The sequence below is a fragment of the Miscanthus floridulus genome, chromosome 9 (assembly GCF_019320115.1).
Source record: "Miscanthus floridulus cultivar M001 chromosome 9, ASM1932011v1, whole genome shotgun sequence".
NCBI classification, from domain to species: domain Eukaryota; kingdom Viridiplantae; phylum Streptophyta; class Magnoliopsida; order Poales; family Poaceae; genus Miscanthus; species Miscanthus floridulus.
Window position 1 is genome coordinate 65,145,292 of NC_089588.1, and position 72,089 is coordinate 65,217,380.

General features: G+C 43.3%; 2 protein-coding genes and 2 long non-coding RNA genes across 5 annotated transcripts; all 4 read right to left on the reverse strand.

Moving 5' to 3' along the window:
• Positions 1-16,967: 16,967 nt before the first annotated feature.
• LOC136480039 (G-type lectin S-receptor-like serine/threonine-protein kinase At2g19130) lies at positions 16,968-17,398 on the reverse strand. Its single transcript, XM_066477713.1, has 2 exons — positions 17,354-17,398; positions 16,968-17,309 (listed from the first exon to the last, which is right to left on the reverse strand). Exons 1-2 carry the CDS (start codon positions 17,396-17,398, stop codon positions 16,968-16,970), a joined length of 387 nt encoding a protein of 128 aa, XP_066333810.1.
• Positions 17,399-19,017: 1,619 nt separating this feature from the next.
• LOC136482085 (uncharacterized) lies at positions 19,018-21,056 on the reverse strand. The gene is made up of 4 exons (XR_010764950.1): positions 20,704-21,056; positions 20,293-20,340; positions 19,534-19,656; positions 19,018-19,236 (listed from the first exon to the last, which is right to left on the reverse strand). It is a non-coding gene; the product is annotated as an uncharacterized lncRNA (long non-coding RNA).
• Positions 21,057-34,171: 13,115 nt separating this feature from the next.
• On the reverse strand, positions 34,172-47,203 carry LOC136483764 (zinc finger CCCH domain-containing protein 63). 2 transcript variants are annotated; one of them, XM_066480931.1, is made up of 7 exons: positions 46,901-47,203; positions 42,067-42,233; positions 40,404-40,466; positions 39,544-39,663; positions 39,124-39,420; positions 36,818-37,144; positions 34,172-35,011 (listed from the first exon to the last, which is right to left on the reverse strand). In XM_066480931.1, the coding sequence occupies exons 1-7, from the start codon at positions 46,995-46,997 to the stop codon at positions 34,742-34,744; spliced, it is 1,341 nt and encodes a 446-aa protein (XP_066337028.1). In that variant the 5' UTR covers positions 46,998-47,203; the 3' UTR covers positions 34,172-34,741. The 2 variants fall into 2 exon arrangements, with proteins under 2 accessions (XP_066337028.1, XP_066337029.1); XM_066480932.1 differs by lacking the exon at positions 46,901-47,203 and adding an exon at positions 44,478-44,603.
• LOC136483765 (uncharacterized) lies at positions 45,960-46,892 on the reverse strand. The gene is made up of 2 exons (XR_010765626.1): positions 46,405-46,892; positions 45,960-46,318 (listed from the first exon to the last, which is right to left on the reverse strand). It is a non-coding gene; the product is annotated as an uncharacterized lncRNA (long non-coding RNA).
• Positions 47,204-72,089: the final 24,886 nt, after the last annotated feature.

Here is a 72,089-nt window from a genome sequence, read left to right on the forward strand (position 1 = left end):
CTAAACTACTCTAAGTGTCTCTTTAACTCCAAACGACACTTAGACTAGTCCATCCTTGACCTTGTCGTCCATCCTTTGAAAACCAAAATGATTTCCATCGTAGGGGCATGACCACCATGATTGCCCAATCAATCTTCATTATCGTGACCTAACTTAATTGCCTATGTAAAACACATGTTAGTTATAGTAATCACGTATTGTCATTAATCACCGAAACCCAAGTAGGGGCCTAGATGCTTTCAATCTCCCCCTTTTTGGTGATTGATGACAATACCACCTCACGTATGTGAAAGAGATGATGTTTTTAACATGCTTGGTTCATATAAGCTTTTGGCAATAAGAACAAAAGTGTTAGGCAAGCTTATATGACCGAAGCCAACATGATGTACTCAAAAGATATGAAATAAGCATGAGTACAAGTAATGAAACTCATTTGCATCAGAGTGAAACATGGAAGCAAAGCAAATGAGCATGGCACAAGTGATATGACATATAACTAATTCAAAGTATATATCACGATCACGTAGATATCAATATCACATAAATAGTTTAAAGCATAAAAGTAAACACACGACGAATGCATAATAGTGTATCACACATGAAAACCAAATATAATAGATAGTCTAAGTAAACTAAGCTCCCCCTAAGTCGCTCCCCCTAAGTCTAGCATACTCGAACCCTCTCCCCCTTTGGCATCAAATACCAAACCCTAAGGGTCGATCGGTGGGGCTGCAGCAGACGAGTCGGGCGCTGAAGTACGAGGAGCAAGCTGGAACTGAGTGCCATCATCATTTGAGCTAGAGCTTTGAGCTGTCTGACCCTCTGTAGCTAGAAGCGACGCTGAAGCAGTCTAGGTTGGATCAACAATTGGAGTTGCTATAGACTATGCAGGATGACTGGAGCAGCTGGCTCTAATGATGCCACTGACGAAGGGAGCATCTCTGTAGTCCTAGTAATAGGTGCAACGATAGAAGGACCTAGGACATGCAAATATGGTAGAGTAGGCTGCCCTGTCAACTCACTAAAGGATGCACCAAGGCTCCTAGACACTGTAGCCTCTGGCACTAGCAGCGAAGAAGTCAGAGCCGGTGTAAAGCCCGTCTAAAGAGGTGTGAACTGTGGAGCTATCACGGGCAAAGCAAACCACTGGGACACCTGCTCTGTAGGTGAAGCAAACTATGCTTGTGGCTGTCCCTGACTCTAAAGCCTGCTGGGCTATAACGCTGGAGTCATAGAAGTGGTGGCAGGCTAACCAAGCTAGGCTGAAGACTATGGCAGTGGAACCCTAATAGCTGTCACTACATGCTGCATAAATCCAAGGAGCTGCTGCTGCATAAGGAGCTGCTACTGATGCATGGCCTGCTGCTGCTGTTGAATGGCCTGCTGCTACCGCTAAAACTCATCCTGTCGAGCCTAAAACTATGCAAAGGTAGCGACGGTCTCCTGAGCCTAGCGAGCCTGATCCTGCCTCATCCGCTCAAGTATAGCAAGTAGAGCAGGGTTAGTCTACGGTGCAGATAGAACTGAACTGGAGCTAGCGACCTCATGATCATGTCATCAGTGGAGGCATCTGAGGAATATCAGCGGTAGTCCTCATCTGAGCTATCACTAGGGTAGCTCTCGACCATCCCCTCCTACTGAGCATCCAACTGCTCCTCCTCTATAGCTGCTATACCCCTGATAGTATCATCCTATTGGGCTACAGTCTCTGGCACATCTAGACGACGACGCGGCTGGCTAGGTGCAGTTGGTGTACTATGGCGGATCATCTGAGTCAGGTTATATGCAGGGAACTCTGTCAGTAGCACCACTATACTCAGCTAGCATCTCAAGTGACCTCAGTGTAACTACCTTGTGAATCAAAATGTGATCCAGTGGGCATAGGGCAACTATCGGTGACCTCTGAACCCCTCAGCAATAGTGTCCTCCATCTCTGATAGAAGGAGATCCCAAATATCAAACACTGTCTACTGCATCAGACAGTTTAGTAGCCACAACTATATGTGAGTCAATCCCTCATGATACCCCATCCTCAAAAGTAGTGTCCTCCTCATAATGGCATCAAGCACTCTAGCAGTGGGAGTAAGATCACTAGGTGTCCTGCTAGACCCCTCAGCCGAATGGCTCTGTGAAGCAGTGACTGGACTAGATCTATAGGGGGCACCATCCCACCATGAGGATGTCTAGGGGGGCGCTGTCTGTCCATAGCAAACCTCATGTAGCTAGGATGGGCTACTCCTGAAGCCTGAGTATCTCTCTGACCCTAGTGCTCGTTAGCCTATAATCTCTGCCACTAAATGCAAAGTGTATGAATCTATGCTGCTAGTCAATCTAGAGAGAAGCATAGAACTGACGGACCCAAGATGGAACATATAATCCTATTCGTCCAAGTAAATATGTCAACCCTGGCAGGTAAGAAACGTAGGGGCGAATGTGCTCACCAGCTGCTGCAATAATAGACTATATGCTGCACACCCTCTGAGATCTGAAAACAGCTTCACTGTTAAGATATGTATTGTAGAAGTCCTCCTGTAGTGGTGTGTAGAAGCCCTCTGATGCACGCTCATCTCACCTTGGTGGAAACCACTACTCAAACTCCACAAATCTGAGCTGTTGCACCTACTTGGCCATGGTGGCCCATAGATCTAGATGAGTCACTGGAGGCAGACCCTATGGTCTAGACGGTGGACGAGAACCCCTCCGCTATGTATCTACCCTCGGTGTGACTGAAGCACTGAGTATGACCAGAGCGGCGAAAGCTGTGGCTGAAGGTGCCTGCTCTGTCTCCTAGGCCTACTGTCCCTTCCTAAGTCTGCTCTCCTGCCTGTGGCTCCTACTATGACTCCTCTTGAGGCTGACTCTCATCCAAGACAACTCGCCATCCCGCTACCATGACAGTCCTAGCTAGACCACCATGACGGCGCTCAACCTGCTCAAGTGCTTCTATTGTCGCTAGTGGAAGCTGCTGATCTACAATAACTACACCACTACTGAGCACCTCCTCTCTCGGCACTGCTCTGTGGCCTCTGCAACTATGGCTGCTCTAGCTGTGTCTGCATATGGATACTTCCATTTCTTTGTTGTAAGTTTCCCTATCGCCTTGCCTTTTGGATCTGCAGGCAAGCGAGGCAGACGCCTCGGATCCTCATCACCTGGACCACCTCCAACATTCTTGACACGAACCATCAATTGGATCTAAAAAGAGCAACTGCTAGTTGACAAGAAACAACTATCAACTGTCACTTCTGAGGCTTGGCCTCGATCCGTACTCATGAGCTTGGCCCCGAGTTGACTAACAACTGCAAATAGGACCTCAATGGCACTGACTCGCTACACGATAGAATAGATAGGATATATAGATAATCTTAATTATTCATCTAGAGATACGAAACCCTAAGAAAGCAAGCAATTAGGTACGAATTGAATCGAGGGCTTGCTACCTGATGAATCGGTGAAACGACAAGAAGAGGCATGGATCGAGGAACCACCGGGTCGACAATGAAGCTAGGGTTCCGGCGACTGCCCTAAGACGCTGGTCATCGACACTGGATGGGAGTTAGAGTCACCGGCACTGAATGCAGTGCAAGGGTGAGGGTAAGGCTGAGGCATGGTGGCGCTGGAGCCAGGGCACAACGGTGTAAGGGCGGATGTGCGGGAGCGGCGGCGCTAGGGCGGTAGAGCGGGAGCGGCGGCGCGTGGAGGCATGGAGGCGTGGTGGCTTGGGATGGCGATGTCGGCGCGTGGTACGGGAATAGGTCAAGGGGCACGCGTCTTATATGGGGGTCCCCTACAGAGTAGAAAAGGAAAAGGAGAAAGAATCCGAGTCCCATATGTTTTCTACTGACCGGACACTCCGGTGGCAGTGATTGGACACTGCCACCCAGCATCTGGTCGATTCTAGTAAGGTCCAAAACCCTTGGAATCATGACCGGATGTGTTCGGTGGACACCGACCAGATGCAGCTAGAGTTCAGTGCAAGCTATCTCCTTCATCTTTGATCGATCAGACGCAGAGCCACCATCTGACCAGGACGCTGGGAGAACACTATTTCAACGTCCAGTCACTCCTTCGCAGCAGCAGTTCACCACCTGTGAACTGATTGGACGCTGGACATTCAGAGTCCGGTGCAGCGTCCGGTCACTCCTTTTCCAGTGAATCTTCAAAGTCCTTTGTGCTGCCTGTTCCCAATCAAGTCCCAACTCCAATAAGATCCAAATAAACACCAATTGGGACTGATGTGAGTGACCTCTCTCAAACCCTCATGTTTTTCAATTTTTTTTGCCTTACGCTATTATTCTTTTATGAAAATAGGGAATAAGAGGGCAATTGAAGATGAACGATAAAACAACATTCATGCATATGCAATGCAATACTTGGAAGATAAATCTAGTTGCTTGTTAAGTTTGATCCAAGGTTAAGCTTCTTCACACGCTTTACGGCGGTTATCTTAACCATGTTAAACAAGCCCTATATGCATTACCAAAAATTAAACATGTTGTATATTATAATGCAATGCAATGGACAACACAAGCTCATCTTTTAGTAAAGTTGCTAAAATCAAGAACATTGAGCTCATTCCGCAATCTACAAAATGTTGCCTCATCTAGCGGTTTAGTGAAGATATCCGCCAATTGATTCTCAGTCCTTACACCTTCTAATGATATATCATTTTTAGCAACATGATCTCTAAGAAAGTGATGGCGGATATCTATGTGCTTGGTGCGAGAGTGTTGAACCAGATTATTTGCAAGTTTTACCGCACTTTCATTGTCGCACAAAAGAGGTACTTTATCTAGAACTACACCATAGTCTAACAAAGTTTGTTTCATGTAAAGTATTTGTGCACAATAAGCACCCGCGGCAATGTATTCCGCTTTGGCGGTGGACAAAGTCACACTATTTTGCTTCTTGGAGGACCAAGACACAAGTGATCTATCAAGCAAATGACACCCTCCGGATGTGCTTTTTCTATCAACTTTGCAACCGGCATAATCCGAATTGGAATAGTAAACTAACTCAAATATAGCTCCTTTGGGATACCAAAGGCCAAAGCTTGGTGTGTGCTTAAGATACCTAAGCATTCTTTTTACGGCAATTAAATGAGTTTCCTTAGGATTAGCTTGAAATCTTGCACACATATACACACTAAACATAATGTTGGGCCTAGATGCGGTTAAATATAACAAGCTACCAATCATAGAGCGATAGATAGTTTGATCAACTGTGTTACCTCCCTCATCTAGATTGAGATGTCCATTAGTTGACATTGGTGTCTTGATTGGCTTACATTCATCCATCTTGAATCTCTGGAGAAGATCATTTGTATATTTCTCTTGAGAGATGAAAATCCCTTCTCTCATTTGTTTGATTTGAAAACCAAGAAAGAATGTAAGCACTCCAATCATTGACATCTTGAACTCCTTTGACATTAATTCACCAAACTCTTTGCAAGAATCTTCATTTGATGATCCAAAAATAATATCATCAACATACACTTGACAAATGAAGATGTGCTCATCAAGCTTCTTGGTGAATAGTGTGGTGTTGACCTTCCCGATGGCGAAGCCCTTCTCAATAAGGAAGTCCCGAAGGTGCTCATACCAAGCTCTTGGGGCTTGCTTAAGCCTATAAAATGCCTTGGACAACCTATAAACATGATTAGGATATCTAGGGTCTTCGAACTCAGGAGGTTGATCAACGTAGACTAGTTCATTAATAAAGCCATTTAAAAATGCACTCTTCACATCCATTTGATATAGTTTCATTTCATAATATGATGCATATGCAAGGAGGATACGAATGGCTTCTAGTCTTGCAACCGGTGCAAAGGTCTCTCCAAAATCCAATCCTTCAACTTGAGAGAACCCCTTTGCAACTAGTCTTGCATTGTTCCTCACAACTATGCCTTGATCATCTTGCTTATTGCAGAACACCCACTTTATTCCAATGACTCTTGCTCCTTTGGTCGCTCTTTAAGTGTCCAAACTTCATTGCGGGTAAAATTGTTCAACTCTTCATGCATGGCATTTATCCAATCTAGATCTTGAAGAACTTCTTCTACCTTGGTAGGCTCATAGCAAGAGACAAAAGAGTGACGAGCAATAAATGAAGCAAGTTTTTGTGAGCGAGTCATTACACCCTTTGATGGACTCCCTATAATGAGATCTTGTGGATGATCTTGTAGTAGAGGTGTATTTCTTCTATTGACCACTTGAGGAGGAGGTTGTGGAGCATCAACATCTTGTGCTTGTACCACCATTTGATCATGGGAGACATGGGTGTCTTCATTTTCTACTCTCCCATCTTTATCATTATCTTGTGGCACACTTGATGAAGAAGGTGGATCAATCACTTGTACATCATCTTCATCATCTTTAGGCTTGATGTCTCCAACCGAAATATTCTTCATAGCCTCCCTCAATGGTTCATCACCTACATCATCAAGATTCTCATGTGCTCCTTGGGAGCTATTAGGTTCATCAAATTCCACATCATATGTTTCTTCAACCAAGCCGGTGGCATGATTAAATACTATATATGCTTTGGACTTTGATGAGTAACCAACAAGAAAACCAATATCACAATGTCTTTGAAACTTTCCTAGGTGTTGTCGCTTCTTGTAGATGTAGCATTTGTAACCAAACACCCTAAAGAAGGAGACATCTGGCTTCTTCCCATTGAGCAACTCATAAGGTATCTTGCCAAGGAACTTTTGAAGGAATAGGTGGTTGGATGCATAGCATGTAGTGTTGATAGCTTCCGCCCATAGAGCTTCGGGGGTGTTGTACTCATCTAGCATTATTCTTGCAAGAGTGATCAATGTCCGGTTCTTCCTCTCAACTGCACCATTTTGTTGAGGAGTATATGTTGCGGAGACCTTATGTTTGATTCCAACTTCATCACAATAGGCTTCTATGTTTGTGTTGTCAAATTCCTTCCCATTGTCACTTCTTATCTTCTTGAGCTTCACTTCAAATTCATTTTGTGCTCTCTTGGCAAACTTCTTGAAGCATGATACAACTTCGGATTTGTCATGAAGAAAGAATACCCATGTATATCTTGAATAGTCATCAACAATCACAAGACAATAAAGATTTCCTCCCAAACTCTTGTATGTTGTTGGCCCAAATAAGTCCATGTGAAGGAGTTCTAGCACTCTTGTGGTTGACATGAAAGCTTTGGTTGGATGAGTATTTGTAACTTGCTTGCCGGCTTGACATGCACTGCAAAGCTTATCCTTCTCAAACTTCATATCCTTCAACCCTCTCACCAAATCATTCTTCATTAGCTTCTTGAGTGAGCTCATCCTAACATGAGCAAGTCTTCTATGCCATAGCCACCCAAGTGTTGTTTTGGTGAATAGGCAAGTCTTCAAATTTGCATCTTCGGAGGTGAAATCAACTAGATATAGGTTGCTGTATCTAAATCCTTTGAATATCACTTGATCATCATCCTTTTTAGATACAATAACTTTCTTCTCGGTGAACAAGCATTGGAAGCCAAGATCACATAATTGTCCAACGGATAGCAAGTTGAAGCTCAATGAAGCAACATATAGCACATTTGAGATAGAATGATTATTTGATATTACCACTTTGCCCAATCCTTTAACCTTGCCCTTTGAGTTATCTCCAAATGTGATTCTTTCTTGTCCATCTACTTCTTCATCTAGTGAAGTGAACATACGAGGATCACCGGTCATATATTATGTGCAACCACTATCAATAACCCAATGACTTCCATCGGTCTTGTAGTTTACCTACACATAAGAGATCAAGCTTTAGGAACCCAAACTTGTTGAGGGCCCTTCACCTTCTCAACAAGTGACTTAGCAACCCAAATTTTCTTAGGCCTATTCTTATTGGGTGGTCCTAAGAACATGACTTTCATCTTTCCATTAGAATCCTTTCTAAGCATGTAGTGAGCATTAAAGGCAAAAGGTCTAGCATGCTTGGGCAAGGGTTATGGTGGTGGAGTTTGGCACTCATAAGCAAAGTGGCCTTCATGTCCACACTCAAAACACTTCTTTGGATTTGGCTTTTGTTGTTGTTGAGCTTGAGTCTTCTTCTCTTTGTTTGCCATGTACCCAATGCCACTTCTATCTATCTTCATGATGGTGTTCATTAGTAGCTCACTTTGAAGATACTTGCCTCTAGTGAACTTGCTCAATCCAATCTTGAGATGCTCTTTCTCCAACTTGAGCTTCTTATTCTCTTCCTTAAGAGCATCATTGTTTTTCTCTTCCTTGAGCTTCTTATTTTCTTCTTTGAGCTTCTCATTCTCAAGCATCAACTCACCATCATGATCAAGAGTTTCTAGCACAATGGACTTGGTGGTTTTGAGTTCTTCAAGATCTTTCTTGAGCTTTTCATTGTTATTCTTGAGCTTGACAAACTCATCATAATCATCGGCCTCAACCACTTGCTTGCCCTTGCTACTAGAACTTTGCTCAATGCTCTCAATGATCAAATCATCACATGATATAGCTATATCAATCTTAACAACATTGTTAGTAGCATCCTGTGGCTCATTGAATAAATATTCTTGAGCAATAACAAGATTATCATGATTAATCTTAAGAGTAGTATATTCATCTTTTAGCATATTATGACTAGTGATGAGCTCTTTATGCATCCTCTCAAGTTTATCAAGTTTATCTTTAAGCTCTTTCTTAGAAGATTTGAGCTCTTTGAGTTTGGATGACATGGCTTCATTTGCTTCTCTAAGCTCAACACTAGCCTTTTTGGCTATATCACATTTAGCTAAAAGAGAATTATTTTTAGCTTCTAGCTTGTCATTCTTAGCTCTAGTCTTTATAATGATCTTGGAGTATTTATTTAGCAATTTAACAAGATCATCATAAGAAGGTGATTCATATTCCTCATCATCACTATCGCTATCATCGTTACTAGCATGTTCATCACCACTACTCTCATCATGATTTGATACCTTGCGTTCACCCTTGGCCATAAGGCATACGTGTGTAGAGGATGATGACGATGGTGGTGGTGAAGATGATGAAGAGTCAATAACAATGGCGGCCACCTTCTCGTTGTCACTATCATCATCGGATGAGCCACTAGATGAATCAATGTCCGTGAGCCAATCACCGACGATGTATGCCTTTCCACTCTTCTTCTTTTTGTGGAAGTTCTTCTTTCCATCTCTCTTCTTGTATGGCTTGTCTTTCTTCTTCTCATCTTCATCACTTGAGTCATCTTTCTTGCCCTTGTTCTTGTTCTTGAACTTGTCTTTCTTGGGCTTTGTGCATTGGTGAGCTAGATGACCAAGTTCTCCATAATTGAGCAATCCATCTCGGAGATTGGCTTCCTTCTAGAGCTAGTGAAGAACTTCTTCTTCTTGCCATCAAACTTAATGCCATTCTTGTTGAGCTTCTTTAGCATCTTGACGGGTTTTCTCACCATGAGAGCAAGGCTTACATCATCAACTTCACATCACTTGAGCTCTCATACTCAAGCCTTGCTTTGCCCTTCTCTTGACTAGCTTTGAATGCTAAGTCTTTTTCTTTCTTCTTGTTAGAGGATGAGCCATCTTGAGGTGTGATGTGCATGTACATCTCATGAGCATTGATCTTTCCCAAAATTTATGTCGGTGTAGCGGTGGAAAGATCACCTTGATGAAGCATGGTCACAATATGCCCATATTTGTCAATGGGGAGGACACTCAAGATCTTTCTTACAACATCAGATGGTTGCATTTGAGTTAGTCCAAGCCCATTGACTTCCTCTACAAGAACATTCAAACGTGAATATATTTCATTAGCACATTCTTTAGGAAGCATTTCAAAAGAGTTAAGCTTTTTCATGACAAGATGATAGCGTTCCTCATGCTCATTCTTTGTTCCCTCATGGAGCGCACAAACGTTCAACCATAGTGCATGAAGGTCTTTGTGATTCCTCATCCGATTGAACACATCTTTACAAAGGCCTCTAAATATGTGTTTGTAGCCTTTACATTCCATTTTTCATAATTCAACTCGTCACCTTGTAGGTTAGTAGCATCCCAAGGTTTTGGGAAGCCTTGTGAGGCGGCTCTAAGTATTCCAACATCTAGAGATTCTAAGTACGCCTCCATGTGAATTTTCCAATATGGAAAATCATCCCTCTCAAAGATAGGAGGAGGTCCATCCCCGTAAGACATCTTTCTCTAGGCGGTTAAGTCTAAATACATGAGCATGAGGCTCCGATACCAATTGAAAGGATCAAGATGCCCAAGAGAGGGGTGAATTGAGCTAATTCTAAATTTCTTTGCAATAATTAAACTCTATGGTTAGCGCAATTAACCCCTTGTGCCTAGAAAGTGTTTCTATTGATCTAACACATAAAAGTTTAGCACCCTAAGTTCCAATCCTACTCTAGCATGGCAATTCTAGGAATGTAAATGATAAGAATTGAATTACTCAAAGTAAATGCTCAAAGTAAAGAGAGAAGGAGGAACGCGGTGATGTTTTGCCGAGGTATCAGAGAGTCGCCACTCCCCACTAGTCCTCATTGGAGCACCTGTGCAAGGGTATAGCTCCCCCTTGATCTATGTAAGGACCAAGTGCTCTCTACGGGTTGATTCTTCGACACTCCGTCGTGGTGAATCACCCACAACCGCTCACAACTTGAGTTGGATCATCCACAAGCTCCGTCAGATGATCACCAAGCTCTCCAATCACCACCAAGCCATCTAGGTGATGGCGATCAACAATAGTAACAAGCACGAACTCTCACTTGACCACGACAAGCCTAATGAGAAGGTTGAATGCACACTTTGCTACACTTGATCTCACTAATGAGGACTCTCTTTGGGATTCTTAAATCTCAATCACCTGACTAGGACCGTGCCCTTCTTGACGCTCTCAAAGATGTTTCTCAGCTGTTGGAATGAGCAAAAGTACCCCCATACATGAATGGAGGAAGTATTTATAACATGGGCGAAAAACACAAACCGTTATGTGCCTCTGCGGGGTGACCGGGCGCTCCAGTCATGTTGACCAGACGCGCTGGTCAGTTCACCCCGAACTCTAGTGTTTACAGTGTGACTGGACACTGGCCAGCGTCCGGTCAGCACTGACTGGATGTGCCCGGTCATGATTTTCCCTCTCTAGAACCTTACTGGAGTCGACCGGACGCTGGCCCTTAGCGTCCAGTTACTTGACCTCTCAGCGTCTAGTCACACCAGACAAAAATACCTCAGTCAAATGAATTGATCGGACCCTGAGCCAGCGTCCGGTCACACCGAAGCCAGTGTCTGGATCAGTATTTGACCCTCCTTTCACTTCCAACTCTCGATCATACATGAATGAAGTTTGGTCCATTGGATGTAAGGGCTATTTTGGAGCTACCTAGTGCTAGATTTAGCAAGTGTGCACCACACCTAACTCACTAGACTCACCTAGGTCAAGCTACCCGTCCATACCCCCCTTAATAGTATGGCTAAAGGAAAAACAAAGTCCTAAACTACTCTAAGTGTCTCTTCAACTCCAAACGACACTTAGAACTAGTCCACCCTTAACCTTGTTGTCCATCCTTCAAAAACCAAAACGATTTCCATCGTAGGGGCATGACCACTATGATTGCCCAATCGATCTCCATTATCGTGACCTAACTTAATTGCCTCTGCAAAACACACGTTAGTCACAGTAATCACGTATTGTCATTAATCACTGAAAACCCAACTAGGGGCCTAGATGCTTTCAACTCCAATAGCAATGTGAAGTCCAATTTATAGCTTGGTGAAGACCAATCCATGAATAATGAAATCCATTCTTCACCCATATGATTTGAGAATCACTAATATGATCAAGTGCACTATCTTGTTGTGGTTAGCTTGCTTCATCTTTTGATCAATGCTTGCATGAGAGAACTATTTGGAATACCACTTGAATTCCCATGACTAGCTCTCTTTTGGGTTGTCACTCAATTACCAAATCCAAACAAGGACCTTTCAATCTCTCCATTTTTGTTAATTGATGACAACTCTACAAAGATATGAAAATTAAGCTCTTTTGGATTCATGTTGCTTGCCCAAGCAATTTTACCATGTGTAAATAATTTTGGACAAGTACCACAAACCCGAAATGGTAGTATTAGCTCCCCCTACATATGTGCTAGAGTGTTTAGTTTGAAGCTCGCACATATGCATAGATTGGAATTGTGGGAGAGTAATTACTACCAAATGATGCTAATGTGTATAGAATAAACCTTTAAAATGTGATATCAATTGGAGTTGCACTTTTAACACCATCCTTAGCACCATGAGTAGCTAGACAATAAAAATACTAGAAACCCTGTTAGATCAATATTATAATCAAGTTTCTAGTACCACGTGTAAAAATACAAGTCTAGCTACCATCCTATGCATGCTAGTTATCAAATCATTCATTCATGTTCTACAACTAGCATACACCACACAAGCATGCATATGAAATTTAAAAAAATTATGCAATGCAAGCAATCACATGACTATGCACATTTCAAATGCAACTAATCAAAGTTCATGAGCTTGCTCCCCCTACTTGTGTGCTTCTCTTGCCCATGAATTTTGTTGATCTATTGATCCATCTCTTTTCTTCAATGTTGCTCCCTCTTTGTCCATGTCCATGTCCAACCTCTACCTCTTTTCTTCAATGTCTCCCAAAGCTTTCATATCTTTGTACAATCTCTCCCGCTTCGTCATCAATTTTCATAAAAGGTGTGCTTCCAATTGATGCAAAGGTTTGCATTTGGGGTAGATGGTTGAGGCTTGAATCTTGCATTTTTTATGGACATCACTTGATTGTTGGAATAACACCACTTGTAGCCCTAGGAGATACCACACATAGGATTTTTTACCTTGATACCAATTTGTGGGAAACCTCCCCCTATGTCATAGCATGGGTCATCCATTTAATAAACTTGAGCTCTTGTAGGTGAGGGATGCATTCTTCATTTGATGATCATTTAAAGTTGAGGATCACTTGGTCTTGCATGATTGATACCACGTGTAGATGTGATACCACTTAAAAGATTTTTCTAGTATGGAACCACTTATTGGATTTATCAATAAAAATCATTTCTTGAACCTTTGCTATCTTCATGAGTACTACTTATAGGATATCACTTGTGAGTTGATCTAGACATCACTTGTGAATTCTTGATGAAATACTTGAGTCTAGATGCCACTTGAAACAAACAAACTAGATATCCATTTGTATTGTTGTCTTATGCTTGTACTCTTATCACTATCATGAGCTTCTAATTTTGACTTGGCTAAATTGATTTGCCTAAGCTTCCAAGTCCAGTTTGAACCAATGACAAGCTTCTTCATACCTCTTACAAGGGTTATCTTGCCAATGTTGTACTTGTCACTTATTAGCAATCCATATTAAATCAAGTACTTGGGTTCACTAGCTCATGAATAAACTCATATACTACCACTAGATCAATTAAAGATTCAAGCAATAGTGGTAGGCTATGAATTAAAATATTTCATTTGTTATACATGATCCTATGAAGCATGTACTATATGCACTAATCGCATGCACATTACAATGATATATTTCCTATGTTGGAGTAGAGGATAGTCACATAGATTCCAATTCATTACTCCAATAGCAATGTGAAGTCCAATTTATAGCTTGGTGAAGACCAATCATGAATAATGAAATCCATTCTTCACCCATATAATTTGAGAATCACTAATATGATCAAGTGCACTATCTTGTTGTGGTTAGCTTGCTTCATCTTTTGATCAATGCTTGCATGAGAGAACTATTTAGAATACCACTTGAATTGCCATGACTAGCTCTCTTTTGGGTGTTGCTTGCTTTTCTTGATCAACCCTTTTGATTGCTTCAACTAAGCATCTCAAATGTTCCTCGGATCACCACTTCCATGTTAGCCTTCCAAGTACCATACTTGGTTTACCTACACATAGGTGGCAAGCCTCTACACTTAGGGAGAAGTGACCTCTCTCCAAGAATCATTCTTGACACTCACTTGAAATAACTTGATTGATGGACCTAACTTGATGAGTAACCTTGATTCCTTCTTTAAGTCCTTTTCTTTCTACTTGTGTAAGTCATTTTCTTTCTACCAAATGATTTTCAATAATATCTAGAACTTAAACTTCATCTTCATCTTGAGTATCCAAATGTGTGCAAAGTACACTCCACAATCAAATGGCCTTGTACTCTTTGTATGTAATGCTTCTAGATCATCTCAAAACCAAACTTAGGTGCCTCAATCACATATAAACATGATTCCAACTTGAGGACCTTTCAATCAAAGTGACTCTAAATAAATCCAATAATTATCACTTTTTGGTAGATTTTGTACTCTTCAAAGAAAAATGCATATCTCCCAAAGTACAAATCTAAATACCATGAAATTTGGTGGAGATGTGCTTCACTAAGTTATCTATCAGCTTGGTTAGCTCATGATCATCCAACTAGCAAGCTTCAACTCAAATAATTTTGCAAGCCATCAAATAATCCAATAAATCACCACAACTTGAATATGACACTTGTATGTTGATAGCACTTGGACTTCACTCAATTTTCACTTGACATTGGGTTTGGATGTGCACTAGGCTTCATATCTTTACTCAACATATGATGATCAATGTGAAATCAATTGAATCAAGTCTCCGATACCGATGGTACCTACAATCAATCATCCACTTTTTGATGATACCCTAAACAAGTTTGGGTCCTCTCAAGTTAGGAGCAATATACTTAGGCAAAGCCTTAGTATGAGTAGTGAAGATGTTTTACAATAGCAACCATAGAGGTACCATTACCATCCTTCCTAAACATAGAATCATCATCAATTAAAATAGGCTTAGGAGTGTTACCTAGGGGACATAAATATGCTATGTGTCCCCTTTCCCGACATGAGTAGCAAACGCTCTTTGATTGAGCCTTCTCTTCCTTGCTCATGTGTTGCTTCTCATTGCCTTGCCTCTTCTCTTTTGCTTGAATCTTCTTCTCAAGCTTGGTAGAACACTCCGAGGCAAAGTGTCCCATATCTTTGCACTTGAAGCACTTGATGTGAGCATAATCTTTCTTTTCATCTTGATTCTTGCTTATCATCTTGGCATCTTGATTAGGAGCTGGATGCCTTGCTCTTGCTTTAGCACCACTTCTTGTCTTCTTCTTCTTCCCCAAATCACCATCTTGATGGTTGATCTTGACTTGAACTTGGGGTTTAGCTTTTGGCTCAACTTGAGGCTTCTTGGTTGGGCAATACTTGGCAAGATGTCCCATATCATGGCACTAGTAGCTCATGAAATGAGATATCTTTTCTTCTTGCATCTTCATGTTCTTGTCCTTGCTCTTTTTGAAGTCAATGCCACTCTTGTCACCATAGCTTCTTTGATTCTTCATCGTATGCTCAAAGGTGACTTTGGTGTTGTAGCACCTCTCTAATTTGTTGCTCAAACTCTTCACTTCACTTTTGAGCTCAATGTTCTCCTTCAAAATGTTAGTCTCACAAGACATAGAAGTAAAACAAGCATCTATTTGTGAAGAACATGGCATTTCTAATAAATCATCACAAGAGGTGGATACATGCTTCTTGCCTACATCACAAGGGTTAGCAACAATATGCAATTTATCATTTGATCCATGTGATGAGCTCTTATTATTTTTAAGTTTCTTTGTAAATGCTTTAATGAGAGAAGCATGTTCTTTAATAATTCTTCATGAGATACAAGTAGTGTCTCATGAGTCAATTTTAACACACCATGTGAAGATTTAAGAACATCAAGTAATTTCTTATGTTCTTCATATGAGTTCTTTAGAAATGAGTTTTCATTTTATAATTTCAATGTTTAAGCCTTCTCATTTTCTAAAGACATGGTCATGGTAGCAAGTCTACTAACAAGCTTATCATTTGAATCAATATGATCAACCTACATTAGCATTTGATACCTTGGTGTCACCTTGCGACATGAAATAATATGGTGTAGTGGATGGGCTTGTAGTAGCATCACAATCATGGCCCAAGCATGAACCATCATCACCATTAAGTGTGCATGGGGTAGGATCATCATTTGCATCACTCGAATCATCATCATCAATCTTGTCAAGTGAACTTGTAGTAGATCGATTATCATCATCACTTGACCATGAGGTGGAGCAATCTTCCACAATCACCAAGTTGTGGTCATTCTCAACATCCTCATGCCCCACTTTCTTGGGCTCATCCTCCTTGAACTTGCCATCATCCCATGTGGAGGAATCACCGAAGGTGCGCTTGATGGACTCCCATATCTCACGAGTGGTTCCCGTGTAGTTTACTTGTTTCATCAAATCAAAACTCAATGCATCCATTAGAAAACAACAAGCATGTGCATCAAGTTCCACTACAAGAAATGTGTGGTTTTTTCACAATCTATTTATGTCATAATATATGGAATTAATGTCACAATTTAAGATTTGTGACATCCAGTTGACGAAAATCCGAACGTCAAAAAACCACCGTCACAAATTCATTATGTGATGTCTGTATATTTCATGTCACAAATCTATGACATTGGATTTTAGTGTCATTGAGGTCTATGACATTGGTTTATTGTCACAAAATCCTAGGCCTTGCCACATGGGCAAATGCCACGTAGGATAAAAAACTGACGTTTAGCGAAAAAAACATCACAAAAGAATGGCCCATACAGGTCCATATTCTAATACCAGATCAACAAATTCATAGGAAATGCATAAACATTTCATTTATTATCACCGAATTCATGTTTCAGTACCAATATCAAAGTCAAAGTTATAAGAGTTAAATGCACCAAGTGGCCCTCGAACTTGTAGGCGTGTGTCATATAGGTCCATGAACTTGGAAAATGCATTTTTAGGTCACTAAACTTGTTAAGTGGTGCACCGTAGGCCCTATACCAGCCACGTGGACATTTTTTGCTGACGTGGCACGCTAGTATGACATATAATTTTCATTTAACCCCTCACATCTCTCGTCTCATCTCGATCTTGGCAGCCGGCTCGGCCGCCGGCGACGGGCTATGCGCCTTGGCGGGCGTCCCAGCTCCCGCGGGTTGGCGTCCCCCTGCAGCCGCTCATCCAGTAGCGCGACAAGCGCCGCCCCTTCGCTGACATTCCTGGCGGCCACCAGCGGGAAGTACTCTGACAGCGACGCGCCGTGCTCCGTTGTCACCCAGCACCGCGCGTTCCGCCTTCCCGATATGATCTCCAGCAGCACCATCCCGTAGCTGTACACGTCGGCCTTGGCGGTGATGGGCACGCCGGAGATCCACTCCGGCGCGAGGTACCCGATGGTGCCCCGCACGTCGTCAGGACGCGGCTGAAGTCCCTCCCCACCAGTTTCGCCATGCCGAAGTCGGCGACCTTGGGGACGAGGTCCTCGTCGAGCAGGATGTTCTCCGGCTTCATGTCGCAGTGGATGATGCAGTCCCAGCAACCCTCGTGGAGGTACAGCAAGCCCCGGGCGGCGCCGAGCGCGATCTGGAACCTAGCGCTCTAGCTCAGCGTCGGCACCGCCGCAGCTCCCCCAAAAAGCGCCCTGTCCAGCGAACCGTTGGGCATGTAGTCATAGACGAGTAGCCGCTCGCTGCCGTGGGAGGAGAAACCACGGAGGCGAACGAGGTTTACGTGCTGGATCCTGCCGATGGTGCGCACCTCGTTCCTGAACTGCTTCTCCCCCACGCAGAGGAGGCGCCTTCGAGCTTCTCCGAGAAGTTCTTAGTCGCCCTCCTCAGCTCGCTGTACTTGAACGCCATGAGGCTACCACCTTCTACTGCTGCTTGCATGAATCCATTCCTCAAGCATGCCAACCTGCAGTCTTGACTCTTGAGCGCTTGATGCTTCAACCGGCGGCGACGGGTTTCCCGGCAGAGAAATACCTGGCACCAGCAAGAAGGCGTCACCGTCCTTGCCACTGTCACACTGCAAGGGATGGTTTCGGCGGCAGCCGTGTGAGTGATCTCCTAGCTCCTAGTCCTCCATGGAGGAGGGGCAGAAGCCGGCGGGGCAGCTACAGAATGGCTCACTCTTCTCGTCGCAGACACCAAACGCATCGCAGACAGCGTAGACGTCGCAGAGCTGGTGTGGCTCCGCCCAGATGATCATCCACTCGTCGGCCGACGGCACCCAGATGAGCTGTCTCACCTGGCCGGAGACGTCCAGGACGAACCTGGAGATGACCGTGGGGTCTTGCAGAGAGTAGTCGAAGTAGCTGGCATTGTCGTTGGACACGAACTCGAAGTTGTAAAAGTAGTGCGACGTCATCTCCGGGACACCGGCAAAGATGTTGCCGTTCCACTCTCTACTGCTCCAGAAACTCACGGTTGTGTTCCAGTACGTGAAGAACTGACTGGTCCCGTTCGGGTCGATCCCCAGTGAGTACACGCCGGGAGCCAGGGTCACTAGAGCTCCTCCAGCAAGTCAGAGCCTGCACATGGCCGGTGATCTTGTTCATGCCGAGACGGACCCCCGGGAGCCACGTGTCGGTGGGATGCTCAGCGCTCTGCCACAGGACCTTTGTCACGGGACTTGGCGAGGTCCGAGCCACCCCGCGCCCGGCCGGCCAGATGGAGCTTTCCATGCATGAACGCATGCTGGGGATGGCCAGCGGCCAGCGGCCCGGGCCCGGCGAGCGAGCACCGAGCACCGTCTACGCGCAGTTCGAATATTACGAGAGTCCGCGCCAATGGTATGTGCCGCGCTTTTGTTGCCTTCCGCGCTTGTCCCCCGGTCCCCCCTGCCCACCTGACGGATGCAAACGCATGGCGGGGCTCTGGCTCGGATCTGCGCGTTGCACTGCATGCTGCCTCCGTCCGTCTCCATGCATGCATGCACCATTCCGGTCCCTTGTCGCATGGCATGCAATGCACGAAAACGTGACCCGTCTTTTCAGGCTCTGCATGGCCAGCAGTGCCGCTCCATGCACAAGCATGTGAGGGGTTAAATGAAAATTATATGTTATACTAGCATGTCACGTCAGCAAAAAAATGTCCACGTAGCTGGTATGGGCCTGCGGTGCACCTACTTAACAAGTTTAGTGACCCAGAAATACATTTTCCAAGTTCATGGACCTATGTGACACACGCCTACAAGTTCGAGGGCCGCTGGTGCATTTAACTCAAGTTATAAAGATAAAAATAAACAGATCAAAGTTTCACAACATTTTGTGAGTCACTATTCAAAAGATGACCAAAATCACATTTAGCAATGTGAAGAAGAGTCAAATCCGAGCCACTTGAGAAGAACACCTACATGTGAACAAGACTTGATTAGCAATGTGAAAACTGATTCATCGTTACAAAATTCACCATGCTCCTATGTTCCGGATATATATATTCTTAGCCAAACACTTGCACTTAGCCAAACAGTTACCTTAATTTCACATTCATATATCTGCATATGTTTCAAAATTCACCATGCTGATTCAACATTACAAAAGCTTGTGACCTACTCCTATGTTCCAGATTCATATATTCTCAGCCAAACAGCAAACTAGCACTCAGCAAAACAGTGGTGAGAAAAAAAGAAGAGATGGCTGCACTTACATGAGCACTGAAGAAATGATGATCACTGAAATCCAACCTATCAACTTTGAGTGGACCAATCTCCATTAAGCCTCAAATCATCTGCTCTAATCATCTTACGAAGGCACATCTCCAATGTTCCTACTAGCAAATATAATGCATATCAACTAACAAAAAATAGCTTGCAAAGCATACTTATCAATTATTGCACTGACTACAGGCACACAAATCTCACAGTATCATATTCTACTCTCTGCTACAGTGATTCCATCTTTGTTCTGGAATGAAAGAAAGGACAACTCTGAGGTTAAATTGTTAAAGAAAAACTGTGCAGAGCTCTCTCTCTCTCTCTCAGGTTGCACAATGACATTCAGACAAGTAAAATGACAGGTTGCATCCATTTTCAGACAATGCACAGTGACATTCAGTTTTCAGAAGAAAAAACATACAGTACTCTCTCAGGTTGCATCCATTTCTGTACATAACAGGAAGAGGTGATGAGGCTAATTTTAACAAATATAACACAAGCATAATTTTTCAATATAAATTAGACGATTAATGTTAATTTGCAGTGCCCATCATATATCAATTATGGAACCCACACAATATCAGGATTGTAAGCATAGGCCAAGATGCCTGAATCAGTCATCCAGTAAAAAGTTAGCATGGGCTAGCCTAATTTCATTGAGCAAACTTTCCCATTCACAAATCATTTTCTCAGTGGCCTAGTGACAAGTAGATAGCTTTTAATTAACTGAGAACAGCGCAAAAAGAACTTACTGGTTCTAAAATGTCCAAGATATGTACATTATATGATGACGACATCATCTGTTGCAAGATATGCACATTTGAGATAAGTCAGTTCAAGAAAAGCCGAAAATAAAGGAATAAGGAGCTAGCGTAATCAACAGCCAAATACTATCATCAACTAATATTCTCATCACTGCAATTTCTAAGATGATTCAAACATTTAAAATACATGTACAAGATTAATATAACGCAAGGGAGGACTTGCTGGTTCCCAGTTCAACAGGCAGAGGAGTGAACATCTAAGAAGACGGAGGACCTCTCGCACTCGTAGATGACCATAATTTCTTACCTCTTGCACTCGCAGATGATGAACATCTAAGAAGATGGAGTCGCGCTGTCTTTCTAGTTGAATTACGAATCCGAAGGGGATGAGAGAAGTACCTGCAACTCTCGGCGAGCAGCACTGAGATCCGATGAGGGGAACGCGCACGGCTTGGGGTGGGGCAGCGAGCAGCGGCTCCACGTGGCGTCACGAGCGCCGCCGCCGCGTGACCAGGGCTGGGGCGGCGAGCGTGACACCGGGCAGCCAGGCGAGGTCCGGCTCCGCACGGCCTGGGGCAGCGCGTCGAGCGTGGATCCGAACAGCCTGGCGATGGACGGTGAGAGGCCTGGGGTGGGGCAGGTGCGAGGCCTCACGACCGACAAGCGGCACACCGGCCGGCCCTAACCCTAGCTCTCAATCTATTCTTTCGTGGCGGCCAGAGGAAAGGGACGAGACGGAAAGCAGCGATGGAGTTCTAGAGGAGTGGTTTGCTGGGTCGTGTACTCGTGTGTGGACTCGTGGGATGGGCCGTGCGTGGTGAGTCATGGGTGTGTGTGTGTGTTTTTCTTTTCCTTTTCTTTTTTTGTTTTCTTTTGGAAATTCTTCTCTTTCTCTCTCCTTTTTTAGAGAAAAGCTCAAAAACAAAATACAAAAATACACAAGCCCACACACACACATTATATACATATATAGCTAGATTGTGAGGACGAGCCGTAGCTCAGTTGGCTTGCTTGCGGTGGTTCAAGCAGCCGGTCCTGGGTTCGATTCCTAGAATCAACCCAGGAGCCTCACCTCGGAGATTTATTCTTCGTTAATAGTTTCAGTTTGCCTCTCGCGCAGATGTGCCACAATGGTCAAGTGACGTGCCCGCCACGCTCGGAGTCTGGTGATCTTCGAGTATCTCTCAGCTGCGTTCGTCGTCTAGGTATAGTTATAGGTTTGTTTGTATACCATGTGTGTGAGATGTGCGTGTGTGTGGTGGTGTGTGTCTGTATCCGAACAGATACTACAGCTGTACCTAGAGGAGAGGCTCAAAAATATAAAGCTAGATTGTCAAGATTAAATGTGCATACATTTAAACCAGGGCTCATTGTAAACTAGGCCCACATATATACACACACATGTAAGTTATATAAAATTTTTCACATGTATACATTTTAATTATTTTTCAAAGTTGTTTTAGTGAACCTGGTTAAAGTTCGATCTTCAAAATAAAAACATTTATAAAGTAGGGTTCATTGTCTCATGCAATAGATGCCCTTGACAAAAGCAGATAAATTATGAATGTATTGTCGATTTTTAAATACCACATTCAACACGAGCATAACACCCGTTGTGTTACAATAGGTTCACACCCATGGCCACGTGGCTGTGGAACATGCCAATATGGACATCAATGTGTAAAAAAATTAATAAATTATTTTGTGACACACAAAGTCTATCATAGATTGATGGCATTTATAAATTAGACTTTATGACACAAAAAATGCCTCTGTGACAGCAAATATCATTCATTGGATAAAATTGGACTAGATGTATGACGTTTTTTTGTGACATACAACTTTTTATTATCACTAAGTCAAAGTGCCTAAAACATAATGTCATAAACTGGGTGATATAATGACATTATGACCTATTGTCATGCTAAATACGTAAAAAAACCACACATTTCTTGTAGTGTTCATAGAGAACTCTTTGAGCTTTGGTGAGATTTCTATGATCCAAGACATAAGTGAGACCACTAGTGACAATCCATCAAAATTTAGGTCCCTTTGTACGAAAATGATCAAGCATGTGACTTTTCTAAAGTGCAAAGTTTATGCAATAAAAAATGTGTCTCACAAACATCTAGCCCACTAGACGTCATCCTCTTGGGTCGGTGAAGACCACAAATGAGAGACCTAGCTCCGATACCAATTAAAAGGATTAAGATGGCGAACTAGAGGGGGGTGAATAGTCATTTCTAAATTTAATCACGCCGGCTAACCGAACCAAATGCATAATTAAAACAATCGGTCTAGCCAAGACTACACCCCTCTATCGAAGTTCACAAGCACCTTATAAAGATCCTACTTAGGCAACAAAGGTGCTGGGCTAGCTAGAGCTGACCTATCCAATTCGAGGAGCAAGGTCACACAAACCTATGCCACTTGTATTCTGCACACCGGGGAGCTCCTACACAATTATAGTAAGCAAAAGCACAAAGCTCCTAAGCTCACTAGCAATGCTTAATAACAAGGTAACCAATGCTAAATTAACGAGCGCAAATACTTAGCTATACAAACTAAGCAATGTGACTAACAAGGTTACACAAACCAAATTAGCCACGTAAGGGAGCTACTTCTATGCTACACAAGCAAGAAGGTAACTAGTGAGCTACACAAGCTAACTAATTACAAGAGCAACTACACAAGCACAATGTATATGAAAGTAATTATAAGCTTGTGTAAGGGGATTACAAACCAATGGAAAGATAAATGTTGACACGGTGATTTTTCTCCTAGGGTTCACATGCTTGCCAACATGCTACGTCCTCGTGGAGACAAGCTCCAAAGTTGCCGCGCGGTCCTCTTGCTAGTGGTGACCCATAAGTCACACTCTCCCATGTGGAGTGCTTACCACAAGCTCTAGCATTTGACCCGGCCGAACCATTTGTCGTCCTTCGTGTCTCGCTCTACTAGAGTTGCTCTTCACGGCTCCCGCAGGGCAAGAACAATGCCCCTCACAAAGCTCTTCTCCGGAGCACCGTACAAGCTTCTTGCAGGCTTCGACGGAGACCACCACCAAGCCATCTAGGTGGTGGCAACCTTCAAGAGTAACAAGCACCACTGGCTTGCAAGACGACCACCTAGTGCCACTCAATGAAACCTCACGATGCAATCGCACTAGAATCGCTCAATCACTCGATCGGATGAACACTATCAAGCTCAAATGAGTTAGAGGGCCCCCAAGCACACCTACATAAGCCACCAAGGCTCAAGGGTGCTCTACTCTCGGCCAAAGGCCGACCAACACTTCTATTTATAGCCCTACGGGCTAAAATAGCCGTTACCCCTTCACTGAGCATTTTTCAGGACGACCGGACGCGCAGGTCGTGTACACTGGACGTGTCCGATGTGGTGACTGGATGCGTTCGGTCACTGCGTCCAGTCACTACTTGACCGCTATGTGTCCCATTCAAACAAAGTAGCCATTGCCGCCCAACGGCCCTCTCTGACACGCTCTGACACGACGCATCAGACGCACTGCTACGAAGTGATCGGACGTAGGAGGGGCAGCGTCTAGTTGAGTCCAGAGAGCTCCCAGAGCCACTCAACTATTACCAAACATGTCCGGTGTGGCTGACTAGATGTGCCCCTGCGTCTGGTCCTCTCTAGACCAAAATCCACGCCCCACGTCACCACGACCTGACACTAAACAGTGATTGCTCTGTGTCCGGTCACTGCTACGAGCCAGAGTCCGATCACCTCGGCAACTCTACCCGCGCCTGGCCAGAATACCTGACGCGTCCGGTATCGATATCGGACGCGTCCGATCCTCATGTCGGACGTGACCAGCGCATTCAACTCCTTTTCTTCACCAACTTCTTCTCCTTTGCAAATGTGCCAACACCACCAAGTGTACAACACCTTGTGCACGTGTGTTAGCTTTTCACAAACATTTTTCAAGGAGTTAACCACTCAACTTGCCGCGCCACTCGATCCTAGCAACGATGCAAAGTTAGATCACTCGAGTGGCACTAGATGACCGATATGCAAACAAGTTTTCCCCTCTTGATAGTACGGCCATCTATCCTAAACCTGGTCATCAACTTCTCTACACACCTATGACCGATGAAATGAAATGCCCTAGGTTATACCTTTGCCTTGCACATTCCATTTCATCTCCTCTAATGTCGATGCAACACATGCACCAACATGATCAACAATGATATGATCCACTTCATATCATCATGTGATCATATTGGTTCATCGATCATGACTTCACTTGCTCTTCACCGTTGCCTCAGTCCATCGACGCCAAGTCATCACTCAACTTGCCCTTCACACTTGCAACCGGTCCGTCGAGCCAAGTCATGTCTTGATCTTCTCCACCTTGATCACATGAATCAATGTCATGTCTCATGTGCAACGAGCTCCTTCATCATCACATGTGTGAGCATTGCAACATCTCCGAGCCATTTCCACCTCCATGGCATATGTTGCTCACAGACATGTATCTGTGGACTAATCACATGTGTATCTCACATAAACACAATTAGTCCACATAGGGTTGTCACTCAATTACCAAAACTAAACAAGGACCTTTCAATCGACAAGTTGCGGAGAGCTGTTCATTTAGGCGGGTGCAGACTCGGTTTCTGGGGGACGTTGCAAGGTTGCTTGGACGACGGTTTGCAGGCCGCATGACCTAGGTGGCCTCGGCGTAGCGGACCTTCGCCGTGCCGGAGTGGCACTCCGGGTTTGGTGGACCATGGCTCCGTCGAGTTGTTCCAGAACATTCTTGGGGGTCCCTACCAGAACGCGAAGAACGTATGGTCGCAGCGGTCTTCCAAGCGACCACGGTCTCTGGCTTGGGGAACAACGAGTCCACGCTCTTCTGGTTGGACAACTGGCTCTAGGGCTCCTACGTGCGACGTATCGCCCCATCGGTGTTCGTAGCGGTGCTAAAGAGAAGACAAGCAATGCTCTGTTGCCGAGGTGCTCGAAGGAAGGGCCTGGGTGCACCATATCGCCGGGCCAAGGACCATGAGGCTCATCACTGAATTCATTAGCCTATGGAACATGATCCAGGGGGTGCAGCTGTCGCCCGCGCGTGCCCGACATGTTCCGCTGGTGGCTCACGGCGGACAGGCAGTACTCCACGTCGTTAGCCTATGGCGCGATGTTCATCGGTTCTTCTACACCGCTTGGAGCGAAGTTGATGTGGAAGATGTCGACGCCCCCACGCGTCAAGTTCTTCTTCTGGCTAGTCATGCATGGGCGTTGCTGGACGGTGCATAGGCGACACCGCCATGGTTTGTAGGATAGCGACACCTGCATCATCTGTGACCAAGCTGCCGAGACGATGGATCATCTAATCCTCGGCTGTGTCTTCAGACGCGAGGTTTGGGATTCATGCCTACGACGTTTCCTCCTGCATGATCTGGTCGTCGTTCACCAGGACGACATCATGCGGTGCTGGTCGACCTCCAGGAAGCGGCTGCCCAAGGTGTTGCGCCGTGGGTTTGACTCACTCCTGCTCCTCATCAGATGGCTCCTGTGGAAGGAAAGAAACGCCAGAATGTTCAACCGTATCGCTTCGTCACCGGTGCAGTTGCTTGAGGCCATTGAGCAGGAGGTTACGCTTTGGTGCGCGGCTGGGTTTAGGCAGCTAGGAGCGCTTGACGAGCGGCACCGTTCCGCGTGAATACGTAGCTCCTAGAGTCGCAGAATTAGTGCACTGTAATCACAATCATGTGCGAGATTATGAAGGGATAGGTCAAGGGCTTTGGTAATCTTAGGTTTACCATATCCCGCACTTTTGTAAGAAAACTTCTTAATCGTGCACGCTCTCGAAAAAAAAATAAGATGAGAACACCCCGCCATGGATCCCACCAGTTGTGGGAGACCTCTACCATAAACGCCATGAGACCGCTGAAAAACAGCACATAGAGCACAAGGCAAGCATCCTACAAAGCAGAAACAAACAGCAAGCGCAAGTGAGTTAGTTATCAGTAGGCAGACCAACTAATATCTCCGTCCATGCGCGCAAAAGAAAACGAGCACAACAATTGATGTAATAAAAGTTAAAATGTAGTGTATTGAAAATGAGCACAATTGAGGTAACAGCAAGAGGGAATATATATCATTTATTTAAAAGTTCTAAATATCAGTAGATACAAAAACATAACAAGGTGAACATATTGGGATGAACTTGTTACAAACACAGTTTCTAATAACAGTTGTGGGAATATTGTCCGAAACAGCAGAGCATCTTTGGATAAAGCACAGAATTAGTATACTATTAGTGGTACAGTACAGGCTGAAAAGTGGTGCTTATTGAGTTATTTGTTCAATACTCAAGTTCAACAATTTTTGCTGATCCATCAATCAATGGGAACAGAGGTGGTCGCCTTACTATTTATCAAATTGAACCAGATTATGTTATTTGTGACTGAATACAAAATACAAAGGCATTATATGGAAAATTACATATTTACTCATAAAGAAAGTACTTGCGAGGTACCAGGAACTGCTATATAAATGCAGTCAGGTAAGTGTATCAACAGGCAACAGGCACCAAGGTGAAGACAATGGCCCCGTTCGCTGGTCTGAAACTTGGCTGAAAAACATTGTTCCGGCTGAATGTTGTGAGAGAAAAACACTGTTGGCTGGTTTGGTGAACAGTGAAATGAGAGGGGGTTCAGCTGGCTGGCTGGTTCAGCCCAGACCAGCGAACAGCCCTAATATCGAAAGCAACGTAGGCAGGGACGTAGCCAGCGGTGGAGCTAGGGGGCTTCAGCCCCCCTTACCCATCCTAAGCACGTGGAGTTTTCCTAAATCATCTCTTAAAATTTTATGCATATGTATTAGGTAGGAGGGGCTAAGGTTAAGAGAAGATAAAAAAACCTCTATTCTTTTGTTCAGCCCCTCCTAAATTTTTTTCTGGCTTCGTCACTGAACGTAGGGTACTTCAAACTAAAGGAATATTAGTCTTTTGAACACATTGCTCAAAAATTTCTGGATCCTAACCAATTTCAGGGTCAATTTAGAACGGCAGCAAGTAGCGCCAATTCTTCCTCCGGTGGCACAGGAGTGTTAGCAAGACAGGCAGGCAGATACAAGTGCAGAACAACACGACTGACAGTAGTAACAAATCATCAAGATCAAGGGCAAGACATGAGTTCCGATATAGAAAAAAAATCAAGATTTTCCTATGGACCTTGGAGGACGAGAAAAGGAGGGGAGAAGATCATAAGTCTCACCCACACGCGGCTGAGAGTCCACAATGGCCTCTTCTTCCACCTTCTCCGCCTCTTTCAAGCCGGCGATGCCTTTCTCAAGATCTAGCAGAGGGTTAGAAATAGTCGTCGAGTTCTTCGACATCTTCGATTGGGCTTAACTGTCGGAGGGTTTTTGGCGGAAGCGCTAAGTTAGCTTCGTGAGTTTCGTTCAAAAACAAAGAGGGTTAGCTTCGTGAGAAGGCAAGAGTATAATACTGACTTTAAAAGAGTTTGTTTTCTTCATCCTCGCTCCGATTTCTGATTTGTTGAGAATTCCCTTCCAGCGCCCGTTCCGATTTTCTTGAGACTTCTGTTTTAGTGCCGAGTTCCGTTCCAGTTCCCGTTACGATTTCTGGCTTTCTTAGAGTTCCGTTCCAGTGCCGCGTTCTAGCACCAACAAGAACAGAAAAGCTACCAGCGTTGTCGTTGTGCTCAAGAACCGGTTACAGACTACCAGTTGTAAACGATCGTAAATTTTCAGTCGAAACAGTATTTTTCTTTCACACAAACTAGCCAGCAGTACTTTTTCATGAACCAGCAACGATATGAACCAGCCAACCGAACAGGCTGTACAACTCTGTCTCAGAGTTCAAACTGTAACCACCCCACACACAAAACGTACCCAGTGTAGAAAGCTCCCGCTCTATACGGGGTCATCTGGGGTAGGGTGTTAGTGGTAAGCCTTACCCTCACCTATGTAATGCGAGGAGACTGCAACTCAAACTTAGGACCTTCCAATCACGGACGATAAGACCCTACCGCTTATACAAGACCACACTTTAAAAAAAAAAAAACTCCCCAACCTCACAGGACAGCGTACATGTATATCTGATACAAACTCTCAACTGACCAACGGCTTTCAGCCACTCAAACAGCCAGCAAACCAAAATAAGTAACAAACAGTCATGAGACCCACCCCCCTTTCACTCTAAGAAATAATTTTATTTTAATAATAAATATAAATGCAGATCTGAGTATTGTAATAATAGGAAAATAATTGTAGATCTTGATACCTACCGATAGTTAGAGAACTATTAATCGGCATCCAATAGCTGATATAGGGCTCCATGTGTTGATACTTTATGGGCGTGCGCTCAAAGAATAGACTAGGAGATTGATCTCATCTTACAATGGATACAATGTGCCTAACAATTCTTCAAGACAAGAGTTGTTGCTACTTTGTTACACGACACAATTGCATAAGGGCAGCTCCAACAATTAGCATTTAAGCTGGCTCTAAGTATTTTTCTCGTATTTTAATAGAAGGGAGAGAAAAGCTAGCTCTTAATCAAAAGCTAAGCTCTTGCACATATTTCAAGGTTAAATGTGAATGTCATGTGGAGCCATTTATGTTAAAAGGTTATAAGGTTGAGATGGTGACTAGAGGGGGGTGAATAGTCGTTTCTAAAACTTAATAACGCCGACTAACCGAAACAAGTGCGGAATTAAAATTATCGGTCTGCCAAGACTACACCCCTCTATCCATGTTCTCTAGCACCTCGCTAAGATCCTAATTAAGCAACAAAGGTGCTGGGCTAGCTAGAGCTCACCTAACCAATTCTAGGAGCAAGATCACACAAACCTATGCCACTAGTACTTCAAGCAATAAGGGAGCTCCTACACATGCTAGTAAGTAAAAGCACAAAACCAACTAAGCTCACTAGCAATGCTCAATAACAAGGTAACCAATACCAAATTAGAGAGCGCAAATACGTAGCTACACAAACTAAGCAATGTGACTAACAAGGTTACACAAACCAAATTAGCCATGTAAGGGAGCTACTTCTATGCTACACAAGCAAGAAGGTAACTAATGAGCAACACAAGTTAACTAATTACAAGAGCAACTACACAACAACAATGTATATGAAAGTAACCACAAGTTTGTGTAAGGGGATTGCAAACCAATGGGAAGAATAAGGTTGACACGGTGATTTTCTCCTGAGGTTCACGTCCTTGCCAACACGCTACGTCCCCGTTGTGTCGACCGTTTACTTGGTGGTTCGACGGCTAATTGGCATCACCCGCCAAGCCCACACGTCAGGCACCGCAAGAACCTACCCCGAGGCGAGCACAATGTCCCTTGGTGCTCTTCATGGCTCCCGCGAGGCGAGCACAATGTCCCTCACAAAGCTCTTCTCCAGAGCACCGCACAAGCTTCTTGCGGGCTTCAACGGAGACCAGCACCAAGCCATCTAGGAGGTGGCAACCTCCAAGAGTAACAAGCACCACTGACTTATAACTCGATCACCTAGTGTCACTCGGTGCAACCTCATGATGCAATCGCACTAGAATCGCTTTCTCACACAATTGAATGATCACTATCGAGCATATGTGAGATGGAGGGCTCCTAAGCACTCTTAAGCATGGACATAAAGTCCCCCAAGGTGCTCAGCCCCAGCCATGGCCAAGACCACCTTCTATTTATAGTCCCACGGGCTAAACTAGCCGTTATCCCTTCACTGGGCAAAAACTCGGGACGACCGGACGCTCTGGTCAGATCGACCGGATGCAGGACCCCAGCGTCTGGTCGCGCGATGCATGCCACATGTCCCCTGCTTCAAACGCTGATCGCCCGATCTCAACGGTCATCAACATATTAAGTTGTGATCGGACGCGCTGCTCAAAGTGACCGGACGCGGGACCCCAGCGTCCGATCGTTTCCAGTAAGGTTCCACTCACAACCATACGCATCAGTTCGATCACGACTGGACGCAGGACTCCAACATCCGGTCACCTCCAGTAAACTCCTAGAGCTGCTCAACCATGACCGGACGCGTCCAGTCGGTCACAATCGGACGCAGCATCAGCGTCCGGTCCTTTCTCCACTTCTCTGTGCCGCCACATCAGTGGGACCAGGTGCACCCACCCAGCGTCCGGTCACGAAGTGACCCAGCATTCGGTCGAAGATCGATGTCTGCGCCTTCACTGCTGCCACTGACCGGACGTAGGACCCCAACGTCCGGTCACTGCGTGACCAGCGTCCGGTGCACTCTGTGAAACCCTGTTTTTTCTATACAGGGCGTCGGTGGCACCGTCGGACTGTCCGCACTCTACAGGCTGACACTTCGTCGGTGAAGTTACAAACCCTTTTCGCCTCTGTTTCATCGCTGAGTTGATCCACATCAACTCTAACTTCATCTCCTTTGTAAATTTGCCAACACCACCAAGCGTACACCACCATGTGTATGTGTGTTAGCATTTTCACAATCATTTTTCAAAGGATTAGCCACTCAACTTGCCACGCCACTTGATCCTAGCGACGATGCAAAGTTAGATCACTCGAGTGGCACTAGATGATCGATATGCAAATAAGTTTGCCCCTCTTGATAGTACGGCCATCTATCCTAAACCCGGTCATCAACTTCTCTACACACCTATGACCAATGAAATGAAATGCCCTAGGTTATATCTTTGCCTTGCGCATTCCATTCCATCTCCTCCATTGTTGACGCAACACATACACCAACATGATCAACAATGATATGATCCACTTTATATCATCACGTGATCATATTGGTTCATCGATCTTGACTTCACTTGCTTTTTACCGTTGCCTTCGTCCATCGGCGCCAAGTCTTGCTCAAGTTTCACCGCCACGCGGTCCATCGCTCCAAAGCCTCCGACTTGCCCTTCACGCTTGCAACCGGTCTATCAAGCCAAGTCTTGTCTTGATCTTCTCCACCTTGATCACATGACTCATTATCATGTCTCATGTTCAATGGGCTCCTTCATCATCACATGTGTGAGCTTTGCAACATCTGCAAGCTATTTTCACCTTCATGGCATATGTTGCTCACACACATATACCTGTGGACTAATCACCTGTGTATCTCACATAAACACAATTAGTCCACCTAGGTTGTCACTTAATTATCAAAACCACACAAGGACCTTTTAATCTCCCTCTTTTTGGTAATTGATAACAACTCTACAAAGATATGGAAATTAAGCTTTTTTGGATTCATGTTGCTTGCCCTAAGCAATTTTACTATGTGTAAATGAATTTTGGACGAGTACCACGAACCTGAAATGGTAGTATTAGCTCTCCCTACATATGTGCTAGAGTGTTTGGTTTGAAGCTCGCACATATGCATAGATTGGGAATTGTGGAAGAGTAATTACTACCAAATGATGCTAAGGTGTATAGAGTAAACCTTTGAAGCGTGATACCAATTGGAGTTGCACCTTTAAGTTCATCCCTAGCACCATGGTTAGCTAGATATCACTTGGAAATAAAATCACTAGAAACCTCATGAGATCGACATTATAAGCAAGGTACTAGCATTACTTGAAAAGCATACCAAGTGTCTAGCTATCATCCTATGTATACTAGTTTTTTATTTTATCAATCAAATTCTACAACTAGCATACATCACACAAGCATGCATATTGAATTTAAAAACTTATGCAATGAAGTAAGCACATGAATATGCACATATCAAATGTAACCAATCAAAGTTCATGAGCTTGCTCCCCCTACTTATGTGCTTCTCTTGCCTAAGAATTATGATCCATCTCTTTTTTTAATGTTGCTCTCTCTTTATCTATGTCCATATCCAACATTTACTTCTTTGTCTCAATCTCTTCTAAAGCTTTCATATCTTTATGTAAGTCTCTCCCTCTTTGTCATCAATTCCCATAAAAGGTGTGCTTCTCATTGATGCAAAGGTTTGTACTTGGGATAGATGGTTGAGGCTTGAATCTTGCATTTTTTATGGATATCTCTTGATTGTTGGAATGACATCACTTGTAGATACCACTTGTAACTTGTAGGTACCATTTGTAGGTACTATTAGTAGGGCTTCTTGAGATACCACACATAGGATCTTTGATCTTGATACCAATTTGTGGGACACCTTCCCCTATGTCGTAGCATGGGTCATCCAATTGATAAACTTGAAGCTCTTGTAGGTGAGGGATGCATTCTTCATTTGATGATCACTTAAAGTTGAGGATCACTTGTGGAACCATCGTTTTGCATGATTGATACCTTATGTAGATGTGATACCACTTGAAAGAATTTTCTAGTATGGAACCACTTGTTGGATTTATCAATTTTGATCATTTCTTGAATATTTGCTATCTTCATGAGTACCACTTATAGGATATCAATTTTGACCATTTCTTAAACTATTTGCTATCTTCAAATGTCCCTCGGATCACCACTTTCATGTTAGCCTTCCAAGTATCATACTTGGTTTACCTACACATAGGCGGCAAGCCCCTACTCTAGGGAGAAGTGACATCTCTCCCAGAACCATTCTTGATACTCACTTGAAATAATTTATTGATTGATCTAAGTGATGGACTTAATTTAATGAGTAACCTTGATTCCTTCTTTAAGTCCTTTTCTTTCTACTTTTTAATTTATTTTCTTTCTATCAAATGATTTCTAATAGTCACTAGAACTTAAACTTCATCTTCATCTTGAGTTTGATCTTGATCTTTCAATTTGAGTATCATATTTGTGCAAAGTACACTCTATAATCAAATGCCCTTATACTCTTTGCTTGTCATGCTTCTAGATCATCTCAAAATCAAACTTAGGTGCCTTAATTTACTTATAAACATGTTTTCAATTTAAAGACCTTTCAATCAAAGTGTGTTGGCGGAGGCCAGGGAGGGCAGGGGACAAAGGTACTCTATGTGTCATTAGGGGTGCAAAATCACAACCTAAAAATAAAAAATATTGATTCTAATTAAAATTCCACCGTATATACACTCTTATAATACATGTCTATACACCCTAAGGTAAGTGCCATTTTTTTCCCTAAATTTCTCTAGCCTTGCTGCTGCTGCGATAGGGCATAGCTGAGGTTGGTGAGGTAGTGGCTGGATGGCAGGGCAGTGAAGTGAGCAACAGGAGCCATCTGCCATTGGTGGATAATAAATTTATGAAAAGAAGCGCTGGGGAAGCGGGATTGCAGGAAGCAGCAGCAGCGGACGCACCCAGTGGTCAGTGCAGTGTCTAATCGTGTCTATTTGCTTTTGGTAGAAATGGATGTGAACTTCGCTCAATATTTGCCTTCGACTAATAAACCACGACCGAAAGTATCATTGACTGATTTGTTATAAGAGAAAAATATTATTCATTGGTTAAAAAAATAGGACTTAGGAGGTGTTTGGTTTCTACAGGCCCTACTAAAATTCCTATCATATCGAATATTTAGACACATGCATGAAGTATTAAATATAGACTAATTACAAAACTAATTACATAACTTACAACTAATTTACAAGACGAATCTTTTAACCCTAGTTAGTCCATGATTTGACAACATTGTGCTACAGTAAACATGTGCTAATGACATATTGATTAGGCTTAAAAAATCGTCTCATAAATTAGCCTCTATATATATGATTGGTTTTGTAATTAATCTATATTTAATGCTCTTTATTAGTATCTAAACATTCGATGTGACGTGAATTTTAAGGAACGGCTAAAGAACCAAACACCTCCTTATAAGCCAAGCAAACAGGACGATTGTGGTCCAGAATCAAAACTCTACCATCACTTTATCCATTAGCTTCATGTCATCTTGCACTTTAATCGCAGATAAGCACCGAGGGCAGTTTGTTCAGGATGTAGAATCAAAATCTCCAAGCAAATTGACCGACTAAGCCGATAAAAATGACTCAAGTAACCGAGTTTAAATATGGTAGGTAATACAGAGCATATGATGGCAACCTATTATTTCCCGATCTTCAACACGCACACTTTAGAGTGCGGGGGTTGCCCTTATGAAAAGAGAAATGCTAAGAAAAACGAGATGATAATTAACAAAAGAGGTTATGCTTGCGCATCCCCAGTCAGTTTCGCAAAAGCTTTGCCCATCGAAACACAGCCTCTATAACTACAACACCGGGACCAGGGCACATTACTCGAATGGGTTTGAATGTCCAGAGGTGAGTTGGTTCCATACATATGTTTAAATAAGGTAGCTCTGTTCCCGTTTTCCCGGAGGGTGGGGGGGTGCAAATGAGCATCCCGAACAGGCAAGAACTTTTTCCTGCCTGAATGCAATACATGTTGAAGCAAGCTCCGGTATGTAAAGCTCAAAGGTGAGGCAAAAGACCTGTACAGCTTCGGATCCTCAAATGTTGTTGCAGATAATTACTCCAGTCAAGAATGGGAGGGAGGCAGCATGAACGAAGACACCGAGGATGGCTTAGGACGCCTCTCTCTCAGTGCCCCTTTCAACAGAGGGTATTTGCTGGGAATCGGAATGGGCAATCCTCCTAGACCTTCCCGAGCCACTGTCAGGTGATACTTCTGGATGCGATGGTACATGTGCCAGCATACGCCGAGAAGTTGGGGCCTCACTAGTTGGTGATGAAGCATGGCCATACATAGCATTTCCCATTGGATGATCGAATTTGCAATTTGGACCAAACTTGCACATGCCATAGCGATTATAGAAACTGCATATTGGCTCTCCCTGTAAGCAGAAAAAACAGATGTTTAAGCAACATGTATGTATAGCATGTTTACATTATACCACCAGTGTCAAGTATTGCATGATATCAACCTTGGCATTAGTTTTAAGGTTCATAGTCCGGTAGCCATAGGTAATAAGTACAATATCAACGATCAAGGAAATGAAAAAGGATAAGTGACGGTATATATTACAATACAATCCATGGCAAGGTATCCGGTGCATAACCCAAGATACTGCTCCTCAAGCATGTAGTTACCAGATAGTAAAATAATGTGTGGACAAAAGTGGATCATGTTCAGCTTAACTATGTGATAGTAGTTTTGCATATCATGAGTGAAACAGAACTAACAGAGAATAAACAAAAATTATCAAGCAAACTGCAGCCAGATCAAGGAAGTGAGCCATTATGCAATGAATTGACCAAGAATCATCAAAAAGTAGCAAGTGCTGTATGAAATTAATACCATACCGATCCTAAAATTTAAGGCCAACTCAATTAGCAGCATTGCGCTAAGAGTATACATTGCAAAACAACATCTCATTCAGGATTGGCTCTTGGAACAGCTGTATAGCCCCAAGCAAGAATTCTGTTTAGCAGTCACTAGTTCCTCTAAAAATTAAGATAAGGAAGAGAACCAGGAGATATAACTATTGGGAAATGACACCCCTGGATTACAATTTCTGCAAACACCTCTTAAGCAATTGAATTTTACACCAAAGAATTGACAAGTGTACATCTACTACAGGCCCATGAGGCTCTCTCTATATATAGCTATCTCCACTGACGGAGCATCGTTCTTCCACTCTTTCTAAGGTTAGTAACATGGTATCATAGCCAAGGATGAGGGTTAGGCCGTTAGGGTTAGACTCATCTAATCTAATCCACCCGCGATCCCATTTCTGTTTTTTCGGTGCGGTCTGCCACTGCCTGTCTGACGTGCTGCAAATGGGCTGATGTCACAAAGAGACAACACCTCAGCAGCCGACAGCACCTGTTCTCCACGTCCAACCTGTCTAGCTAAAAGCCCACACCCAACCCCATCCGATTGGGTGAGCTAGGCACAACAACAGTCACCACTCATCGCGCCGAGAAAAACGGAGGTGCGCCTGCGCTGGCTGCACAGCACCAAGAAGGCAGTAAGGTGGTCACCAGTCTGTGTCGCACCGAGAAGAGAGGAGGGCACCCGACAGACAATGGCTAGGAGATGGTCACCTCCTCCACCGCCGCTGATGCCGCGGAAGACTCTGAGCTTACCACCAACAGCGGGGACAGCATGCCCAAACTCCACAATGTGGCAGGCGAGATCAAGGGCCTCCATGCGGCGAAGCGCAGCCTGTAGGGGAAGCTCGATGTTGTGAGGGTGGGGATCAGTTTCTGTCCTTCGAATCCCGCCGCCTCGGGGTCATTGTGGCCGTCGCCAATGAGCAAGCCGCCGCCGCCGCGGCCACCGAGAGTGAGGCCACCATGTCTCAAATCCTCCACATCCACCTTGAGTTTGAAAGGGGTTGTTAAGTGTACATCTACTATAGGCTCATATGGCCCATGAGGCTCTCTCTATATATAGCTATCTCCACTGAGGGAGCGTCTGTTCTTCCATTCTTCCTAAGGTTACTAGAATATCTTATAGATCTTTTGGATAACCATTGCCATGTCAATACCAATACTCTGGCAAGCTTTCGTTCGCCCAAGTAGCAATATGCTTTAGTTAGATTAAATAGACGAAGCCAAGATAGCTGGATAAATCTACCCAAAAAAATTGCAATACACATGAGAGAGCATACTAAGACATGTATACTAACTCTTACCGGGCGCAAAGGTAGGCCTAATGGACTCAGTGCACAATTGGGAGTAGGAATTATTCGTTCCCTGGGATGATGGAACTTGCATACAGCACCAAACTTACAGTCTCCGGTCTTCATATAGAACTGACATTCAGGTTGGTCAGGTCTCTCTGGAAATACATTCTCCCTCTGTACTGCATAAAGTCCAACGGGAACAGAACCTGCTTGGTAGGATGAAAACATTCCTTGATCGCCTATGCCAGCTGTTCCACTCTGGCGTGAGCCAGTATAGTATTGGGTAGCTCCGGGTGTCCGTTGTTGGTCATCCGAGGATGAAGAACCAATCTGCGCCTATAATTTGAAAAAAAAATAACTAATGACATAAATTACATGGAAACTACAAAAATGATTCAAGAGCAGACAGTAACTTTCAAGACTTATAGATAATTCATATTCCAAGTACAAGCTCTGAGCTCATTACCCTAGGCAGGCAGCCCAGCATGAGCATGAGGAAGAAAATAAACTAAAATTTCACATAAAAAAGACAACGATCCTTATCAAGATGCTAAATTTTATAACAAAATAGGCATGAAAAGGCATTACAGAATTTAGGTATCTACCATGAATTAGGAATCCCTCTGGATAAGTTTTTCAACATGGAATATTTCTAGATTAAGATGTGATTTGTGTTCTAGAAATGAAACATCACAGTAATGACACCTAACATGGGTGCTCAACTAGTCAGCCCTGGATACCTACCCTCAATATCATTGAAGACAGGGAGTAACATAAGTACAGAGTACATGACTAATTATTTACAGTTTTAAAATCATGGTTAAATTTGACTCTGCACATCATGGTAACATTTTTATGACTCATTCTAGTGTCCACATGGGCGAACTTTTATCACTAAAATATTAAAACAATCTATGCGTGGATCAATACAAGAGTGCAGTTAGGTTTTTTCAATTATGGTCATGGTAAAAGTAGGGCACCATAATCACCACAAGTGCTCAAGGTCAAATGAAATGAATAATAAGTATACAACACATAGCATGACGAAAATATTAGGTAACAGTCAGGGTAATGCTACCTCAGAAATTATGATCACAAGCAACCGTACACAAGAGATGCATGTTCTAAATAATGTGATGTTTGGTGATTAGGAGGATACGTTGGTGGCATTAGCATTCATAGTTAAGTGATGTGATGGTACTTAGGGGCCAAATTAACGTATTTATTTGTTGAAAGAAGAAAGGACATGATTTTTTTTTCTCGAACACGCAGGAGAGCTGCGTATCATTATATTAAGAAGAGTAAAGGAGTGGGTTTAGAAGCCCCATACAGCCACACACACACACACACACACACACTTTTACATCTAAAGGTGTATCTCTCTCTCACTTGTCAAAACTTGACCCAAGACCACTAGAGAGGAACTCACACACTGGCTGGCTCTAGAGCAAGGAGATTGCATATTCCCCGAGCTCCAGCCAAACTCCAAAGGAGAACCTCATCTTTAACCAAAACCAGAACACTATTTAGGCTCGGTTGAATCCCATCAAACACACAACGATCGTGGTGATTCCAAATGGACCAAGCTCCCAGAATGATGATGGAATTGAGACCTTTTTTAGTCTGGTCATCAACACCAGAATTTGTGCTTGCCCACCATGTATAGAAAGGGCATGATATTAGTAAGCCCATAAGATACTGCTGATCAGCTGGACATGATTCAAGTTCATGAATTAAGGAGAGAGAATGGAAAGGAAGTTGTGATTTTTATGTGTAGATGCGTAAAAACGAGTAGCCAAATTTATGCCGACTCCATGCCAAATCAGGTTGGCCTAAAAAATTTAAACCTTCAGATAATCAATTGTAATCCTGGAACTTTCACACATATTAAAAACCATCAAACAGTTAATGGGAACACAAGAATTTTCATAGCTAATGGATAAACAAAATTGTTTGGGACTTAAAGGCTTTGTTGTTGTTGTTGTTGTTGTTGATGATGAATGGATAAACAAAATTACCCTTATTTCCATATCTAAATAAAGGAGAATAAAAGGAACCAACAAAAACAAAGAAAACTGTAGCCAAAGGTCTTGGGTCAATTGAGCGATAGAGGGACTGACACCGGTCAGACTTATGCCTCGTTAAAATTGGTTCAGTATAGGTAACATGTAATCGAAGTTTTCTTTTACTACAAACAAGGTTGCAATCTTCCGCAACATTCTTGATAAATAAATGGGTAAGTGCCATGTAATAAGGTGATGAAATATGAACTTGTTAGGCTATGTAAAAGGTAAAACAGAGGTCAGGGAACATACAGTATAAGGACTCCACCCTGGGACCTGAACAAGCCCAGGAGGAACAATCACTTGTGCATAACTTGAATGACCTGGCCACCTTGGACTTGCAATGAAAGAAGCAGATCTCGACAAGGGCCAGCTTGTTACAGCCCCTTGGTAAGCATGCTGGCCAGGAGAAGTTGCAGACTGTCCAGGTGAATAAACAGAGCCACGTACAGCAACCATCATGGTGGATGGTTGTGGATGGTGAAACTTACATGTGCTTCCAAACTTGCACTGCCCTGTTCTTAAATAATAAGCACACTCCTTTTCATTCTGCAGTAATAAAATTCAAGTAAACGACGCAAATCTTGCAAAAAAGTTGCATAGAAATGTGGCACCACACTATGCATCCATATCATGAAACATTGTGAATCGTAATAGAAATTCAGAACAAACCGGGCGGAGTGGGTAGCCCAGTTCATTCAACTGAACTCGAGTTGCCATTGCAGCCTTTTCTCGGGGATGGTGAAACTTGCAAGTTGCTCCAAACTTGCACGTGCCAGTCTTCAGATAGTACTAAAAAGGGGGGATATGAAAACAATAAAAATGCAAATTCACCAATAATGTAACCACACACTTTCCAAAAAAATGATATGCTCACAGAAAAGAAAAGGAGAAAAAATGTATGAGCAACTTGATTACAAAAGTTCAGGGCATTCAGACAAGCAAAATATAGTTGTAACATGGGCATGCACAATTGAATTTTATTAACCTAAATCAACTGACACTTGGATTAAAATGCAAACTCGCTAAAGAACCATGTACAGCTAACAATGTGAGTCAGAATTTCAATCAAGAGAATGTTATGTGACCTCATTTAAAAGGTTACAACTGTACCCCTCCATGAGCCAAAAAGGTATGACAAATGCATTGAAAAGCACAATAAGCGTCATTTATGCAACAACAAGAAACAGCATGAAATTAATTAATACTAACAGATATCAAGCTCAACTATAACAACACATACTCTAGGACCATATGCTGTATTATTAGTGTTATATACATTCATTTGACTGAAAAACTTCAGCGAAGACCTATCAATATGCAGCTGTACAACGCTTGAAGCACAAGAAGACAATTACAGTTAAACGTCTTTAAAACAAAAATAGTGATCTGAAGTCTTAAACTAGACATCTCAAGTAACAATTCATGGCAGGACCTCCTGAGCATTGAGGCACAGGTGGATATAAATAAACAATCATATTTTGCATTGTCTAAAGAAACAGAGGGGGAAAACTAGAAGTGAGGAATCTCACTTGACATTCAGGCTGCCCAATTCTTTGAGGATATTCTCCCTTCATTCTTGCAGCAGCTACAGCCTAATAGTCAGACCACTAAAATCATTATTCACAAGTTTGGGTAGAAATTATGAGCAGTAGGACAAAGAAGCATGTTCCAACAAAAGAAAGAGCGATAAATCAACAGCCTACAAGTTAATCATGATATGTTACTTAACGAGTAGCTCTCACAGATGAACCCAAGAGAATACACCAGAGCAATTAATAGTCTTGGTAAAGGAATCACTACAATATGAAAAACTAGTGCCCCTCAATGCTGCAACATGTTGTCACTGCAACATTTCCACTCTTTTACCTGACTTAACGCTGCAAAATATTTAGGTAGTTGTGAAAACATATTCATGGAAACAAATACAGGACTGAATTGAATATGTTTTCATGATGAGCCACCTGTACAATTTCATCTGACCAAACTATATATTTGAATGGTCAAGGAAATAAACATTGCAGCAAGTAACACTGTGCACTATAACCTCGTGACGAGAAGCCCAAAATAAAATGGAAAGTGACAACTATAGTAGGGCCTCTAACATGAGGCAAATCCGCAGATGGCTCTCATGTCCCCAATTTGTCTCAATGTCGCTTGAATAGTGGTTCTCCTAATGCTAGCAAAGCAACTTTGTACATCCACAGGAGACAAAATTCCAATATCTAGAAAGCATTGTATTCACAGTTCACTTTTTTTTCTTTTTGACAGCCAAGCTAAAGTCTACGCTCCGAGTTATAAAGCATCATCAAATAATCTCCACAGTTCACTTTTTGACAGCCAAGCTAATGTCTCTACTCCAAGATATTAAGCATCATCAAATAATCTCCAAGTACCAAATTTTCATGCAATATTCCAGGTTTATAAGCTCTATTTTTATTCACAGTTCAACTACAGTAACTAATATGACATACTAAAGATGTGAGTTCAGTCTTATGGTCTATTTTCATCCAAGTTAGTCTCTAGAATAAATCAATCACTTTTCAGCTCCAAACACTCTTGTTTCAATGTCAAGTTGCGGTATCTTGGTTGAAAAGTTATGTGTACAAACCATCAAGAATCGACCCCTATTTCCTAAACAGTTTTTCAGGCATTATTCAATAAGATAACTCGATCATGTGATGTTATGAGAATTGACATAGCTTGAAAATGGCAATGGTGAAACTTTTCAATAGAACAACTAGTAACACATATGAAATTAGCTCGCCAAGCTAAGTTTTGTTGGAGTTCTAGAATTATTAATACGTATGAAAATAAGCTTGCCAAGCAAATTATAACTGGAGAATCTAAAATCAGCAGCCAAGCAGCTTTCACACTATCGAGTTAGTTAGATTTCCAAATACAGTATATATAGATCCTTAGTGCCAAAAAACTTCAAACTACCCTAGTATTAGCATTTTCTTTCTTTTTCCGATCATTGGGCAATAAAGCAACTTCCAGGTAGGTACTCCATGAGTACACCTGTATACAGCATACACGATTGGAATTGAGAACCCATTCTAGATGCCTCAGAAATGAAAACTATATGAAACTAAATCAAATAAGGCAGCCACAAAGCAAACAATTAATGTTTTGTAAACACAACAAGATTATATACTCTAATGCCTCAAAGAAGGGTAGAAGAATGGATTTTACCAGCTTTCTGTCTGCTGGGTGATTAAATTTACAGGTCATCCCAAACCTGCACATGCCAGTCCTCATGTAATAGCTACAGTCTGGCTCACCAACACGTTCTGGGTATGGCCCCAGTTCCATGGGGGCCATGGTTTCTCCTAAATTCATCTGCCACATTGCCTCGGCGACTGAAACATAACAAACATAACAATATTAGTAATTGTTCATTTAAAAAATGCAGCAAACCAGAAAAGTGTTATATGATGCTGAGATGATGAGAGAAAGCAGAAATGCAGAATCCAGTTTGTGCTAACGTGTGTAATATACGATTTGTCACTAATTCTAAATCTATGTAAAATGAACCATGCACAGAAAACTAATACCACAAAATAGGAGAGCAAGTGAAACAGAGCAAAGGGCACAAATTTTGTGCTTTACACAGAAGTGCTATTTGTTTGCTTTTATTTCCACCAAAAGAAAAGAAAAAAGATAAAACTAAACTTAATTCATGAAATAATCACAGAAGTGCTATTTGTTTGATTTACAGAGTTTTAAATGATAACAAAAAACTGACTGAACCATCAAGAATCAAGCCACCTTTCAAGAAAAGAGTAAAGTCTGTATAATTGGATGAAAATTGCAGTCCTCAGGGAGCTTTCCATAATTATATAGAACTTTTTTATCGAATTATTTATTTAGAACTTTTGAGTTATCAGTTCCATGTGCCACCTCTTTAAAGCCAAACTGAAGCTATGTAGCTTCAAGACGAGAGTAAAATGGGCTTCTGGAGTTGTTGGTAGCAGCAGTGAACACAGAATTAATTGACTCCACTAAAGATATTGGAAGATATTTCTACAGACAAACATATATAGAGAATGAAAGAATGAAAACTGAACAGAGATAATTTTAAGTGACCATAGGCTAAATGTTGCCACACTCAATGTTGTGCCAGAAATACAAAGTGCAAGCCTTAATCTCCACAAATAAAGTACCAAAGTACAGTTGAACTTCAATCTTCAATTTCTAATCATGATCCTCCACATCCTCAAATCACAAGTAAATTATGGTCATGGCCTTAAGAGGCAGCAGAGTTGTACCAAGAATAGCAGACAACTGTCCCACCCATTTTCTGACCTTTCATCCAAGGTTTAAGTACCCAATCACCATGTCACACAATTTTTGTTAAGTAAACATGACATGTGCTTCGATGTTGGATTGTCCATTATGTCGACTCAAACCACAATCAGTTCATAACACTATGTATCATTTTTTGAAAAAAAAAATCAAAATCACCAAATGCACCATCATATTCTCCAAACTCAAAAACACTTCAGTTTTTGGCCATTCAGGGATTCACGTGAGAGCATCATCATGAAATTCAATTGCACCCAAGGAGATGTATTACGCACAAAAAGAAATCTTCATCTCCAAATATTTTACAAGTAATATTAGCATTGACAACTTTTTTTTTTAAAAAAAAAGCATGCAAATGCCACAGACCAAAGTGAACACCTATTAAACTTCAGGAATCCTACTAAATCCGAGCTTTTAACCTCTTCACTTGAAATGGAACCACTGCTACCATGCACAGAAAATCTCCGGACTGAATCTCAACCGGCTCAAAAACGCTTCTCGCCAATATGATCCACCTATTTATTACCCATACACCAGGAAGAGCACCATAACAGTATCCGATACAGCGCGATACAGACCAATGTGCATATCGGGAAAATGAAACAAAACAAATTGACAGATTCAGCTCGATATGGCACGATACATCTTCCTGATATGCGTGCTAGCCCAATAGCACGTCATTTCACAAATCAAGCCCAACAGCATTAGCCCATCCATTCTCTCAAGTCTCAACCCAGAAACACCTGATGCCTTATCTTGGCTCCTACCCCTTGCATGTGGCCCCCAGGGGACTGCGAGCGTCACTGCCTCACCAGGAGCACATGCAGCCAGGGGCTAGCATCACCACTGGGAGTGCGCATGTCCAGTGAGTGCGTGCTGCCACCTGGATCTCAAGGTCTTGCCCATCGGGACTTTGGACTTCATATGCTGGGCTACCGCTGGAGGTCAAGAAATCAATGCACTCTAGCTATGGTGACAACTAACCAATCAGTTCATTGCCTACTTGTTCGTTTACTCCATAACTTTGGTCCTTCCTTCATATGTCATGTTGAAATTGCTTCAATCATTTAGAGCCTTTCTCTGAGAACATGCAAGTGCAATTGTTTTAATTATATATTTTATATATTCGGCGTTTCGCCATATCCTTCTTTTTGGACAATCGCTGTATCGCCATACCCATCCCCATAACGTATCGCCAAATCCTGTACCGGTGATACACAGAATCCTCTACCCAATAAAAAGATCTCTTACTCAATTCAACGCCAGAATGGTAAAATCACACCCAAAAAAACATAGACCTTAGGTGATGGCAGATGCAACAGCTATAGTAACTGCAGTGGCTGAAGAGGAAGTCTCCCCTGTCCAAAAGGAACCCTTCGATGCAGCACAGGAGCTACCCCTGGCAATCAATGGTGTTACCTTCATGACCACCCAACTCATTAGATCAGGAATACTATGTCATGTGAGGAGGCAATCAATTTGGGCTAAATTGTTTAAAGAGAACCATGTACCATAAATATCATCACAAAACAACAGAATGGCAACAAAAAAAAAAAACAGATCGCATTTTGTGCTTTTCACAAAGGAAAAATGTCCTCAATCGCTTCTGTTACACTATTACAAAAGGCAAGCCTTATTTTCGTCATGTATACAACCCATAAAAACACAACAGATATAAAACCATACTTAGAACTACAAGAACAGAGCATAAGAATGGAAAGTACAATACTAAAAAAACGATGAGCTGCGACATCAATAAACATTAACCAACATAATACAATCTTTCATGTTCCAGCGAAACTGTGTACATTTCAAAAATGATGGGAAGTCATGAATCCATCAGAACAAACACCATGCAAGGAAGGCAAATGTCATGCAATTAACTATGAGTAGTTAAGCAAGATTAATATTGTAGACTTCATCATTATCCCAGGGAAAGGAAATGCAGATTTTAATCCAGGATAAGTAGAGTAAAATTCAATTATGTTCATCAATTAATCAACAAATATTGATCCTCTAAGCACAAGTACATTGTGGTAACCATCTTCAGAGACGGCTGAAGCACAAGTTGCAGCAAAGAATACTATAACCTGTCCCACCTATATTCTCTAGTGTCTTCCAGAATGTAAATATCCATAAATCAGTTAATTGCCTTTATTCATCATTCTTGAGTTCCTGATTTCAAGAAATTCTAAGAACACAAAAATGCCCATCTTCATGTTAGACATGTCAGCATTTTGGAAAAGGAACTCAGAAGGATCAAAACACCATGTGGCTGTCCTCCAGGAACAAACAAAATATGACCTTTCCACTAAAGAAACAGAAGCAACCCCATGCCCTTACTGGAAACCTCAGCAAAACAATTACCATCCAACTTGAAGACCATTCCTAAATAAAATTGTGGGCCTCCTCTCAAATAGTCAAATGCCAAATCTTACACAAGCTTTACAGCACAGCCAGGAAAGCATTGCCTGGGTAAACAGGAAGTGCAACCATTTGTCCATCCCTACACAAGCTTTACAGCACAGCCAGGAAAGCATTGCCTGGGTAAACAGGAAGTGCAACCATTTGTCCTTCCCTATGATACATGAAAAGTGTGAAGTTTCCCAGTTCACTAAGAGACCTCCCCAATCCTACATGAAAAGTGTGAACTTCCCCAATTGAGGATGCTCCTTCTTCACTGAAAACCACCACTGATCAGTATTCACTAGTCACCACACATTATAAACCTAGCAAAGATCAGGTAGTTTGAAAGAGTAAAATAGGCAGCACTCCACACCTACAGCAAATGCACTGGCACTTCATTTTAGTAATGTTAATATTGCAGAAAAAGAACTCCAAACGCTCAAAACAACAAAACCCCATGCGCCTGTCCTCCAAGAAAAAAAAAGTAAGAAGCAGCAGCAGCCAACTTGAAGACCACTTCCAAATAAAATTGTGGGCTTCATCTCCAATGCCAAATCTTACACAAGCTGTACAGCACAACAAGACAGCATTGCCTGGGCAAACAGGAAGTGCAACTAATTGTCCTTCCCTATCTTATCTTACATCAAAAGTGTGAAGCTTCCCAATTCACCAAGAGACTATTCTCTATCCTGCATGAAGAGTGTGAACTTTCCCAATTGAGGAGGCTCCTTCACTAAAAACACCTCTAATCAGTATACACATGATAAACTCAGCAAAGATTAGGAAGTTCGAACGAGTAAATTAGGCAGCACGCCGCACCTACAGCAAACACGACAGCATTGCTAAAGGACGTCAATCAAATCAATCCTCCAGCCATGACACTGAGATTAAAGAGCCTACCGCCCAATCACACACATGAGCAATTTCTTGAATCGGCTAAACGCCAAAATGAATAGGTGTTTGGTGAATCGCCTACTCGGACAGGCACCGACGGAGAGGGTTATAACACCACCGCCCACACAATATAATAATTAACCGAACCCCTCCAACGCAGCACGCGCGACCGACACCCAGGCGACCTCGGCATTGCCCGGTTCTGCTCGCCCGCGCGCGCGCAAGCGATCCAAGACTCCCTACCACTACTCGCCGTGAAACACGGCTTCCCCGCGGACCGCCCAAACAGGTACTGGCCACCACGGGGCTCGCCCAATCCGACCGAGGCCAGCCGCGCTCCAGCACAAACGCTTCGCCGAGAGCAAACACCTGAGCCCGAGGAGGAGGAGGAGGAGCAGGAGCAGGAGCAGGGGTTGCTCACCTTGGTCCACCCCGTGGGCCCCGATCGTCGCAGCTGCGGCGGCCGAGGAGGAGCCCTCCCCCGCACAGCCGCCCCCACCGCCGGACGGCGCTGCCATCACCGCCGCGCCAGCATCAGATCGCCCACGCCCCGCCCCACCGGCGATCAGTCGGTGGGTGCTGCCGCTGCTGCTCCCGCGCCGCGCGCCCGTGGAGGGAGGTTGTCACGCGCGCGTAAGAGAGAGAGGACGAGCAGTGGGAGGAGAGAGAGAGAGACAGAGAGGTGGAAGGGGAATGAGAGGAACCAGGCGTCCCCGTTCGGACAGCCAGTCGTTTTGTTGCTCCTCCCCTCGCGGCCCCGCTTCTTTTCACCGCGCGGCCGCGCGCTCCCATTGCGCCAACTACCGAACCACCCACCCAGTCAACTGGGCCGCCCCTAGGCGCACCCAGCGGGTGTACACAGACCCGGGTGACCGACATCCCAAAGGGTGCCACGTCACCTTGAGTATGGAATGTGGGGTGGGATCAGGTGATTGGGCGGTCGAGATCAAGCCGAGGATGTATGGTAGGCGCCTACAGTGGGCGACACACAGACATTGGGTGATATAGGTATGGTTTGTCATTGTTGTTGGACCCATCACATTTTGCGGGCCAGTTTTACTTACGAAGGCATGCTAGTGGAAACGTGACCGTATGCTTGCAAGACACGGTTTCCGTGCTCTTGCGTATTGTGGATGCTGCCAGAACAAAGATAAGATGTTTTGGCAGACGCTGCCAATGAAAAGATAAAATATGCTAGCTTCGGGCTATAGACCCACGTACAGAGTAGCAACGTTACCGGTGTATAAAACGGTGGACGCAAACCCAGGACTGTATTTTCGAGTTTATTTTGAAAAGAAAAGGAATGATTATTTTATTGTGGAACATTGTTAAGAAAAAAAGTGTATGTGTTGTTAATAATGTGTGCTTCAGCTATCCCCATACCTTACTCTAGTGCATGGTAATGGTTGTTTCAATTATCACATTTCCAATCACAGATGGTGTTTTTCCTTTCTTACTATATACACATATGTCCATGAAAGTAGGATACATCTTCAATTTGCACAAAAAATCCATGAACACAAAAGGTGATCTATATGAAACGTTATCAACGTTAAGCAGTTAGTGCAAATTCAAGGAGGGATCTCAGGGTCCCTAACAAATGATACATAAAATATGTATTTACAAGGGCCAAATCGCAAGAAGAAAAATAATTGTGCCAACTGTGATGTATTATGAGAAAACTCCCAATGTACACAAAAGGTGGTCTACACGAAACATTATCAACGTTAAGCAGTTAGTGCGAATTCAAGGAGGGATCTCGGGATCCTAAAAATGATACATAAAATATGTATTTAAAAGAGCCAAATCGCAGAAGGAAAAATTTATGACCATTGTGAATTATTATGAGAAAACTCCCAATGTATACTACTCCCTTCATCTCAAAACACAAGCCATGATTTGACTTAGCGCGGTATGCATATCATATTTCAACCACTATTTTTTCTTACAATATATAGTTTATGACAACAAAAGTTTGATCATTATAATGTATTTCTAAATGCAAACCTCATATAGCTAGCCACTTTTGAAGAATAAACCCAACCAAGTATTGGTCAAAGATAACAAGGTTTAAATTTTGAAATACGTGCATGACATATTATGGGACACAGGGAGTACTAAGTTGCTTTAACCTATTGCCATCGCTTGTTAAATAGGGCTAAGGGAAAGTTGCATCGGAGTGTTACATCTTTGCAGCTTTTAAGATAGTAGTGACTAGTGAGACATAGTCCTTGGTCCATTAGCACATACAAAGATAATTGAAAAATGAAAAATCTCAATAAAATTTAAGAAATAACAAAGCAAATTATCTATTCTAAACACTACTCCATTAACCTATATGGCATGGCAAAATCCTTGTCATCTGTGAGACACATGAAAACGACTTTGGAGAATTATAGTTAATCAGCTAGCATGTCAATCTAACACGAATGTGACTATCTTTTTTAGCTTTATTACTTGACATAAACAACAACATGTTCAAATTGTATACTATAGTTTACTAAGTATCTTTTTGGAGTTCAAAAATGTACAATATGAATGTGCTCATTAGATTGTGACCCCACGACAACATGAAAATATATGAGCTGAATGATGTTACCTATTTTCCATTCCGCATTGGGTCATTTCAACGTTGCATGGTTTTCCTGAATTCCTTTATATTGTGAGGGGAAGTGAACTAACCTCCCTACTAATCTCTGCAAGATTCAATTTAAGTCCCTATATATATATATATATATATATATATATATATTATTCAACCACATGCCATTGGAGATCAAAGATGTGGTACTTGTTTTTTACTATAAAATATCAAACATTAATAATTTTTAATAAGAAAGGATTCACACCAAGTAAAGCAACGACTAGACGCCCATGACAATACATGGATGAAAGAAAAAAAAATGAGCATAATTTAGAAATCACGTTATTGTGAATTCTAAAATGGATACTCATTAGCGGCAAAGTGAATCGTCAGGATTTTCCGTCCACTGTCATTTATATTTGTAACTTGGTCAATTTGAGCTAAAAAGTGGAAGTTTTTTTTTCCTAATTTTTTTTTCTGATTATATATGTTGAGAATTTTTACAATGGTTGTATGAAGTGGTCACATTGTTAGGTATAGCTTCCCTCTACTCTATCTATTAGGCCAGTCTCAGTGGGAGCTTCATTAGAGTTTTATTTGTATTTAATAGCCTATCACATATGCATTTTTGATGACATGTCAATATTTTAATGAAGAGAGAGAAGAATTGAGTTTCGGAGCAAAGCTAATAATATAGCCGGCTGCTAGCTGTAAGGTTTCTTTACAGCCTTCTCTCAGTTCACCCATATAGTAGTTAGCTCTTCACTATTAACATATGGCGTACTTGTCTCTCTCACAAAGTTTCTTGGTTCTTGTGCCTAAGCCGACTATAAGCTTACAGACTGCTTTTCCTCTCTCTCCTCTCCTCTCACCTTCACCTTAGTATTTAGCCTGCTTACAGCCTGCTATTATACTTGCTCTTGGGAATGAAACTCTCTTCGACACGATTACCAACTTAGAGTCACATGATTAAATGTCGATGAAACCATATAATAAAACTTTACGTCGAGAGTGGGTGTTTTATTCAAGTTTTATTTCATTCTACGTGAAATAGCAATCCTGAAAACAACGCAACTAAAACTCTCCTATGACACTGGCCTTATTATATAAAGCTGGACGGATTGTAAAAAAACTATGCAAGATGTGTTCAACACAACTGACCCCACATGGATTAGAATTTAGAGGTCACAAGTATAACATGCACGAATGTACCTTGATTAGTACACTTAAGTGATAAAGAAGCAATTCTGGTGGAGCCCATTCAATAGTTATATGGTAGTACCATTGGCATATGCTTACGCAATCTAGAATAAAACTTTAATTAGGGTTGACCATATAGTTGTTTTCAAATTAAAGCTATTAGACCTCCTATCAGTACGTCATCTATGATCTATACTTCAACGAAAGCTGCACGCTATGCAAGATGAATACAGTAGTACTAAACTGCTAGGGTCAAAAGAAAGCCAGTACTGTTGTCAAAATTACTGAAAATATTGAAACATTGAGAGAGATCATTTACTCCCTTCGTTTCAAATTATAAATTGTTTTGGCTTTGCTAAGTACGTAACATTTGCTATGTACGTAATGCATTTCTAGGGGCATAGCAAAAGCTAGGTAATAAAAAAGTCAAAATGACTTATAATTTGGAATGGAGGGAGTAATACTTTTCGCACCATGCCGTAGCGTGAATATTAATGCAAAGGGGCAGACACGAACCAACGATTTTAATTAAGAGGCCAAACAAATATGATCGTATTTTTTATATGATAAAATATGCATAATTATATGTTTCAACAACTTTTTAAAAACTTTTACACTGTTTATAACCAAAATCATAATATTTAAATACAAAATGAGTGAAAATTGATATTTTTTGTGCTATAAATTTAAATATTTATATATGTATTATATGAAATATAATGTGCTGGGGGGCGCACGGCCCCTCCCTGCCCCCTGTTTTCGCCACTGCAAAGGGGCAACGATTATACTAAAAGATAAGTGCAACCAATTAAATCCTTACGTGAAAATACTGATGGCAGAGAAGCCTTATTTTGGTGGTACTCTTTGAATTATTGAACTAGTTCTAGACAAGTAAATATTAATGCTAAGGGGTAACGATTATATACTAAAACTATAACTAGGTTTGGAACCACACACTATGGAGAAGAGATAGACTTCCTGGTAACAAATATTCATATATACCTTACACCAACCACACACCTTAACTAACCTATACTTTACCAACATTGAGACCTTAAACCGACTATAAAGGTCCTAGTTTGGCACAGCTCAGCTTCATCATATAAGTTGTTTTTTTTTGCAAAATAGCTTCATGAGCAACTTTTTTTTGTTGAAGCTGAGTTGTTTTAGAACAAGTATTTGGCAAAACATCTTCACATGATAGAACAATGAATAAAATGACTATAATATAGGAGATGAAGCTGGGATAAGCTATTTTTTTCAGCTTCATACCAACTCATATCTTTATGAGAGGAGGAGAAAATAGCTTCATCCATAAAACTGTTTTGGAAATAAGTGTTTGACAAAAAAAAAAAAAAACTGTTCACAACAGCAGTTGTGAGCTATGCCAAACAGAAAAAAAAACACGCACGATGCATGCACCAGCAAATAGTCACGATGAGAGATCTGTCGCAGATCTGATGGCGACCACAAAGGATTTAAACCGAAAGAAGCAATGAGTGAGCCAAGATCGCGTTGTCCAAGGGAAAGCATAGTCTAGTAGTGCAGTGCCATGGCGCTGTTTTCCCTTCCCCACCGTGTATATGCGTGTGTACGCGTAGCAAAGGCACGGGGGAAATATACGACGAATCAGCGTAACCACCGCCTCCGTGCCGCAACGGAAACCAGCCCATCCCGTTCCGCTGGCTGTCTCGGCGTCCGTTCGATCGACGGCCAGGGTACACGCCTGACCGAGAGCTCACGGGCGCGGCAGCTCGCCCCGCACGTGTGGGTGATCGAGGTGGGAATGCGGCGACCTGGGGCGTAAAGGAGAATTTTTTTTAATTGTAAGATTTTTTAGAAACTAATTTTAAATCTAACATGATCGTTTTTTTAAACTAACACTTTTGGCCGCGCCTATTGCCCTGACGCGTCCAAATGCCTGTGCCGCGTCATGCATGGTGGCGCGGCAGCGGGCTGACGTGGCGACTACCGGAATCGCTGACCGGTGACATAGCAGGGCTCTACCGCGCCACCGATCTTGGCGCGGTAGTGCCGCGCCCTGATCCGTGATGCAGCAGAGCTGAATAAAACCCTCGCGGCCAGTCCCGCTGCCCGAGCAGCAAGGCCGCCTAGCCGCCGCGCCCGCGACCGCCCACGCCAGCCCGCCGGCTGCCGCGCCACGAACGCCGGCAGCCCGCCCCTCGCCCGGCCCTCCATTGCCGCCTCCATCCCTTCCCTTCCATTCCCCGGCCGCCTCTTTCCCTCCTCGTCCTCGTTCAAGGTAATGACACATATTTTATTTTCGTTTGAATGGTGGATAGGATATTATGAATGAGAGTTAAGGTTAGGAGAAAAATTATGTTTGAGAACTATGGTCTACGGTTTGAAAGAAGATATTAGTTTGATTTTGTCAATATTAAGGTTAATTATTTAGTTAGAAGTATGTTTACCATGCATTTTTTTTTGTTGCTATAATTGTCGGTTATATTATTTTAGTTGCATTACAAATGATTATATTTTACATTAATTTGCGTTGTTTTGATTGATGTTTAATTTAAACCGTTTTATTAGATGAAAGACATGTTTCGGAAGCAGTTATGGCGAAAACAGGGTCGTCCTAGAGAATTGTACCCTGACGAGTCTAGCAAAGATGTCTCCGTCCCTCCTGAACTCCCTGTCCCTAACTATGACTGTGGTCGTCCGACCGACGTGTTTCAATCGAGACAATCGGACATAGCGGCTCGTTGCTTCTACACATGCAATCGTTTTAATGTAAGTAATTGTTTCGGTATGTTTTTTTTTCTTCATTTGTATTACTAGGTTACTAATATTTTATTGGAATTTTATTGTGTAGGCCCATGAGAGGTGTTTTTTCTTTCAGTGGATTGACAGTGCAGACAAGTTTGACCCCAGGTACCTCCTTTTCGACGTTTGGTGGAGAGGACGATATCCACGAGAGCACTTCGGGCGGTGGGTTCTATCTCCCCTTAACCCCCGTCCAATGACGGCTAAGGAGAAGCACTTAGCCGTAGTTAGACGACTCGAGGAACCTCCTCTGTGCCATTACAGATACCGAGCCATGATAAACCCTGACAATACGTTGGAGTTTATGTGTCCAAACAAGCATAAAGTAAGTGCAAAGTGTATATGTTGAAATGTTGAGCTATATGTGTCATGTACTAATGTCACGTTATTTAGGTGTATTCAATGGCGAAGTGTCGTTTCAAGGAGTGGTTGTATGGTCATAAGAATAAATGGCCCGAAGAACCTCCAAAAGCAAAGCAAAAGAAGAAAGAAATGTTAATTTACAAAGCACCGCCAGTCAAGTATGAACGCGGTGTTAAATCCAACTATGGTCTAGTCCATTCGGAGCTTAGAATATGCCATTATTGCAGCTATATGATTGACTATGATGATGTTGGTTATTTTTATGGTAACCATAAAATCATATTTTGTTTATTTTGCTAAAACATATATGATATAATTTATCGTTTGAACAGAGCACTAGGAAATGCAGGTGGAAATGTTATGATGGTCAAGCTAAGTTCTTGGATGAACTGAAGGGGAAGCAAGTAATTGCACGAAAGAGGAGATATGGACCTGACTACGTCAACCTTTTCATTAAACATCACAAAGACAAGATGCGTGAGTTTGCTAGACAGCGCGGTATTTATAACCCGATCAACGTTGGGCTTGTCAAATGGGGATTGGAGAGACGTATGACATTAGAGGAGGAGAGGGCAAGGAAGGAGGCAAGGGAGGAGACAAGAGTACAGATGCAGGTCTTGAACAAGCATGTTGTTTCATTATGTGCCAGTGAGTGCTTGGAAGCCTTTTTTCGTTGCCTGATTTTAAATGTAATATAGTCGCGTTGCTAACTGATTGCATTTTATACATGAAGGGATTGGATGTAGTGATGACCATGTTGTAGAGGTGGCTCATGCAGGGTATGAGGAAAAGAAGTTAGATGAGCACAGAAAGTGAGATGGTCGCACCGTTGAATCATCGATTGTGTTGTCTGATGAGGGGGACGAGGATGAGGATGACACTGCCAGACTCAGCAAGCTTATCGCTCTAGCAGAGGTGGGCTTGTAGGCGGATGAGGTTGAAGATGACACTGGTAGACTGAGCGAGCTCATCGCTCTAGTAGAGGTGGGCTTGCAGGTGGAGGAGGCTGAGGACGACACTAGTAGACTGAGCGAGCTCATCGCTCTAGCAGAGGCGGGCTTGTAGGCGGAGGAGGATGACGACACGTTCTTCACTCAAGCCATAGAGGCCGCAGATGAAGCGGAGGCCACTTACTACGGGCGAAAGGCAGATCAGGGCAATACAGGTGAGCCTAGCCACAACAATCGGGTTGTGGTTGAGGATTGGTACTCGGACGATGAGTTGCTTACTTAGTATGTTTCTGACTAAGGGTTTTTGATTGAGCCATCTGTTAGTTCCATGCTTTATTAATGATCAATGTAGCTATGTAGTAGAAATTCCATTGTGTTGTCTTATATTCCATTTGAACTATTGATGTATTGTACCCATGTATCATGTACTCGGATTACCCATGATCGATCTTAAGTGATCACGTCTGTTTGTATCATGCGTTCAAAATTTCTAAAACGAACGTAATCGGATGAAATTATCTCGAATACAGCGCCTTAGCCCACTGGTTCGGCCACGCCATAGCCCAGGTTCTACGGCGCTAGAGTCCACGGCACGTCAGTGACGCGCCATAGACCACGGCGTGGGAGTGACGTAGACAGGCAACATCCAGCTTCAATTGAGTTGTTGTCGGTGCTGTACAAGTGCTGCCGTGACCGTGCGCAAGTTGAAACGAACATGAAGCAAATAAATGGACGATAAGTTGCCACATAACATTTTCATTGGTTTATGAGTCTACAAGTTTTCAATGACAATATTCGTTCGACGTAATGAACTAAGTCCCAGGAATGTAAGGATCCCTCGAACGCCTCTTGGAAACCTCGTCGTCCGGTGGAAGAAAGGGGTCGTCGTACTCCACCTCAAGAAGGGGGTACAACTGGTGCGACGTGGGAGGGGCCATCCTGTTACAAATTGATAAACAAAGGGTTAGAGTATTCAAATTAACATTATGTAGCATTGCAAAATTTGAACTACTTGTTATGCAATACGAACACAATATGAAATCACCTGCTGCCCTCATCTTCTATGCTGGCTAGCCTTGTGACCAGATTGTTTGCAAACAGAGCAAAGATTCCTGCCATGGGTCTCGTTGAAGTCTCTCCCGCTGTATATGTCTTCGTCGTACCCTCTCATAGTGTCCATGTCCCCCTTGAGTCGCTTCTTCTTCCTTCTACCCTTCCCAACCTTCATTAGATCCGGATACGACACGTAGTCATAACCATTATAAGGTGGCCACTGTGTCGGGTCAAGGTATGGCTCGAAGCTCATCTCCCAAATACTAACGGTGTTCGAATGGAGATACAAGGGTGACATATATGGCAGATCATTATAGTTGTACCCGCGAACCCTGCAGGCTGTAATCATATGAGAGCAAGGGGCATGCATGATCTAAGGGACGTTGCAACTGCACTCTACCTTTTTAAGATCAACTCGGTAGTTTCGTCCACCATAACATTCGCCGCCCAAGCTTGTGCCATCCTTGCCCCATACACTAAAGATATGGCAGCGGGGTCCATACGGCTCGGCAGTGTGCTGCTTGACCAATTCCTTGGCCTCCTTTAAATGTTCAGCTCTGGCCTTTCTAAAATGCCCCTGTTCAGCTATATTCCTCTACGCAAGTTCCCACCTCTTCACAAAATATTCGTTGCACTTATGAAAGGAGAACTCAACAATTCTAAACACAGGCAACGATTGAACTCTGGTGAATACACGGTTGAAGGACTCTGAGGAGTTAGTGGTCATGATGCCATACCTGAAACCCCCCTCGTCATATGCTAATGCCCACTGAGCCTTCTGTTCCATCTGTGCCTCTAACCAGGCCTTTCCCGTTGTATTTACCATCTTGTCTAGTTCTCTCTTTATCTCCTTGAACTGGTGCTCTGTACGTACACAACATAGAGCCTTTACCTTGTCACATACCTCCTACTTCCGCTGACGTCACCAGAAATTAGCGGCAAAGTGTCTCATGCACCATCTTTGTACTAGAGGCGGGAACCCATCTATATGCTCAGCTACAGCATTAAGAAGCCCTGCATGATGGTCCGAGATCAAACATATAGTGCGAGTTGGGCCAAGCACTTGCACACGTAGAAGCCACATGAACCATGAGCATGATTCATTGTTCTCTCCCTCTACCAAAGCAAAAGCCATGGGTACTATCTGGTCCTCGGGATCAATAGCAGTAGCCATCATCAAGGTGCCTGTCGATGTTTGACCACCGATAGCCTGCCATGGGGGTCCCTAGGGCAGTATGTTCGGGCTTTAGCGTATGTAGAACTCGACGGTTAACATAAGAGATAGTCGATTTATCCTGGTTCGGACCCTCGATCGTAGATTGAGTAATAGCCCTACGTCCAGTCGGCCTTAGCCTTTGCGTCGGATTGATTGTAAAGTGTTGTGTTGTACAATTGTTCTCTGAACTCCCGATCCAAGGAGCCCTGCCCTCCTTTATATAGTCAGGAGGCCAGAGTCCTAGTCGGTTTACAATGAGAGTTCCCAGTAGGATTACAGAATAATACTACTGCTAAGATTACAGGGGAAGAATCCTAGTTAGACTAGTTCTTCTCCTGTCCTTGCGGGGTATCCCGTGGGTCCCACACCGACAAGCCCCTGAGCACTTCATGGTTGAGTTCTGGAAGCCTTGTCTTGTTCCTTCAAGTCTTGTCGAGCAGGAACAAGCGTCGTCCGAGTGCTTCCTTGAGCGAAACCGTGTAGCGCTTCATGAGATCTTCACGTGGTATGTACCTTTTTTGAAAAAAAGTACTCCTATTTGGATGTAGCCCCTAAGCCTCTTGCTGTTTGGCACAAGGAGCTTGAGGGTCTTTTCTTGAAATCGCCCTAATTCTTCGTTGAAGGGTTCCCGAGCATATACACAGGTTCTTTGTCGAAAAGAGCTTGGATTTAGCTATATCTGGGTTCTTTTTGTCGAAAAGAGCTCGGATATAGCTATTTTCGGGTTCTTTTTATCGTGTGGCCTTGAAGTTGTCTGTCTTGAAGAAGTCTTCTGAGTGATGTGCGCTTTTTGAAGGAAAAAGGGCACTCACTGAGTGTAGCCCTCGAGCCTCTTGCTATTTGGAATAAAAAGTTGGAGGGTCTTGAATCTTATGTTGTTCAAAAGAACTATATACCTCTCCTGTTGCAGCCCCCAAGCATATATCTGGGTTGTTTTGTTCAGGAAGAACTCGGATGCAGGGTCGTGGCATATTCTCTGGTAGTCTGCTGTTGTTAGATGTAGAGTCTACTGTTGTCAGGTGTAGTTGTATGGTGGTGGTTGAGTGTAAATGCCTTTTTATTCACGGGTTGTACTATGTTGGTATATTCTCCCGAATATGCTTGTTGTTGAGTACTGTTCCTTCATGCCTGAGTTCCCTTTCATTATTGAGTTCTGTCTTTTCACCGTGTCCTTTGTTAGGCTTGTTCTGTTGGTGCTCCTGGTCCATGTGCACTGCTCCTTCGGTCTATAAATACCCTCCTGGAGTGCTATCTTGATTCGTTGAGCATTTTGTTGCTTGTTCTGAAGTCTCTATAGTCATGAATATGGTAGTTTGTGAGGTAGAGCAGCCCCCGGGTTTATTTTACAGTTCTTGTGTGTCTTGTCATAGCTGGAGGGAGTCTTATGATAGGGATTAGAGGTAGGATAATCCTGCAGTAGCAATATACCAGGATGTACGTGGCAGTAGTTGGAGGGAGTCTTGTGATGTGGGCTTCGTTCCTTCATCTAGCAGTTCTTGGTTGATCCTCGTCGCTTGTCTTGAGACTGTCTGGTGTAGATCAACACCATATCCAGCATCACATCGGACTTGGGTAGATAGATGCCTGCCGGCCTTCTCTGCTCCATGTTGTCCTGCCGTTCTGCTGATTTCTGCCTCGGGTGCACTGCGTCCGTCCTTTGAAGAAAACAGTGTAGCCAAGTGCGATTTGTTCTACCGAGTAGCGATTTAGAACACGTAGTCGTTCCAGAGCCTAGTTGTTTCCGAGTTCCTTTTTGCTACTTGCCTGTCGTAGTTCTGAGTCTGTTGGGTCTTGTGAGATGTGTAATCTTGTATCTTTTGAAGTTATTTGTAATAGAGAGAATCTTGTCTTCTGAGTTATCATTCTTTATTCTGCTGATGTCCTGGTTGTCTATGAGATTCCCGAGTTCTTTATGTTAGAACCGGGTTGTTATGTTCCTTGTGAGGTAACCTTCTGTTGCTTCATGGCTGATGAGTTCTTTTTGCAGCCATATGGTAACTCTGCCATTTTGCTAGATGGATAAGCCCAAAATCTGCCCGTTGAACTGTACCGTTGTGTGGATTTGTGCCTTCCGTCATTTTAGCTGTGTTATTAAATGGACCATTGCGTTCTCATGCCACGTTAAAATGGGCCTGGTGGGCCACATTTTTACTGGTGTAAAATCTATTTAAAGGCCTTTGTCCTCCTTTTCTTTGGTACCCTGCCTTCGCTTTTCGCCTTGAAAAAACCCTAGCCTTTGCAACTCCGCCATCACCATTGCCGCCGCCATCTGAGCACCGCCATCCGAGCCTTCTCTTTCCCTAGTGCTTTTTTTTGTCTCTGTTAGTACATGGGTAGGAAGAAAGCCGCGAGCAAGTCCTAGGCAACCTTCATGGACGAGGAGTCATCTCTTTCCGTGATCGAGAACCAGGAGTTCGTGGCCATGAGGGCTACCTAGAAGTCTTGGCCAGCTCCGACAATAACGGAAGACTAGCTTCACGAGCTTGTTAGCGATGGTCTGATCCAGAGCAAGGACATTGCTGAATGGAGAGCTCCAGGTGAGCATTGGGTCCCTGCTCCAGGCCCTGGCGAGATTATTCTCTTCATCTCCTTTATCTGTGCCGGACTTTGCCTTCCTGCTTCTGCCTTCCTTCATCAATTTCTTGGTTATTTTAGGGTTAGTTTGAGCCATCTTACTCCCAATGCCGTTCTTCATCTTTCTGTTTTTGTTCATCTCTGTGAAGCTTTCCTTGGAATTCCTCCTTCTCTTTCTCTCTTCTGTCACTTCTTTCGTCTGAAGCCTCAACCCCGCCATGAAGATACCAATGTTCTTGGCGGCTGCGGGATTCAGTTTCGCTAGGGTCTCAAAAGCAAGTTCTTTGACTATGACCTGGTTGACTCTGTGAGGGATTGGTGTGCTGACTGGTTCTATGCCGCCAATTTGATTCCTTCTCTCGCTGTTCATTCTGGATCTGGTCCCTTGGTTAACGACCGGTGGGAAAAGAACTCCCTGACACTGGACGAGCTCCAGGCGATCCAGCCGTTCCTTGAGCGGATAGGCACTCTGAAGCAGTAGGGCTTAATCGGCTTCGGAATTGTCTCGAGTTTTCTTCACCATCGTGTTCAGCCTCTGAAGGAGCAAGAGAACTTTGGCTTCGAGTACTCTGGGGCTGAGGATCCTTCACGCGTGGTCCCGGCCCTTGAGTTGACCGATGAGGAAGTACTCAAGCATCTTCAGAAGATGCTGAAAGGAGCAAGCATTGTCCCACTTACCGTCTCTGAGTTCTATGCAAAGAACCCGCCTCTAGTTGTAAGTTGTTTTCTCTTTGTGCAGGTACTTTTTGTATTTCTTTTTGCTGTATCTATTTTCGCTTAATCTTCTTTGTCTTGTTGTCTTATTCTTTTCATAGGGACTGGGGCGTAACTTCATCGACCTGATTCCCCTTCACGACCTCCCTGCCATTGTGGGGGCTAGGGGTAGTCTTGCTGGGGCTTCTTTAACTAGTAAGTCACAAACCATCGTAATGCTTCCTGGTGTTTCTTCCGCAAACCCTAATGTATATGTAGAGTATGTCCCTCATTCAGTTCCTCGAGGCCCTCGTAGTGTCAGAAAGAGGGGGCGAGCTGAAAGTTCTTCTGGTTTGTCTTCTGCCAAGAAGTCCCGCCAGTCAAGTACTCGTCTAGGTACTCTAGTTGTAGCTAGCGTGCTCTTAGGTGAGCATATTAATACGCTTTGTCCCTTTGTCTCCTTGTTTTTATCTTGAACCGAGTACTTTTCTCCTTTTTCAGCTGGTGTTTTGGCAACCTTGGTCAAGAGTGAGGCGGAAGAGGACGATGGTGCTGCCCTTGTTACTCGTCGGTGAGTTGTTTTCTTGCTTTCCTGTAGTTGAAACCTTCTTTTTGTTCTGACTTTGGTCTTGATCTCTTTTTAGTAAGCGGTCATCGGGTACAAGTTCTTCTAGGGCACCGGCTCCGAGTTCCTCTAAGATTCCGGTACCGAGTTCTTCCGTAGCTCCAGTACCGAGTTCTTCTGGGGCTCCGGTACTGGCTACGCTGCTCTTGCTGCCGAGTGGCGGGGACGTCTTTGCTGCCGTGGTTCCCCCTATGAGGTCTTCTTTTGGTCTTATGAGGAAGAAGATAGCTGAGTAAGTGATTCCTTGTTATGCTTTTTTGCTTCTCTCTCTGTTCTTCCCTCGCTCATATTCTTTATCATTGATTTTTCTTATGATTTTGCAGACCCTCGCCTTCCCTTAACCCTCCGCCTACTTCTTCTCAGTCCTCTGACCCGCCTCTGTGCGCTGAGTCTCTGGACTTGGGATGTTCGGTCGGCGAGGTAGCTGTGAGGGAAGCAGGGTCCCCTGCCGCTACTGATCCTGTTGCTCTGGAGGTGACCGTGGCCATGGCGGTGGGTACTTCTAGAGAGGTAGCCAGGGCTCCCTAGGATACAGCCCTGGTTCTACCTTCTTTGCCTTCGCCAGCTTCTCCCTCTGCTCTCCTTGGAACCAGTAGTCAGCGCTTGGACGACAAAGTGTTGCTACAGTTCGACGCCACCCATCGTCTGTTAGAATTGACTGCTGCCTGGGGGCCCTTTCGACTTCCTTTGGTGAAAAGCTTTAGGTGAGTTTTGCTAGAGTTCTTTCTTTGGATGTTCGATCTTCGTTTTCTTCTTATGCCTTATCTCTCTCTTTTTGTTCAGTCTTTCTCTCGAGATCATACCGGCTTCTTTTTCTCATCCAAAAACGAGAAGAAGTTGTCTTCTGAGGTAAGCGCCCTGAAGGCCGAGCTTGACCTCATCCGGGGCGAGTTGGAGACCGAGTGTCAGACGCATCAAAAGGAGGAGAAAACTCTTTGTGCCTGGGTGGTAGAGGTAAAGAAGCAGAAGGATGCTGCGAAGAATGAGTGCAAAGGTATTGCGGGTTCTTTTTGTTTCCTTTTGTATTCTAGCTTCCCTTTCTGCTGTCTTTTCATTTTTTTTCTTTTGTACTCTAATTTTATTTTCCGCTGACTTGTTTTTGTTGCCTGGTCTAGCTCTCTGAGTTGAAAAGTAGAAGCTCTTGGAGGGTATCGAGGAGATGAAGATGCTTGCTTGAACTAGCCACAACAAGGCTGAGGAGGTAATTGCTCAAGCTGAAGAAGAACTCACGCTTGCTAGATTGATTAGGCGTGGAGCTAACAGAGATCTTGTGTAGGCCCAAAAGATCATCGAGGACTTGACTAGCAAGTTGGCAACGGCTACTGAAAACTAGAAAGCTTTGTGGAAGTCTTTTCGGTCAGTAGCCGACCTTCTTTGGACTTCAGCAGATGATGGTCATTCTTGGGCTCAATTCATTCCCCAAGTGCCGACCTATTTCCAGGAGTTCATGAAGCGTTGTGCCCATCTTTGCACCAGGAATGTCCTTTCCTAGGTCTGGGTTCTTTCTCTAGACTTTCCTTTGTCCAAGGTTGCTGACGAAGCCGAGAGCCAAGAGTACCTCGATGCTGTCGAGAGGTTAGAGCCCGAGGTCGATGACTTAGCCAGGAAGATTGTAGATAATCTCAATATTGATGTTTCTACTCCTGATGACAATGCTTGAATGTAATCGACCCCTACACTCCAGCTTTTGTAACAGAATACTTATACTCTTTCTTGAATGAAGATCCTCTATCTTTGTTGATGTCTTCTTTGTCTGGATGTCTAATCCTTGCTTACTCTTTAAATGTGTTGTCCAATTGATCAGAATTTTCTCTGGGTAGCTATCTGTTCTGATTCTCATCCGCATTGCATAAACCACTTGCTGTATGTAGATCGTTGTATTTGACAATTTTTCTTGATTTGCCGAGTACTTGTCTGGCTTTCATCTGTGCCATGTGAAACAACTCGGTATATGTAGATTGATGTCTTAACAGACTTTCTTGACTTGTTGAGTGCTTGTCTGACTTTCATCTGTGACTTGTAAACAACTCGGTATAGCCCATTGTGTCGACAAACTTTGCGTTCTTATTAGTATTAAAAAATACTTAGGATATCTCCAGCTTCTTCTTCTTGGCTTAGCTCATAGTGTGGTCAGCATCTGGTCCTATCTCTGGTTGCAAAAGTATCCTAGGACCGGCGAGCCCCCGAGCGCTTCATGGTAGAGTTCTGGAAGCCTTGTCTTATTTCCTTCAAGTCTTGTTGAGCAGGAACAAGCATTGTTCAAGTGCTTTCTTGAGCGAAACCATGTAGCGCTTCTTGGGATCTTCTGAGTGTAGCCCCCGAGCCTCTTGCTATTTGGAACAAGGAGCTAGAGGGTCTTGTCTTGAAATTGCTCTGATTTATGTTCAGGCTTATTCTTAGTCGTTTTTCTTTTTAGTTCGGGTGTTAGCTTATTAGCTACCCTCATGGGCGGGCTCAAGCATGTTTTCAGCTATTTTGCTCTCGGCCAGTATGCTCAGATGTCTTTTTAGCCATTTTGCTTTTTGTTCGGGTGTTAGCTTATTAGCTACCCTCATCGGCGGGCTCAAGCATGTTTTCAGCTCTTTTGCTCTCGGCCAGTATGCTCAGGCGTCTTTTCAGCCATTTTGCTTTTTGTTCGGGTGTTAGCTTATTAGCTACCCTCATCGGTGGGCTCAAGCATGTTTTCAGCTATTTTGCTCTCGGCCGATATGCTCAGGCGTCTTTTCAGCCATTTTGCTTTTTGTTCGGGTGTTAGCTTATTAGCTACCCTCATCGGCGGGCTTAAGCGTCTTTTCAGCTATTTTGCTCTTAGCCGGTATGCTCAGGCATGTTTCAGCCATTTTGCTTAGTGAAGACAACTTCGGAGAAAATCATAACAAGACATGTTTTGTCGAAAGACCATCTTTATTGATCGTGAATCGTTGATAAGCCATAATAATACATATGTTGTTTGATGAGCGCTATCTTTGTTGATCATGATCGTTGATCTCTTGTGTCTTGTATACATATTTTCCCTTGAGTTGTTTTCATGCGTAGAATCTTCGTAGCTGACTAATGTGTCATGTATTGTTGACTTCTTTTCCGTCTTCAGTTATCAGCTTGTATGTGACTGGTCTGGTGACTTTTGTGACTGATAAAAGGACCTTCCTATGGACTGAGTAGTTTATGGCATCCGTCGGTCTTTTATATTCTTCTTAGTACTAGGTCTCCTGACTTGTAATGATCGAGACTAGGTATTCTTGTTGTAGTGGCGTCTTAGTCCTTGGAGGTATCTTGCTGATTGAAGGGTAGCGTTCACTCTGACTTCTTCTGTACTGTTGAGTTCTAATCTTTGGGTGTGTTCTGCTTCCCCTTCATCGTATTGTTCTATCCTTGGTGACGTCCAGATCAAGTCTGCAGGTAGTACTGCTTCTGATCCATACACCAGGAAGAAAGGTGAGTATCTAGTAACTCTACTTATTTGAGTCTATAGCCCCCATACAACCTTGGGTAATTCTTCGATCCACTTTGATCCATAGTCTATTAGTTCTTCATACAATCTTGGTTTTAATCCAGCTAGTATTTGTCCGTTTGCCCTTTCAACCTGTCTGTTGGCCTCTGGATGTGCGACTGATGCGTAATCTATTCTGAAGCCACAGTCTTGTGCCCAACTTTGGAATTCTGTGGCTGTGAAGGGAGAACCCAAATCCATAATGATTCGATTGGGCATGCCGAAGCGGTGCATAATGTCTTGGATGAACTCAACTGCTTTGGCTGCGCTGTATTTTGTGAGTGGTTTGAATTCAATCCACTTGGTGAACTTGTCAATTGCTACGAAGATGTACTCGAAGCCGCCTTTTGCTTTCTTGAGGGGTCCTACTTGATCCAGCCCCCAGCAGGAGAAAGGCCAAGCAGGTGGGATGTAGATGAGGTTGTGAGCTGGCACATGAGCCTGTCTTGTGAACATTTGACAACCTTTGCATCTTTTGATGAGTTCTTCTACGTCTTTCAAAGCGGTTGGCTAGTAGTAACCGATGCGAAATGCTTTTCCGACTATTGTTCTTGAAGCGGCGTGATTTCCACAGCAACTTGAGTGTATTTCGTCTAGGATCTCTTTGCCCTCTTCAAATAAGACGCATTTTAGGAGTACTCCTGATGATGCGACTCTTCTGTAGAGCTTGTCTCCTACTAGGACGTAGTTCTTGCTTCTGCGAACAACTCGGGTAGCTTCTTATTTTTCCGCTGGCAACTTATTTTCTTTGATGTAATCGATAAAAACTTGGGTCCATGAAGTGGTGATTATCAAGATCTGGGTGTCTGTGGCTGAGATTTCAGGGGTTATCTCACTGGGTTGTTTGATAGAAGGAGCTGATAACTCCTCTATGAATACATCGGGTGGGACCTTCGCCTTGTCTGATCCAAGCTTGGCGAGGATGTCTGCCGCAATATTAGAATCAGCGCAGGACTGTGTAGAATTTCTAATCCTTGGAAATGTTTTTCGAGCTTTCGTATTTCAGCACAGTAAGCACCCATGTTTTCTTTGGCTGCAGTCCCAATCTTTGTTGACTTGATTGATTACTACTGCTGAATCTCCTATAAATGAGTAAACGTTTGATTCGAGGGTGATTGTCACTCAGTAGCCCATGGATGAGGGCTTCGTATTCTGCCTCATTATTTGTAGCTTGCCATAATATCTGAAGGACGTACTTGAGTAGCTTTCCGTCTGGAGAAATTAGGAAGGACACCTGCACCGGCTCCTGCCTAGCTTGAGTGATCCATCAAAGTACATCTTCCAATGATCAAGGATGGTACTTGACATAGGTTGTTGAATTTCTATCCATTCAGGCAACAAAATTAGCCAGGGCTTGAGATTTAATTGCCTTCCGTGGGGTGAAATCGATATTGAGAGCAGCCAAGTTCAACTGCCCACTTAGATATGCTGCCCATGTTGCATCTCTGTTGTGTAGGATGTCTCCGAGTGAGAAATCTATCACCACTGGTAATCCTAGTGACTTTTAAAATAGTGGCGAAGCTTGCGTGAAGTGATCAGGAGGGCGTAGAGTAGTTTTTGCACATGCGGGTACCTGGATTTTTGATTCTGACTAGTACATCGCTGATATAGTATATGGGACAGTTGTACTTTATATACACTCCCTTCTTCTTCTCTTTCTACTGACAATCGCAGTGCTGATCACCGTAGAAGTTGCCTGCAATGTATAGCATCATGTCTTCGTATTTCTTCGGAGGTGTGAGAACTAGTGAGGAGGTGAGGTATGCCTTGAGCTTCTTGAAAGCTTCAGTTGGCTTCTTCTGTCCACTCAAACTCGTCTATCTTCTTTAGCAATTTAAAGAAAGGTAACCCTTTTTTCGCCCAGTCTTGATATGAAACGATTGAGGGCCGCCATGCAGCCTATTAGTTTCTGCACATCTTTGACACTTCGAGGAGGGCCCATCTCTATTATGGCTCGAATTTGCTTGGCAGCTTGCTTTGATTCTAGCGATGACTGACCAGGAATCCGAAGTAGTTGTCCATGAAGGAACTCCGAATACACACTTGTTTGGATTCAATTTCCACCTCCATCTTTTCAGGTTTTCGAAGGTTTGCTGTAGGTCTTCAATTAGTGTATATGGGTTCTTTGTCTTTACCACTACTGTCATCCACGTATGCTTCTACATTTTCGCCGATCTGATCACCAAGGCATGTTTGAATAGCTCTTTGATAGGTGGCTCCAGCATTCTTGAGTCCAAACTGACATGGTCTTGTAGCAGTAGGCACCGAACGGAGTGATGAAAGATGTCTTGCTATGGTCTTGTTCTTTTAATGCAATCTGGTGATATCCTGAATAGCAATCAAGAAAGGATAATAGGGCGGATCCTGCCGTTGGGTCAACTATCTGATCAATGCGTGGTAGCCCAAATGGATCTTTCGGGACAGTGTTTGTTGAGATCTATGTAGTCGACTGCACATGCTGCCACTCGTCTGTATTCTTTTTTTGTACTAGAACTAGGGTTTGCTAGCCAATCTAGATGAAGGATCTCTCTGATGAACCTGGCTACCAATAGCTTCGTAATTTCTTTTTTAATTGCTGCTTTCTTGTCGGGTGAGAATCGTCGTAGCCGTTGCTTTATGGGCTTGGAGCCTTTGTTGATATCAATTCTGTGCTCAGCCAAAACTCTTGCGACACCTGGCATGTTAGCTGGCTTCCAAACAAAGATATCTTTGTTGTCCCAAAGAAAGTTGGTGAGCGCGAGTTCCTATTTTGCCGAGAGGTGGGCGATGATGGTTGCTATTTTGGAGGGATCGCCAGTGCCCAGGTCGATTTGCTTGACGTCGGCTTCTTTTGGTGGTGCGAGGATGCTGGGCTTTTTAGCCGATATCTCTAACTCTTCTTGGCTTATTTCTGTAGCAATAGTGGCTATTTCTTTTCTACCATTGTCGGCTTGTGCTTTTGCTGCAATTTGGATTGCCTGAACATCACAGTCAAATGCGCGCTTCAAATCACTTCGAAGAGAGATAACACCATTAGGCCCTGGCATCTTAAGCAATAGGTATGGATAATGCGGTATTGTCTTGAATTTTGCTAGTGCTGGGTGCCCGAGGATTGCATGATATGATGAATCGAAGTCTGCGACTTCAAACTTGATGAACTCTGTACGGTAGTTTGAGGGAGTCCCAAAAGTAACCGGTAGAGTGATTTGTCCAAGTGGCATTGCTGCCGTGCCAGGTACTATGCCATAAAAAGGCATGCTTGTTGGTGTGACCATCCCGGCGAGTTGTAGTCCCATCTTTCTTAGAGTTTCTAAAAAAATGATGTTGAGTCTGGCTCCTCCGTCGATTAATACTTTCGTAATAGTCATACCAGCAATGGTTGGATCTAGAACCAGTGGGTAATGGCCTGTGTTCCCTACGCTGGTCCATTGGTCTTCTCTTAAAAATTGGATTGGATATTTTGACCAATTGAGATATCTTGGTGTAGCAGGTTCTGCTGCCATGATGGTTCGTAACGCTAGCTTTTCTTGATGTTTGCTTCTGGAATCTAGGAACTCCTGGCAAAGATTACTAGCCACTGTCCCTTTGGATTTTTGGAATCCCTTGTCTTCATGGTTGTCTCCTTCTTTTTCTGATTGTCTTCTTTATTGTTCCCCTTACTATCTTTTCTAGTGTATCTTTCGTTGAAGGTGTAGCAATTTCTGATGGTGTGCTTTCCATTAGGGGTGCAAGGGGCAACGTATGTTCTCAATGTTGTCATATCTTCCTGGGCTTGGTCAATTTCTTTGATTTGTCAGCCATTGCTACTGTGTTGTCTGGTCCATGTTTTCTTTCCTAGTTGTCTGTTGTTTCGATGATTTTGTCTGTCCGGGTTGTCTCGGTTGTTTCTATTTGGGAATCTTTCTCTTGTTTTTTCCTCTACAGTAATCATCTTTTCCACTGTTCAGTTTGAATTCTTCATTGTTTCTTGGGTTCTCTTTGCTAGAAATCTTGAAATTGCCACCTAGCCATGATTCCGTGGAGAGAAAGCTTCGATTACTTCTCAGTTGTATGATGTCATGTACTTGAGCTCGTAGTTCGCCAAATCAGTCGATAGTAATTTCTTAGGACTTTCACCTCCTTTCTGCTTGAGTCCTTTTAACTCTGCATGGGTGATTGAGTGTGTAATGATACCCTGCGAAATTTTCATAGAAAGCTCTTTGCAAGTCCTCCCAATTTTTGATTGATCCTAGATTCAATTTGTCAAACCATTGCAGGTGGCATGGTTTCTAAGGCCATGGGAAAGAACAAGGTCTTGATGTCATCGTCTCCTTCAGGCCAATTCAATCGATTGCGAGTAAATCCTGAAGCCATTGCTTTGGTTCAGGTCTTGCTGTCATACTTGGAGTGGTTGGATGGCTTGAACTTATGAGGCAGTCATATTGAAGCAAGTCTGTTTGTGAAATACGGGAATCTATCGTGCGTTCTGGCTTCTGTGTATTCCAATTCGGTGCCCCCTTCTTGCCAATTGTTGTCTTGGTGAGTGTAGTTTTGCGTGGCTATCCAAGTAGGTGCTTTGCTTCTGGCCTTTCTTGGTTGTTCGACTCGGTCATTTTGACTATGATTTCTTCGACTCTCTCCGTTGTGACTTCCACTTGGTCTAAGTCTTTCAAAAGCGGACTTTCTTTGATTTTGATCTTCCTGTTCATGAGATGTTGCTCTTCCATCATGCGTCCTAAGGACTGTTGATCAGAGGAAGTCCCGGAGCTGTTCTTGTTTTTCATTGGGATATGATGTCGCCCTGAGTTCTTCTAGTACTTCTCGGATCTTATCGTAGGGTGTATTCGCTGCTCGTCCTTCTTCGACCTCTCGCTCTGATTTTCTTCTATTGTACTCGGCTAGGTCTGACTCATATTTGATCCAAGTGTCCTTTCACTGCTTAGCACAGTGTTGCCGTCCTTGTTTCAATTTGTTCTTTCTCTCTCTGGCTTGCCTCTGACTCTCAGTTTCACCATCGTGCCCCTGGATAAATGGTGATATGTTGGATTTGAATTCATCTGAAGACCTGATGTCAGGTGCTTCTGGGGGGACCAATGGTGATCGAGGACGGCGAATCACGAATACTTCTCTAGCGTGAGTTGTTATGTCATCGTCTATGGCTTCTGTACTGCCAGAGTTGTTGACAACTTTAGTAGAGGCTTCAAGGTCATAGATCGAGTCTCCTTCTTGGTAGGGTAGAGCTATTGTTGTCACGTTGTCGACTAGTTGGGTGTCGTTATCTTTAGGAACGGAACCCGGCCAGTAGATGATGCAGTCCTGAGATGTTATAGTTAAAACAAGACCTTCCTAGGCTCCTTTCAGTGGCATTCTAAGCGCCGGATTGGTGGATCCTTCGGGCCATGTCTGATAAGACGTTGCCATGCTGTGGAGTCCGAATGGAAGAGGACCCGACTTCTTTAAAGTATTCTAAGTGTACTTCGAGTAGTGTTCTTGATAGGTTGACATCATGTTCCAGAGCTTTGTTAGAAAAGAACTCAGGTTTCTGAAAGAACTCGAATAAGACTCCGTCTCAGAAGCGGAACCTAAGTTTGAATCGGATGCACGAAGTCGCGAAATCTGAGTTGGATTGGACATCATGAGCTACTCGAATCTTCCAGCAAGCTGATCTATCATTGTCGCCAAAATAAAAAAGTCCTGATGATGATCTGAATCTTTGAGGAGATGGTTTTGGAGCTTACCATCGTCGCTTGCCTCGCAGATCCATGAACCGAAGATGAAGGTTGACCCCTTTGAGAAGATCATGTTGTCGAGGTCCATCGAGCTCTCGGGTGTAAAGTCGCCGAAAGACCCTACCTGGCGCGCCAGCTGTCGATGTTTGACCACCAATAGCCTGCCACGGGGGTCCCTGGGGCAGTATGTTCGGGCTTCAGCGTATGTAGAACTTGACGGTTAACGCAAGAGATAGTCGATTTATCTTGGTTCAGACCCTCGATTGTAGATCGAGTAATAGCCCTACGTCCAGTCGGCCTTAGCCTTTGCGTCGAATTGATTGTAAAGTGTTGTGTTGTACAATTGTTCTCTGAACTCCTGATCCAAGGAGCCTTGCCCTCCTTTATAAAGTCAGGAGGCCAGAGTCCTAGTCGGTTTACAATGAGAGTTCCCAGTAGGATTACAGAATAATACTACTGCTAAGATTACAGGGGAAGAATCCTAGTTAAACTAGTTCTTCTCCTGTACTTGTGGGGTATCCTGTGGGTCCCACACCGACAGTGCCCCTGTACTTTCCTATCAGGAAAGTGCCATCAACAAGTACGACTGGCCGACAAAACTAGAATGCATGTTCTATTTGCACGAACAACCAGAACACACGATAGAGGACATGCCTCAATGGGTCCCAAAAAAACATCCCTCCGGTGTCCACAAACCATTTCAAGCCAGGGTTGTAGTAATGCATTGCACATAAGATGCGGAGCACCCTGTTCTATGCTTCCTCTTAAGTACCCCATCGAATCGTCAAAGCAATTTGCTTAGCACGCCAAGCCTTTCCATACGTCACATCGTACTTAACGAATCCAGATATAGACTGTTGTAAAGAAGACACCGAGATGTCGTTATTGTCATCAATGAGCCCCAATATACGATGGGCAAGGTAACATGCAGTGAGCTGCTGATGATTTTCCTTCCCCCTATTGTCTAGGCAAGTGTGGGGTTCGATAACTTTAGTTATCCTCCACTTGCCATCACTTTGTCTCTTTCGTGCATTTAACCTCCACATACAACCATTTTTGCATATCACGTGGTACCTTAACTCCTGGTCCGAATGAGTGACGGTGTACGGCCTGTGGTGGTACACAACATAGTCCTAAAGGAAGAGTTTCATCTCTGACATTGTATTGAATATCATCCCCTTCCTAAGGATTTCTTTCTCATGGTTGTTCAATGAATTCCTACACATCTAGAGACTGGTGTCACAAACTACCATATCCATCATGCTGACATCCCTATAGTTCGGAATGCCCCTGAAAGGTACGTTCTTAGACCTTAGTTGCTCAAGCTCAGTCGCTGTGTAAGGTGGTGGTGGAACATACTGCCGCGCTTCGCTAATTCTGGCCCATGAATTATAAGGGGTATCATCTATAGCCAAATCTATAACTAGTCTACCTTGAGCCTGGACACCATGCAAAACCTCAGTTGGTACTGGTAATGACATAGTATGAACCGGTACTGGCATGACATCAGCTAGTGTTGGCATAGCATTTGTACCTCCTTGGTCATCATTAGAATCGTCTGAATCACTGCTAACTACATCACCGATCCTATCCTCTTCCTCTTGCTCCTCCTCTTCCTGTTTGAAATCATTCACATCAAAGTCATTGCTTATACAACCTACTGCAGTTGAATGAACTGCTCCTGCGTCAACTGACCGTCCAAATCCATGTTATCCTAAGTTGCTTCCCCTTCGACCCCTAATTCTTGGTCATTGCCTCCAAAACCATCAATGGATGGGCCGTCCTGAACAACCTGCATCCTGTACCTATTCTCCACCACCACCTCAGCCATGGGCACATTGGAACCTTGTAGAACCCTAGTGTAGCGGGACCAGTAAGCAGGGTCGCGCAAGGGCATAAAGACATAGTGTGCCCTACTCTTCCCAGTATCAAACCTCCCCTTCAGTGTAAAATCACCGCCAAACTTTGTATTCAAACAGACTCAAAGGTCGTTGAAGCTAGGAGGTTCATCAAACCATTCCAATTCTTCTTCCATATACTCAAACATACCATCTTCTCTCCTAATACTTCCTCCATACAAAACTCTAACACAACAATCCATCTGCAAAAGCATTTCAAGAAACATCATCAAGTCGTCGAAATTGTCGTACGTAATGTCCATAGTAATATTAATACATATTCTAACTATAACTATACTAACTAATCTAATATTAACATCTATACAAGGCTAACTACAACAACTAATTAGACTAAATCCAATGTATAACTAGACTCAATAACTGTAGTAACTAAACTACCTAACTTTACTACCTATACTAACTTACTATATTACCTATACTAACTAAACTAACTAACTTTACTAACTATACTTTAATACTTTTACTAACT

Excerpts from the sequence above, each read along its gene's own strand:
- LOC136480039 (XM_066477713.1), bottom strand. The coding sequence starts at position 17,398 with ATGAAGCCGGAGAACATCCTGCTCGACGAGGACCTCGTCCCCAAG. Across the intron at positions 17,310-17,353 it reads ACGAGGACCTCGTCCCCAAG|CCGCGTCCTGACGACGTGCG; the intron begins GTCGCCGACTTC and ends GAGGGACTTCAG.
- LOC136483764 (XM_066480931.1), bottom strand. The coding sequence starts at position 46,997 with ATGGCAGCGCCGTCCGGCGGTGGGGGCGGCTGTGCGGGGGAGGGCTCC. Across the intron at positions 39,664-40,403 it reads TTGGGCAGCCTGAATGTCAA|TACTATCTGAAGACTGGCAC; the intron begins GTGAGATTCCTC and ends CCCCCTTTTTAG. Across the intron at positions 37,145-39,123 it reads CAGGGTGGAGTCCTTATACT|GCGCAGATTGGTTCTTCATC; the intron begins GTATGTTCCCTG and ends TTCAAATTATAG.